The sequence below is a fragment of the Papaver somniferum genome, chromosome 5, assembly GCF_003573695.1.
Source record: "Papaver somniferum cultivar HN1 chromosome 5, ASM357369v1, whole genome shotgun sequence".
Taxonomy (NCBI): Eukaryota; Viridiplantae; Streptophyta; class Magnoliopsida; order Ranunculales; family Papaveraceae; genus Papaver; species Papaver somniferum.
In genome coordinates this window covers 64,406,505-64,478,593 of record NC_039362.1, presented here as the reverse complement: position 1 = coordinate 64,478,593, position 72,089 = coordinate 64,406,505, and the positions used below count along the sequence as shown (strand labels likewise).

The 72,089-nt window shown below is 36.1% G+C and overlaps 3 protein-coding genes and 2 long non-coding RNA genes across 9 annotated transcripts; 3 read left to right on the top strand and 2 right to left on the bottom strand.

The window, feature by feature from the left end:
- Positions 1–19,698: 19,698 nt before the first annotated feature.
- On the bottom strand, positions 19,699–22,956 carry LOC113281740. Of its 2 annotated transcripts, none has more exons than XM_026530561.1 (7): positions 22,598–22,956; positions 21,709–21,820; positions 20,897–21,056; positions 20,652–20,800; positions 20,383–20,534; positions 20,075–20,189; positions 19,699–19,940 (listed from the first exon to the last, which is right to left on the bottom strand). In XM_026530561.1, the coding sequence occupies exons 1-7, from the start codon at positions 22,924–22,926 to the stop codon at positions 19,806–19,808; spliced, it is 1,152 nt and encodes a 383-aa protein (XP_026386346.1). In that variant the 5' UTR covers positions 22,927–22,956; the 3' UTR covers positions 19,699–19,805. The 2 variants fall into 2 exon arrangements, with proteins under 2 accessions (XP_026386346.1, XP_026386347.1); XM_026530562.1 differs by having other exon boundaries at positions 20,897–21,047.
- A 244-nt stretch (positions 22,957–23,200) lies between these two features.
- LOC113277472 (cell division topological specificity factor homolog, chloroplastic-like) lies at positions 23,201–27,713 on the top strand. Of its 2 annotated transcripts, XR_003324949.1 has the most exons (5): positions 23,312–24,149; positions 24,329–25,255; positions 25,356–25,397; positions 26,536–26,693; positions 27,548–27,713. XR_003324949.1 is itself a non-coding variant. In XM_026526560.1 (2 exons), the coding sequence occupies exons 1-2, from the start codon at positions 23,230–23,232 to the stop codon at positions 24,761–24,763; spliced, it is 501 nt and encodes a 166-aa protein (XP_026382345.1). In that variant the 5' UTR covers positions 23,201–23,229; the 3' UTR covers positions 24,764–25,173. The 2 variants fall into 2 exon arrangements, 1 of the variants encoding a protein (XP_026382345.1); XM_026526560.1 differs by lacking the exons at positions 23,312–24,149; positions 25,356–25,397; positions 26,536–26,693; positions 27,548–27,713 and adding an exon at positions 23,201–23,295 and having other exon boundaries at positions 24,329–25,173.
- A 659-nt stretch (positions 27,714–28,372) lies between these two features.
- LOC113281739 lies at positions 28,373–32,456 on the top strand. Of its 3 annotated transcripts, none has more exons than XR_003326340.1 (4): positions 28,373–28,971; positions 30,907–31,133; positions 31,324–31,542; positions 32,153–32,456. It is a non-coding gene; the product is annotated as an uncharacterized LOC113281739 (long non-coding RNA). The 3 variants fall into 3 exon arrangements; XR_003326339.1 differs by having other exon boundaries at positions 31,637–32,446; XR_003326338.1 differs by having other exon boundaries at positions 31,324–32,446.
- Positions 32,457–33,392: 936 nt separating this feature from the next.
- Positions 33,393–35,552, top strand: LOC113281738 (eukaryotic translation initiation factor 5A). Its single transcript, XM_026530559.1, has 4 exons — positions 33,393–33,696; positions 34,526–34,648; positions 34,727–34,858; positions 35,249–35,552. The coding sequence occupies exons 1-4, from the start codon at positions 33,574–33,576 to the stop codon at positions 35,351–35,353; spliced, it is 483 nt and encodes a 160-aa protein (XP_026386344.1). The 5' UTR covers positions 33,393–33,573; the 3' UTR covers positions 35,354–35,552.
- Positions 35,553–48,133: 12,581 nt separating this feature from the next.
- Positions 48,134–50,581, bottom strand: LOC113277471. Its single transcript, XR_003324948.1, has 3 exons — positions 50,389–50,581; positions 49,399–49,615; positions 48,134–48,348 (listed from the first exon to the last, which is right to left on the bottom strand). It is a non-coding gene; the product is annotated as an uncharacterized LOC113277471 (long non-coding RNA).
- Positions 50,582–72,089: the final 21,508 nt, after the last annotated feature.

Genomic DNA, 72,089 nt, shown 5'->3' with positions numbered 1-72,089 from the left:
TGAACTCGTAGAGATTAGAGGGGATGAACCTGACTTAGAAAAATCAATCGCCCACTTTCAGGAATCTGATGACCTAGAAATTAGGGAGATTATGACCAGTCTACCTAGAGACGCCGAAAACTCTAAGTTTGGGGGTGATTATCATTCTCCATGTTCTTTAAATCTTATAAAAATCCCTCACGTGGGACTTGACATCAATTCCTCAACCATATTACAAGACTATCTTCGTACTCGTTTTCCCGAACTTAATAATATTCAACACGAGTCTCAACTGTTAGAAACCCATCCTCTGGTTGATGAGGTTAGCCCAGGCAATAATACCAAGATTGACTTTGTTTTCCCACCAAAAAATTTTCTACCAATTGTGGGAACATATAAATTTCAGATGTGTCAATTATTAAGTTTTGAGACTAAACCTAATTACTTTAGGATATTAGGGTCGACACATCTGTTTAAGGAAGACCACCACTCTCTTTGTGGTCAGCTGTGTAAGTCAAATCTGATTGACTTTAAGGATACCCAGTTATTCAGGTTGTTATTATTTTTAATTGAGTTTTTCCAGACTTTTAAACCTGAACTGTTGGATCTTTGCTATGAGGAAGTGCATCCAATGAAAATATTCTATCAAGATCCTTTCATAGAACCTGAACCTGAACCACAATGGGACATAGGTATCTTAATCAGGAAACTAGATAAGGGTATGCAGTACATGTTCATTTTCTTGGCTTGTTGCAGATTCCTTTTACTTGTGATAGCTCTATTTGGTTTCGATAACCCACAATTATTTCGGCTATTTCTATATGATTCGAGGTGATTAAACCTTTCTTAGTCTGGCTGAAGACTATAAACTTAGCACTTCTTGGGAGGTAACCCAATCTCATGCAACCCGGTAATATCCTTCCTTCACTCTTTTGCTTCAAATAGTAACTGTCTCTCCTTGTTCATGCTTTTAATTTCATCTTTAAAACATTGAGGACAATGTTAATTTTAAGTTTGGGGGTATGGGAGAAACTTTTCAGTTGCAATTAGTAAACTCCAGAGCCTAGAAATTTATGCCTATTAAGGTTTGCACTAACCAATCTAAGTGGATGGGAAAATCTTGGTTATAGGAGTTGAGGAACCAATATGATTAGATGGAAACATCGAAAGAGTCTATTCATAAAAGCACAGAGCTCAGGTGTTAGAAATAACATGATAGTTGCACCATATCTCGTTGAGTCCTTTTCATTTCTGTTTTATTTTTTCATTTTAAACTATGTTTCTCTAAGTGATTAGGTGGGGCACACGATTCAAGTTGTTACCACTGCTAGGGTGAATTAGAGTGACTGAGTTACTAAAAAAAAAAAAAAAGACCGGACCAGTTAGACCAATCATAATAACTATTAACACTTGGATAGCAATATGTGTGTGTTCTCCCTGTTTCCGTCGCCTAAGCAAGCGTGGAATGCAGGACCCGTGGGAACTATCGTGTAATATGCTGACAAGAAGCATGCGCTTGGATCAAAAAGATCTATTCATGCCGTTAAGTTAAAAAAAAATGGTTATTGTTCTGTGTAGTCAACTGCTGGTTCCCTTGTATTTGTCAGTTTGTTGATCTAGATTTAAGTTATCGACCACTGGTTCCCTTGTATATGCTAGTTGTGTTGATATTAGTCAGACCGGTATCGCAGTCCATTAGGATAGGTTCATTCTGGTAGTGGCCTTCAGACAGATATGTGAAACATCGATCATTTGGTTAACATCAACCATCTACATTTTTTTATTTCCATCTCCTTTTTCTATCCATATGATTAGTTTGACTCCGAATATGATGTCCATAGTGCAACTATCTGAGTAGAGCTCTGTCACTTATATGAATTTTAGTATGCTTGAGTGCAAACTCGTGTACAGCAATTGGAATTTCGCATCAGGGTTCTTCCTCCCATAAGCAATAAGTATGCCAACCAATGAGGTTCTTTAGTGCCTTCCAAGGTTCTGCGTAGATAGCTAGGGTCTGGAGTAAAGGTTTTGTGGGTACACCTCTGGTAAACCCTCCGGAGACAACACTCCGCCACTAGGGCCACCTAGGGGTTCAAATGATTTTCCTTTCTAGAATAAATTTGCTCGAGGACTAGCAAATAATAAGTTTAGGGGTATTTGATAGACGCATTTATGTGTCTATTTTATTCTCAATTTTCTGTATTGTTAGACTCGATTAAGTACTTATTGTGTTATTTTGTGTTCTTGTAGGAAATTTTAGAGAAATAAGCCCTTGCGGCGAAATGGGCTCAAAAAGCAGTGTTTTACACCCCGGAGAAATGTATCGTAGGCACCCAGAAATGCACCGGAAGCGTCCAAGAAATGTCCCGGAGGAACCCAGAAAAATTACTATTTCCACCCCAATTGATATTCGCACCCCAGCACTCTGGATAAGGGGCACCTTCTTCAACAATTTGAATTTGTGTTTTTGGCGGGAAATGAAGTTTTCAACTGGCAGAATTTTGATTGTCAAAATGAATGGGTTAGAGTGCGATTCAATCGCTGAAAATTGGCAGAAAGATGTGATTTGGCATAAGGAACAAAGTTTGGGTGGTGGTTTCGATCAAATTTGGATGGAATACGTGTTTTGATTCTCGAGTTCAAAACAGGGCAAGCATGCACTGGAGGATGATAATCACGCGTCATGGAGAGTTATGGACGTGTTCTGATGATGTGGAATGGCTCGAGCATCACTTTGGGTCGTGAATAATCGATTTGGAGCGTGGAGGGAGGAAGTTTACGCAAGAAATTCCAAGTTTGGTAAGAAAATATTCGAAAATATTTTCTTTCACTGCCGAGGATTTGTGGAGTTATGGAGGAGATTCTATGCATGCTTCGGGTTTAAATAGAGTCCTTGGAGGTCAGAGAAAGGTTGTCGAGAGTTTGGGGGATTGAGGAGAACTGAGGAGCAAGAAATCACCATGAACAGCAAGCTTCCTGCTGCCGTTTTATGCTGCTGATGAACACGAAGAACACGAAGAACAGACTCTCAGAAATCGTCGTTCTTCAACAGTGACAACGACAGTGTCTCGTGGGTCGTAGGTGTGGGTCTTAGAACCATAGCGACAACAACAGTTAGATTTTATCGTTTATTCTGGACGCCTTTTGTGCGTCGCAGATTACAGTTTCACACCATTTTCTCTTCTTCTCTTTATTGTAAACACCAATTGAGCTTAATAAAATATTTTGAGAGGTATTTCACCATGATGAGCTAAACCCAACATTGGGACAACGGAGGAGGCGATTTTCGTCATTCTGGTAAATTTAATTTATTCTTTTTATGACTTTTGCATTGATTTAAAATTGAAAAATGATTTTGATTAATTAGTTATCATTTTATTTGATGTGGCATGCTTTCTTAAATGTTTGATGTCCCATGCTTACGATTTATAACTAATATTCTGAGAATCTATATTGACAAAATAAGAGTCCTTACATTTTATGTTTTGAGCGATAATTGTTAAGGATAAATAAAATGTACCATATGCATGAGAATTGGCCAAGTCCTTAGTTCCAGTAACTCTCTACCAATTTGTCAATATTTTTATATATATTTATTTTCTAAAAAAATTATCCTTCACAAGTCCGAGAGTTTGAACCTCATTACTACAACCCCCATTAAATTAATAATCAATAGGTTCGTGGACACACAACTCTCAAGCCTATAAAAGGCAGAATTGTCTATTTTAACCCTCTTTTTATTGACTAAACAGGGAAGTTCTTTCCAAAATAAATTAGATGTCAAAAGAAACGTGAATTCCGGACTAGTTTAAAAAAAAAAGAAAAATATCAAGACAACCATAGAATTTTCTTTTCTTAAAGCCTGAGGTGTGCAAGATTTTGTCTCTTTTTAATCAGGCACATGAGACAAGATGCACTTACCAACACAATTTAAGTTGTGCTGGGAAGAACAATAATTTGTCCATCAAATCCTTTTGATCGGAATTCATAGAACCATGTTTCTCATACTTCTTAGACCATAACTTTATCTCCAATGGTCTTATTTTTTCCTTGGGAACTAACTTCTTTGACGAATATAAAACCTTACATACCTCAGCGGTCTTTTGAGCAAGTTTGAGCTTGTTTGCTAATCGATTTTATCTTCGTTGAAGTTTGTTTACATGCCTCAATTTGTGTTTATACTTGTAACACTTTGATAGTTCATGACCTTTGAGTGAACAATATGAGCACGTCAATCTTTGATATAATTCAGGCATCTGAGATGTGCAAGCTGCTAGACACATAGTGGAACCTCAAATATTACACAAAGAGTTTCCAATAGGAGGGTCAATTTTATCTTCAAGATTGGCTGAGTTTTCTTCTAAAAGAATATCAAGATTGATGTATGTATTTCTACAATTATCAAAATCAATATTTTCACAAAGAAGTGCAATACTTGATTTTTCGTCTTCATTAGAATCATAGTTGTCAGACATTTCATCAAGAGTTGCTGCAAGACCTTTGTTCCGAATGTATTTCTTTCGATTTGGACACTCATTTGCAAAATGACCAAAACCTTATACTTAAAGCACTGAGGCATATCCTCGTCATTAGTTTTATCATTATCCCTATTTTTAGGAGGAACACGATTATGGGGTTTATCTGATGACCTGGATTTATCTCTGGAGAACCGTTTACTTCTCTTCAAAAGAAGATCTCTAAACTGTCTTGTGATCAACGAGACTGACTTGTCAAGATCTTCATCTAATGAATCAGCCTCAGAAAAATCATCTTCAGAGATGCAAACACTTTTAATTTTATCAAGTAATTTAGTGTTCTTTAGTGCTTTAAAAGCAACATCCTTACTAGACTTGGATGTATGCTCATGATCAAAGATCTTTAACTTCCCAACCAGAGTATTTCTGGATAGTGTTGCGAGATTATTTCCTTCAACGATGGCCTGCTTCTTAGAATCGTATCTGGATGGCACTGATCTGAGAATTTTCATCACAATGTCCTTTTCAGGATTAGTCTTACCCAATGCAAAATATGCATTAACAATTTCAGACACTTTTTGATTAAACTCATCAAATGTTTCTTCATCTGCCATACGAAGGTTTTCCCAATCAGAATTTAGGTTTTGAAGCCTAGCTTCTTTCTCACTGGTATTTCCTTCAAATACGGTTTCTAAGATATCTCAGGCTTCTTTAGACTTTGTGCACATAGTCACATGGTGCTGAAAATCTGGGGTAATGGCATGTATGATAGCATTTAAGCCGTCAGAATTCTGCTTCGCAGCAAGGATTTCTTCCAGACTATATCTACCAATATCCTTAGGTATAGATACATCGCCTTCTATATTAACCGGAGGATCATAGCCATTAACAACACGTACCCATGTTTGAAAATCACGAGCTTGAAGAAAAGCACGCATAGCGATTTTCCACCATAAGTAGTTTAAGCCATCCAAGACTGGTGGTACGTTTATGGAGATAGAATTCCTGTCCATAGAGTCAGATCGCTACAAACACAGACTTATAAGGTCTTTAAACATGTTTTCCTGCTCTGATACAAATTGAAAAAGCGGGGGGCACACAACCACACCCAATATTTCGCTTAAAAATTTGTATGCACAAACTCAATCTAATAAAATTATATCAAAGAGCTATATCTCACTTTCTCGATTCAATACTTACTCAAGCAAATAGAAATCTGCGAGTCTAATTGAATACAAGAGAAATCACTTGAACGATAGCAAAGACCAATGTTCAAGGATTAATCAATTTCAATCAAAATCCAAAGGTTGGATTTCCCAATTGATCGATTCAACGCGCAACCTGTGATATTTAAATCATATAACAAAATATAATACAGAAAAGAAATAACAAAGACACCAGAAGTTTTGTTAACGAGGAAACCGCAAATACATAAAAACCCCGGGACCTAGTCCAGATTGAACACACACTGTATTAAGTCGCTACAAACACTAGCCTACTATAAACTAACTTCGGTCTGGACTGTAGTTGAACCCCAATAAATCTCACACCGATCCAAGGTACAATTGAGCTTCATACGTCTCTGATCCTAGCAGGATACTACACACTTGATTCCCTTAGCTGATCTCACCCACAACTAAGAGTTGCTACGACCCAAAGTCGAAGACTTTAATAAACAAATCTGCATCACACAGAAAAGTCTACGATAATAGATAAATCTGTCTCTCACAGAGATACCTACGAGTTTCTTCGTCTTTTGATAAACCAAGGTGAACAGGAACCAATTGATAACCCAGACTTATATCCCCGAAGAATAGCCTAGAATTATCAATCACCTCACAATAATCTTAATCGACTAGCGAAACAAGATATTGTAGAATCACAAACGATGAGACGAAGGTGTTTTTGACTACTTTTCTATCTTGCCTATCGGAGAAATTAATCTCAAGCCAATCTTACGATTGTACTCAAATACGATAGAAACAACAAGATCAGATCACGCAACTACAGAGAAAATAGTTGGGTATGGCTTCACAATCCTAATGAAGTCTTCAAGTCGTTAACCTACATGGTCTCGATAGAAACCTAAGGTTAAAGGAGAATCGACTCTAGCTAGTACAATTATTATCACACATGAGGTGTGGGGATTAGGTTTCCCAGTTGCTAGAGTTCTCCTTTATATAGTCTTTCAAATCAGGGTTTGCAATCAATGTTAGCTTAGTAACAAAGCATTCAATATTCACCGTTAGATGAAAACCTGATTAGATTCAAGCTAATATCTTTTAACAGTTAGATCGAACTTAGCTTGTTACACACAAATGAAATGCACGTTTATTTAGGTTTGTGTAACCTACCCAAACATGTACATTTAGTTGGTTCAACAGTAGTTAACCAAATGGTTATCCATATGAGCACTTTCATATCAACCATATTCATCTTAACCATAACTAGTTCAAATGACTCAAGAAAACTAGTTAGAGAGTTGTTAAATTGCTTTGATCTCATATAATTATATAAGAAGATACAATCGAAGCAAAAACGATTTGATTCACTCGAATCAATTCATGAACTTTATAGCCACGGTTTGCAAGTATGCATTCCTTAGTTTATGTAAGTTTAAGTTCACGAATAATCGTTTTTAGAAACTAACCCACTTAAGTACGCATACTGGTACGTAAACTTAAGTACCCCGAATAAGTTTGTTTTCAGTTCACAAACTCCAGCAGAAATTCACGGGAAGTGGACTTCCGACAGCGCGCGTACTGGTACGCGGACTTCAGTTCCGGTTTTCCTGAGCAGCAAAGTACGCATAATTTGGTTCAAGGAATAAGGACTTACACACGTATGAGTTATCACATAATGTTTATATCATTTCAAGGTTATATTCTAAACTCTCATTTCAATCATTGAAACATTCTTAGAGGACGTTATATAGTTGTTGTTCACAAGCTATTTTTCGTTAAAGCGATTTTAAAGTAATTGAAACTAATATGACTTTCGTCACTAGTAAAGATGAACTTGGATAAAGCGAAAGCTTACCAACACATATTTCTAGAAATAGATAAGCGAGATAAACTCGGCTCAAACTAGCAAATGTGTATAATCATAGTCTATATTGCAATACGACTTTTGTCTCAAGATAGGAGATAGAGTAGATGAACTTTTGAGTAATAGATAAGTTCAAATCTCCACATACCTTTTAGTCGATGAAGTTCCACCAGTTCCTTGAGTAGTTCTTCGTCTTTGTATGATGATCGCCATGGAGTCTAGAGCTCAACTACACTTTATATCCTAGTTCGATACTTAGCTAATAGTAGACTAGTGAAAAAGCGAGGGTACCCAAATATACCTCAAGCTAAAACTTTTCCTACCTATAAGTCCTTTCTCTGAAAGTGATTGTCTATGGACAGAGTCGAGACACTTCGTGTGATCGTATATGGATACGAGATCGAGACAATACAACAACGAAGTATCTTACTTGATAAAAAGATTCGGACTTAACCAAACACAATAAGATTCACTTATCAAGTAAATAGGAATTAACGTTTGTGTAATTTACTTTAATTATAATAAAACAATTATAATGCGGAAATATAAAGTAAATGACACAACAAGATTTTGTTAACGAGGAAACCGCAAATGCAGAAAAACCCCAGGACCTTGTCTAGAATTGAATACTCTCAGGATTAAGCCACTACACAAAATTACACCTAACTTCGTATAGTTGAGGCCAAGAAACTAAACTATAGTTCACTTAGTTCTGTTTGTATTCCCACACCTCCAACTTATAAATAAGTCACGTACTTGGAACAATTCCTTTGGTTCGTATTCCAAACAGTAAAGGAACAAAAAATCTATTTGGTATCAACTCTCTTCAACCAAGTTATATGAGTCGGACAAAGGCTCTTCAATTTATCTTAACATAAACTCCTTCGTCAGGTCCTTAGATCTATCTTATGTTCAATTACCGAAGTAATCATTTAAGATTAAGCCAACAACACTCTTAATCCAAAGAATTGTGTTGATGCCGATCTACTCAATTAATCAATCCAATCTACCACAATGATAAAACCGATTATTAATTGGATCCTATTTTACCGAAACAAGTATTGTGCACACCAAAGATTATAAACCCAAGTCAGATTTTCAATGTCTTCTTTGTCTTCAAATATTCTTAAATCTTCAATAAAAACCTGCACACAATCACTTGAATCTCTTGTGATCAATCACGCACAGAACGGAGTCTGTTAACAATGGATTATCACAAGATCGTCTTTAGAACTAACAACAGTCTAAAGTTCCATGTCGAAACTCTGAACTAGTTTGAGTGAATCTTATATCAGAAGAGAAGATTCTCAAGTATAAAAAAACTAGGCGCAATCAAATTTCAACCACCGTTAGTCAATCAAATCAATGAAAACAAAAGATAAACCGCAATTATCTAGTTTCCCACCAATGGTACACGCTAGAGCTTCTCAATCCCAAAGAAGACTTTAAAATGAGCGGTCGTAAGAGATTTCACATAATTAGGTTACTCTCCTCTCCGAATAGGCGGCCACACCAGTAACAACAACAAAAGAGGAAGTCTGTTATTACGAAGGATTAGTTTGCTAGAAAGGCAAACTTCAAGTATTTATAGACAAGGAAGTTTGGACACCAAGGAATTTCCAAAACCGAAAATATTCTCAAGATATTCATTAAAGAAAAATTTTGGTTTCCATAATTCCTGGAAATGCCTTGTCCAAAAATAATGATCGAAATCTCTCGGAAAATCTAATTAGTAAATGCATATTACTAATTCTTATATTTCCCTACAAAAAGAAATTAATAACCTTAATTAAAATATTCTTAACTTATGTTTCGATCATGGTATTCTCTTCCCTTATCTATTAAGGAATAACTTTGAACAATTAGAAATAAACATTCATAGCACGTGATCAAAGTATGTCGACATCCTTACTTTGTAAGTTCTCTTTCACACTTACAACCTTAAAACCGATTTGCCACACTTCCAAACACATTTAGAATTGGTTCATCTGACTTTCAAGAACTATGCGATTGATCAAACAAACATTCAATCACAATCATGGGTTTAACGGTTCTACCAAAACAAGTTTCGGTTCTACCTTCCATGTAAGTATTGTGCATAGTCACACTAGCTTTCCAAAATTCGGTTGACTAGGTACTAGGATCGGTTCCACACATATATATGGTATCTAACTTATATGTGTTGCACATGTCCATAGGATCGGTTCCACTTTGCCTAAAAACGTGTTGCACATGTCCATAGGATCGGTTCCCCTTTCTGCTATAAACCTTGTTGCACCCCATATAAGGATTGGTTCCCCTTTGTGATGTGTTGCACCTCTTACTAGGATCGTTTCCCCTTTCCCATATTTGGTCAGACATAAAATCACAAACCCAATCATACCATCTCAGGTAATTACTTAAGATCGGTTTCAATAATAAAAGTCATACCAATACATAAGTCATGCCTCTGTGAATAGTTCTACCAAGAACACAAACAAGTTGTGAGCGGTTATACTCAATCACACATATTGGTTGTTCATAAGATATGCAACGAATAACAAAACCAATAACACATGACAATTTCCTTTTCGGTTCACAAACAAGTTTATGAACTTACTTCCTTAGAACACATGTAAAACATTGTTCCCTAGGATAAAATCCTCACCTCATACCCATACATAATCACAATAGCATTCAAATGATTATGGCGATGTTTTATCTACAAAGTTTAATGGTTAAACAATAAACCTCGTATTGTATTCCTTAATACTATGTTTATCTAGAGTTCAAATATGCTTCACAGTTTTGTTTTCAATATGCACGACTTGAAAGATACTTTAGGGAATGAAACAGTTCAAGTCAAATATCACCAACCTCAAGTGAAAGGATGATTGTTGTCGTTGTAGCTCCTTGATTCTTCTCATCTTCATGACTTCGCAATACTTGTAATGTCTCATATCCTAATACTTTCAAGCTAACCTATACGAAGTTTGTTAGAGCATTGCTCGGTCGAACTCGCATGCGTTGCTATCTCAAGCATGTTTGTCAATGTTAGTGATCAAAACTTTAAGTCTTGATTTCTAGCCCATATAGCTAAAGGTTTCGGACTAGGATAGAAAGTGTAGTTGAGCTCAAGAATTCATGGAAATCATCACACAAGACGAAGGACTACTCAAGGAACTGGTGGAACTTCATGGACTATGAAAAAGCGGGGGTACAACAGCCACACCCAATAATTCGATTGGCAATCTATATGGAGAAACTCCAATATACTTTCTATAGAATCAACTAGACAGTCACACTCAAATCTAGAGAAAAGTATATCAAAGAGTTTATATCTCAATCTCTCGATTTGATCTTTACTCAAGCAAATAGAAATCTGCGAGTCTTTATCAAAGAGAGATAACTTGGATGGTACCAAAGACCAATATCCAAGTGTCAATCAATTTAAATCAACAACCAAAAGGTCAGATATTCTAATTGATTAAACAACGCACAACCTGTGATATTTCAATTATATAAACAAATATAATGCGGAATGGAAATAACACAGACCCCAGAATTTTGTTACGAGGAAACCGCAAATGTAGAAAAATCCCGGTACCTAGTCCAAATTGAACACACACTGTATTAAGCCTCTAAAAACACTAGCCTACTCCAAACTAACTTCGGTCTGGACTGTAGTTGAACCCCAATCAATCTCACACTGATCCAAGGTACAATTATGCTCCTACGCCTGTGATCCCAGCAGGATGCTACGTACTTGATTCCCTTAGCTGATCTCACCGAAAACTAAGAGTTTCTACGACCCAAAATCGAAGACTTTAATAAACAAATCTGTGTCATACAGAAAAGTCTATGGTAATAGATAAATTCGTCTCCCACGAATATACGTACGAGTTTTGTTTCGTCTTTTGATAAATCAAGGTGAACAAGAACCAGTCAATAACCCGGACTTATATTCCCGAAGAACATCCTAGTATTATTGATCACCTCACAATAATCTTAATCGACGCAGCGAAAAAAGATATTGCGGAATCACAAACGATGAGACGAAGATATTTGTGACTTCTTTTCTATCTTGCCTATCGGAGATATAAAATCTCGAGCCAATTATTTCAATTATGCTCGTAACGATAGAAAAAACAAGATCAGATCACACAACTACGATAAAAGTAGTATCGGTCTGGCTTCACAATCCCAATGAAGTCTTTAAGTCGTTAACCTGGTTTAGAAGAAGAAACCAAAGGTTAAAGGAGAATCGACTCTATCTTAGCACAACTAGTATCACAAAAAATGTGTGGGGATTAGGTTTCCCAGTTTCTAAAGTTCTCCCTTATACAGTCTTTCAAATCAGGGTTTGAAATCAATGTTAGCTTGGTAACAAAGCATTCAATATTCAGCGTTAGATGAAAACCTGATTAGATTCAAGCTAATATTTCTCAACCGTTGGATCGAAACCTTAGCTTGTTACACAGAAATGAAATGTCCAATTTTGGGTTTATGAACCGTACCCAAACATTAACATTTGTTGGTTCAACAATAGTTAACCAATGGTTAGCCATATGATCACTTTAATATCAACCATATTCTTCTTCACCATAACTAGTTCAAATGACTCAAATGAACTAGTTACAGAGTTGTTCAATTTCAAGGAAATCTTATGTAACTACACAAGACATAATCGAAGCAAAAACGGTTTGATTCACTCGAATCGGTTCATGAACTTTATAACCACGGTTTGCAAAAGCATTCCTTAGTTTATTTAAACATGATTTCAAGAACAACCGGTTTTATATATAACCATTCAAGTTCGCGTACTGGGTTCGCGGACTTAAGCTCATGGAAGGAGTACACAAACTCCATCAGAAATTCTTGGGTTTGAGAACTTCGCCAGTTCGCGGACTTGGCTCACGCCACTTCCATTTCTCTTGATCAACAAAGTTCGCAAACTTTGGTTCAAGGAATAAGGACTTATACATATATGTGTTTCCACAACAATGCTTATATCCTACCAACGATTATGTAATCTAAACTCTCATTTCAATCATTTGAAACATTCTCAGAGAATGTTATATAGCTGTTATTCACAGACCATTTTTCGTCAGACCAATTTCCAAAGTGATTGAAACATTACATGACTTTCGTCACTAAGAAAAGATGAATTTGGCTAAAGCGAAAGCTTACCAACACACATTTCGGGAAATAGATATACGAGATAAACTCGGCTCGAAATAGCAAATGTGTATAATGAAAGTCTATACTAAAACGACTTTTTTCTCAAGAGTATGAGATAGAGTAAATAGACTTTTGAGTGATATATAAGTTCAATTCTCCACATACCTTTTAGTCGATGAAGATCCACCAGTTTCTTGAGTAGTACTTCGTCTTGTATGATGATTGCCATGGAGTCTTGAGCTCAACTACACTTTCTATCCTAGTCCGAGACCTTTAGCTATATAGGCTAGAAATCAAGACTTATAGTTTTGATCACTAACATTGACAAACATGCTTGAGATAGAAACGTATGCGAGTTCGACCGAGCAATGCTCTAACAGACTAAAAGGTATCTGGAGACTTGAACTTATCCGTCACTCAAAAGTCTATTTACTCTATCTCCTATTCTTGAGAAAAAAGTCGTTTTGATATATAGACTTTCATTATACACATTTGCTATTTCGAGCCGATTTTAACTCGCCTATCTATTTCTCGAAATATGTGTTGGTAAGTTTTCGCTTTATCCAAATTCATCTTTACCTAGTGACAAATGTCATGTTATGTTTCAATCACTTTGGAAATTGCTCTGACGAAAAATGGTATGTGAATAACGGCTAAATAACGTCCTCTGAGAATGTTTCAATGATTGAAATGAGAGTTTAGATTACATAACCATGAGTAGGATATAAGCATTGTTGTGGAAACACATATATGTATAAGTCCTTATTCCTTGAACCAAAGTTTGCGAAATTTGTTGATCAAGAGAAACGGAATGTGGCGTGAGCCAAGTCCGCGAACTGGCGGAAGTTCTCGACCCGAGAATTTCTGCTGGAGTTTGTGAACTCCTTCCGTGAGCTTAAGTCCGCGAACCCAGTGCGAGAACTTGAGTAGGTTATATCTAAAATCGGTTGTCCTTGAACTCATGTTTATATAAACTAAGGAATGCTTTAACAAACCGTGGCTATAAAGTTCATGAATCGGTTCGAGTGAATCAAACCATTTTTGCTTCGATTGTGTCTTGTGTAGTTACATAATATCTAAGCAATTGAACAACTCTATAACTAGTTCATTTGAGTCATCTGAACTAGTTATGGTGAAGAAGAATATGGTGGATATGAAAGTGATCATATGGCTAACCATTTGGTTAACTATTGTTGAACCAACAAATGTTAATGTTTGGGAACGGTTACATAAACCCAAAATTGGACATTTCATTTGTGTGTAACAAGCTAAGGTTTCGATCCAACGATTGAGAAATATTAACTTGAATCTAATCAGGTTTTCATCTAATGGCGAATATTGATTGCTTTGTTACAAAGCTAACATTGATTACAGATCCTGATTTGAAAGACTATATAAGGGAGAATTCTAGCAAATGGGAAACCTAATCCCCACACCTTACGTGTGATACTAGTTGCATAGCTAGAGTCGATTCTCCTTTAACCTTTGGTTTCTTCTTCCAAACCAGGTTAACGACTTAAAGACTTCATTGGGATTGTGAAGCCAGACCGATACTACTTTTCTTGTAGTTGTGTGATCTGATCTTGTTGTTTCTATCGTTTTGAGTACAATTGCAATAATTGGCTTGAGATTTATATCTCCGATAGAAAAGATAGAAAAGTAATCACAAACACTTCGTCTCATCGTTTGTGATTCCACAATATCTTTTTTCGCTGTGTCGATTAAGATTATTGTGAGTTGATTGATAATACTAGGCTGTTCTTCGGGAATATAAGTCCGCTTTATCAATTGGTTCCTGTTCACCTTTATTTATTAAAAGACGGAACAAAACTCGTAGGTATATTTATGGGAGATGGATTTATCTATTATCGTAGACTTTTCTGTGTGATACAGATTTGTTTATTAAAGTCTTCGACTTTGGGTCGTAGCAACTCTTAGTTGTCGGTGAGATCAACTAAGGGAATCAAGTACGTAACATCCTGTTGGGATCATAGGCGTAGGAGCATAACTGTACCTTGGATCAGTGTGAGATTGATTGGGGTTCAACTACAGTCCAGACCGAAGTTAGTTTGGAGTAGGCTAGTATCTGTAGCGGCTTAATACAGTGTGTGTTCAATATGGACTAGGTCCCGGGGTTTTTCTGCATTTGCGTTTTCCTCGTTAACAAAATTCTGGTGTCTGTGTTATTTCTTTTCCGCATTATATTTTGTTATATAATTGAAATATCACAGGTTGTGCGTTGTTCAATCAATTAGAATATCCGACCTTTTGGTTGTTGTACCCCCGCTTTTTCAAAGTTGACTCTAGTACATACTCAAGCGACTCTTAATATGAGTTTTGATTCACTAAAATATGACAACCAAACTTGACATACCATCGCTTGGTGGGTTCAACCGAGCCATGCTCTAACAACTAGAAATCAAGACTTATAGTTTGGTCACTAATATTGACAAACATGCTTGAGATAGCAACGCATGCGAGTTCGACCGAGCAGTGCTCTAACAACAACAACTTTTATATTTCAGTGCTAACAAAAAAATGTTGGATAATGTGTTATGCAGTTATTTTATCTAGTGCATGACATATTATACAACTGTTTTTTTGGTTGTTTTTAGTGTTAACAAAAAAATTGTTGTACAACACGTTATGAAGCTATTTTCTCGGATGTATAAAAAGTTACACCTCGATTTTATCGGATGTATAATAGGTTATGCATCGATTTTAACGAATTCTGAAACAGATAATGCATCCATTTTTATAACTGCATAACAGGTTATGCATCCAATTTGGCAACTACACATGCAGTAACATAAAAACCTTAAAAACAAGATATATAAAGTAAAGAAGAAAAAAATGTAAAAAGCTTTTAGCTGCAGCAGGAATAAAATGCCAAATCTGCCTCCCTGCTGAGTTAGAAAGATGATTGAAATGTTAATGAATTTAAGAGCAGGTTTATGATGCCCAATACTAATAACTGACTAACCTGTGTGGCATAAATGTATAAAACAATGGAAGTTCCTTAAATACAAAAAGATCTCCAAACATAAGAGTCGTGGTTAGATTCCCAGGCTGATGGAGCGTTAAAGGTAAGAGGAATATGCAAGAAGTGAAAAACATTATTGATAACACGAGCTTGCGACCTATCTTATCTACAATGGGTGCCGCAAACAGAAGCCTAGGAAACCTTTGAATAAAAATATAAGACCAAACAATCAAAAATTAAGAAAAAGTTCAAATTTTAATGACTATAAAGTATGAGAAACTTTCATTTCATGCTTAAATAAAGTAAAACATAGTAGAACTTATTAAGCATCCAACATTCCAGTCCCAACATTACAAGTAAGTGAACAAAATCACCAATAAAGAGCAAAAAATTACGAGGAAGAGAGAGAGTAACTTAAAGTGATAGTATCTACATCCCATCACATACCTTGAAAGAAGAAACCGGAAGATAGATAATCCCGTCTAAAGTAGAAACAACCACGGTAGAAAATACGCAGCGAAGCTACGGGGGTTGGTTTCTAGTATCAAACACCATGGATGGAAGTTCTCTCTCATTCGTTTGTTTTACACATGCTTTATGTGAAAGTTAAGAAAATTTCTAGATACAAACTATGAAACATATTCGTGAAACATCCATAAAGGTTCTAGCAATTACACATCGCCATATTAATTATTTTTTTTTGTCAACAAATCAATTACATTATGATATAATAATATTTCACGTCTGACAAGGTCTTTACAAAAAAGAAAAAAAGAAAAAAGAAAAAAGAAAAGGAAAATATATTAACAAACATTTCTGACAAGGTCACAGAACAAGACTATGAAGGAAATCTCTAGCTCTGGAAAACAATGGAACATCTGGCATTGCATCGATGAATGATATCAAGATCATATAAACTTGCATTAACTTGCTTGGACTGCTGTTGTATTCTTGCTAATAAAGATTTTTAAGAAATGAATAACACTAGAGAGTATAGTGGATACTATTCTATTTTTACCTTTATTATCTCTTATATAGAATCTGTTTATCACGATCTAACACCATGTCAAACTGATAAATAACTTCTCAAAGTTGAACATCACATCCCCAAGTGTTCTGCGTCAATCAAATCCTAACACCATGTCACAATCTCCAAGTAGTATTAATCTCAGCTCCATAGAAAACTTTTCGCCTTTCATTAACCACTGTAATTGATTACATACTTTTGAGCCGATTGTTTTATCCTCACTGACCAATGTCAACAGAAGTTGAGATGTGGGTTTCACTCTACATTCTAATTGTTGAGCTAAGATGGTATTAATGAAGTTGTGTGTGCTGCCAAGATGGAGACGAACTTTTTCTTGATATAGCTAGGTATCCTAATAGTTTCACCACTAGTATTGCCAGTAAGGGCATGTACTGAAATTCCCATATCTGATTCTACTGGTGAATCTTCAATTTTCTCCTCATCATTGTGTCAAATTACTGGCTCTTCCTCTTCTTCTACTTCTTTAGTTAACAACATAAAGAATTGCTTACACCTATGTATAGGTCTGAATGGGTCATCACAATTGAAAAAAAGCCCCTTATTTCTTCCATCCTGCATTTGTTCATATGATAAATTCTTTATAGGAGGGTAGTTAGGTCTTAGAGTAGTATCTCGTGGTTGAAAATGGGGTTTAGTAAAGGTAGTTTTTGTTGGAACAAGTGAGTTGTTTTTCGAAGATGATGGAAAATGAGTGGTGGTGGGTTGAGGTTTGTAACTAGACTTGTTCTTTCTCTGTTGTCCATCAACAACAACATAGAGTTCTTGCAGCTTGGCCAAGTGGAATGCTTCCAATAGAACGATAGGCTTAAACATTTGAAGAATGTTTTTAATCTATTCTTTCAACCTACTTATCAAACTCAACACAAAATAGCCTTCAGTGAGATGCAGGTCTTTAATAAGCATAATAGCCTTCAAGGCTTCAAACTTCTCAAAATATTCCTTCATCTTAGCAATTTGAATCAACTTATTAAACACTCCCATGTAATTATTATTTGCTAAATCTTCAAAACGAGTACAAATAGCCAAAGATAAATGAGACCAAGATATATATTCTTTACCTGTATGGTAGTCCCAAAACCAAGAGTCTGCTTTACCCTCCAGAGAAAGTGAATATGTATCAACCTTCTCAGACTTTTCATGTACTCTTAATGGAGAAGAGCCTTTCACAAATTTTGATCCAACATCTTGGGTTCTCCCGGTCAAATCTTGGGGGAAATCTAGCTTTGAAGGTCTATGAGTGTCATAGTGAGACTGATTCTTGTAACGAATACTTGACTCTTTATCTTGTGTTTCAGAGAAGCCATGTGCTCCTGACTCTGCATCTTCCTCTTTATGACTGTCCTTGTTCAATAACTGAAGTAACACAGTTTGTATGGTGGAATTCTGCTGAGATAGTTCTTTAATACTGTTCATCAACTCCTTTGTCCTTTTAATAGATGATGTATGCTCTTACGCTTCTCATGAAGCTATCATTGAAAGTGACGACACTTCATCTGCCATCCTGGTAAGCACAAGGCTGCTTAAATAGTTTCCTTACAAAAACCTACCTCGAGATAACATCTCAACTCTCATCCTGACCGTCCACTACTAATAGCTGGGCCGACCGAACGGATGACGCGAAAGGAAGTAGTCCCTTTTATGACCACTTTTTTGTAAATTGTAACCTTACAAAAATATGCAATTTGATAAAAAGATAGGAAATAACTGCTATTAAAAAAAACCAAAAATGCCCAACTCTTTTAGTCCAATTATTATAACTCTTTACGTATCATATTTTTTTAGGGGTATAATTGGCAAGCAAACTAGAATATAACATATCTAAAAATCCTTGCCTTGGAACTTTACAAATTTTATCTCGTCGGAAATATTTAGAGTTCAAATTTAGAGTTTTTACGAAAAATTCGGAGGTGTTTATCCTTTTACGCACAATCATGCAATCCACCACAAAAGATGCATGACACATTATGCAGCCATATTGTGGTTTATGCATCCACTAATTTTCAGGTGCAACTAATAAAACGATGTATATTCCTAAAAATATTATTCCAACAAAAAGAAAGGATGTATAGCGCGTTATGCAATCAGCGACGTTTTGTTTTTCTTCGATCGGCCCTCCCTACCGTGGCAGGGGTGTTCTTGTAATTACTGCTCAAAAATTAATTAAACTAATTAAATAACTATTTAACTGTTAATTATACAGTAACCAACTTATCACTGCTCACATCCAATTTCGAGTTAGGCTTAGTCCTATGGTGTGCTAATCTAGCAGCTAGATTAGCAGTCCACGTCAGATAGGACAACCTCCCAAGTCCTATAACAGTGCTAATCTAGCAGCTAGATTAGCAGTCTCAGCGTTGTTTGGTTCAACGCCACCATCTCAGCCATCAGATCAAAAAATAAATCTAGGAGCGCTGAACCATTCAGCGAAAAGTTGATTTTTGTGGCGCCGAACCATTCAGCGCAACCATCTCACTGTTAGTTCAAGTGCGAGCAACTGTTAGGAGAGAGAACTAGTGTTAACAAATAGACAATACTTTTTTCTAAAAAACTGCAACACTTTTCTGCTAATCTAACAGCTCAATCTAGCCCATAGGACTTAGCCTTACCCCTAAAACAGTTGAGGACCATCACGTGATATGACACAGGCGGAGGCTAAATCCCTTCTTGGATTTGTACTGTGGGCAATAGAGAAAGAAAAAATATTTATTCACATAGAAGGAGATTGTCAGACGCAAACCTTTTAGCAGACAAAATTGCAAAGTTTAAAATTATTTCTTTTGATTATTTGTGTAGTATGCCTGTTTGGATAAATTATCTAATCCAACGGGACAAAAATAATCGAGACTACCGGTTTATTGAGGGAGGATATCAAATCCCATGTAACCTATTAGCAGTGTTGAAAAACAATCCTTTTAATTTATAATAAAGATCGCTTTCCTATTTATTTTTTTAAAAATGAACAAGTAAAACGGATAGAACACAGCAGTAGATAGGGAACAAAGGAATTGCAGGTACAGAAACCAACTCTATTATGTATGCATTATACTTAAAAAAAGTAGAATGATACCATAAAAATTATTTTTTTGCTGCAAAAAATTGGACTACATTTTCACTATGGAGTTGCAGACTCACGAATAAGTTCATATATTGATAATACATTTTCCATGCTTAATAAAAAAATGATGCACCACTCTAGGAGGTCCGATCTTCTGTTTTGTAGAACTTCTTGAAAAAAGTGGATGTTATGCTGCAAAGGAAGAATCCAAGCTAATTAGTTTCCGCCTAAAGCAAATTTTCAAAACTCCAGTTCAGAATACTGAGAGTCTTAAGACGTAAACTTAATAACTTCCTGAACTTCTGAAAACCGAAAAGAATGAGTACCTCGACAAACTTCAATTTGAAATCAAGGTTGCCAAATCGTTGTGTGACTTCATACTCCTCTCGCAAGTATTCCAGTATTTGGGCACACTTCGCATCTCGCCAAGCAATTTCTGATCTGTAACAAGTGTAAACCAGCCATACAGGTTTACAAATTACAACACACAACAACATTTGTAATGTACTTTCTTCACAAACTGATTCTGGTGGATTCAATACTCAACAATGGAAATAGTTAATACATTGATGGGACCCAAAAGCTTTTCCCAAAAGTAAAGATGATATCGCTGGAATTAGGGATGGAAACATACCTATCAAAAAGACCTACTTTCAGAATGACATCCGCAAGATGTGAATTTGCCTTCCCTACAAGCTGAAAAAGCTTCTTCCTTTTCATAGTGAAGGTACCAGTCTTTTCCATACTTCGATTTATATGGGTAAATTGCTCAACTAATCCATCAACCTGCCAGAAAAAGTAATAGCTTACAGACAACAGTTCATTGAAAAATTAACTTCATAAGGTCTCCAGCAGACAAATTAAGTTCAAGAAAGAACTGAGGGACTATCTGGAGATGACTACCTGTGAAACAAAATAATCAAGGGCAATACTTTGACCAAGCACGCTTCCAATAACACGTATGCCATCAGCATCTAAATGTTTAAGAACAATATGGTCAGGACCTCCTTGCATGTCCTCCTCCAGCTCTGGCTTTTCTTTTACAGCATAATCTGATTTAAAAATAAATAAATAAATAAATAAAAATAACAATCAATGGAAACAGTATAAGCCAAACTTTTAGGTGAAGTCCCCAAGAAGAAACTTACCATCCTTTCTCATCTCTCGAAGCAATCCGGAAGCATGTCTTCTAACTATATCAAGATAATTATCAACTTCTTGATCCTCAACGTTAAATAAAACTGCAGATCCATAATGGAAAACAACCATGCAGCTATAGCCGTTTCCACTTTCTTTAATCTGGACGCCCTAAAATAACATTCTTATGTCATCAAAATGGAAAAGAAAAATAGTGGAGCAGAGATTAGCATATTTATAAACTGGAAATAAAAATAATAGACCTCTGAAACCTCAAAATGAAACACTCTACCCTTAAGGCTGCAGGAGTTTACTAGCCAAATAAACTAAATTACCAGTACCCATATGACCCGACGTTATTCTCATCTCATCCAACAACAACAGCAGCAAGAACGATAACCAAGGCCTTTAGTCCCAAACAAGTTGGGGTAGGCTAGAAATGAAACCGATGTAGAAACATAGGAAAAAAGTAATAAAAAATAATAATAGTAATGCTACCGATAATGCTAGTAAATCCAGATACAAACTATACTAATAGATCCTAGGGGCCAAAGTCTTAAGCTCTACATCCTTGATCCAGGGTCACTAGTCTGATGATCTTTAGCCTCTAATAACACCCCTAGACAAATCTTAACCAAACTCCCTTGGTCATAGTTCTGGTACGTGGACCGCTAACTTCCACGCGTTTCTGTCCGAAGCCAGCTCTTTGGACACACTCCATTCCTTTAAGTCTCTTATCTCATACAATAAAGAAACTATTGGGATGCTCAACAGGACAACAAGACATAAAAATATCAACTGGAGAAAGTTCGAACCATCTTACAGTAGTTTCTGAAGGGAAATTGCAATATCTGAGTGTGATAAAATTCGTCGAGCGAGAAGTAGCAGGAAGGACATATCTTGAATTCTCAGCTTGCATGCTTTTCAAATTTATACTACAAAAACCATATTTCAGAGGCTGAGAGAACTATAGAGATAATGACAGACAGTTAGAAAATTAGAGCGAAAAGGTATATCACAAATCAGAAACTACAATGGCATATGATAAATACAAAGAGATTTTCAGAGGCCCAACAATGCTAAACATGAAAGAACAGAAAGACGCTAATCTAAAGAAATGGGTGCATGGACTTGTTTGGACCAATTATTTGTCCCATAAAACTACACATTTAAGGCTTTAAATGTTCACATTACACAGAAAGGAGGTTATCATTTAGCGCCACAGCTCCAACACCGCCTGCCCTATACATTTTAAACAACACCGTCCCAGCTAGAACTTTGCCCAGAACAAATTAGCTCTTTGATTACAACATCAGAACTAGTGGGAGTTTCATTAATCAGAATCAAAACTTTGTTTCAGTTTCTCACACCAAATCCGTATATGTAAGAATCTATGCACATGTTTAAAACTTCAGAACCTCAAACTCAAAGAAACTCAAATAAGGATGAACAAGATCCAAATTTTATTAGTTCTGCATTAACTATTAAGCATTAGTTAGCCTAAACCCTTGCTTCATTCAACCCCAACAATTACGACAGCACCCAAAATCCATGGAAACCCAATCCCCAAACCTAAAACACATTATCATTCTAACAAAATTTCAAATTAAAAGAAACCCAGAGTGTAAAGTACCATTACAGACGAAACCCATATCACAATACTATTAAAAGAAAAATAAAATCAGAAATCTGAGAAACAAAGATACACACACCTGGTAGAAAGAAAATAAGCTTTTACTGGAATTTTTCCTCGTTCTTCCTCGTCATCATTTTCTTTTTCTTGTTGTTCCTTTGATTCCACACCATACCTCGACTTAAAATCAGAATCCCCACTAACAAAATCTTGGTCATATACATCGCTACTTGGACAAGGATTAGCAGATAGAAATCTAAAACTATTGATAAAAAATTGCTTTTTTCCAATTCCTGAAATTAACGGTAGTTGATGAGTTAGTTGATGATTGGAACAGAATGAATTAAAAGGTGAGGTCTTTAAGATTAGGGTTTTAAGGAGATTTGAAGGAACTCCCCATCTCCCCATTCTCAGTTCTTTTCTTTCTTCTTCTGCAGGTTTTAGTAAAGTACCTAAGATTGTGGAGTATCGTCTTACGATACACCTATTATGTAATTTATCATCTCTCATTGAAAATGCACATCTCTAGGCAAATATTTTAATTAGTCAATGATGTTATACTACACGAGTATATTAATACAGTGTACCACATCAGATTAATGATATTTAAAATGCCTAAAATACCCTTTGAAGGGAAAAGGTTATTACCCTAGGAATGAATTTACAACTAGTGACAGATGAATTGGCGTGAGATCAGGAGAAGACAAGAAAATGGCGACTTCAGGAAATTTTAGGGTTCAGTCAAATCCACTACGAAGTTATCGTTCAACTTCTAAGGTTAGTTTGTTTGTTGTTACAGTTAGTCACTTTCAATTTAGGTTTATTCAAAATTCAAGCTTGAAATTTTTATGTTGAAAACAATTTTGGGTGAGATCAACCGAATCTCTTCTTATTTCCAGCAATCTGGGGCTTCATGTGATTAGAATTTTCTGTACATAACTGAACTTGGACTCGGCATTTATACTGGTCGTTTGGGTCTTTCACCATCTTAGACGGCTAATCTTACCAATCCTAGTCTTCATTTCTTAATGTGTTGTTGTGAGAACTTGTTTATAGAAGCTTGGATATTGAAACAGAACACTCCATGAATGTGCTTCTATACGTAATTGGTTTATGTTGAATTAGTCTGTATCCCGCTTCCATACCAACAATATTGTTTCTTCAATGAAAAGCTATAAAATTTTCATGTTCATTTAAATTATGAAGCTTAATTGTTATCCATCTAAAATTTCTGATTGCACTTGTTAATGACATTAAAAGCTCCACTTTTAGACTGCAGAATATAAGGCTCGTGTTGCAAAGAAGTTTCCAATTGCCACTTTTTTCTTCCTTGTGATGCTTTATTCATCTTCCTGTAAGGTCTGGCTGCATATAGGATTAGAGGCAGTATTTTGTATACGTTAAATGTTCACGTTTAACATAGTTCAAGAAAGTATACGTTAGATGTATCAAAGTGTTTCGAACTAATAGGTAGTTGGCCAGCTTTAGGGGTCAGGAAATGCATAATGTTTGTACAGAGACCAGGTGGGCGACTGGAGATTTTTGAATGAAGCCGAAACTCATGGAACTTGTTTCTTTTATAAAATTTGTTCTTAATGGAGAAAGAATGAAATCAACTACCCGACAGAATGGTAGGCTGGTGTTGACAAGTCTTACTTTAGTATATTTTGCTAAAAAATATGTCTGCGTAGTTTCTGTCAAGTAGAGTTTCTTAAAAACTTTTGATTATGAGAAAGCAGGAATGCAGGCTTAGTTATTCAGTAATGGTAATCAACTTTCTCATTTTGTCTTTCATTGTGAAACATTGCAGGTAGGGTTCAATACTTCTCTCACTGGAAAATCAGGCGTACTTAAGATCGTTTCCCGACCGCCACAGTCATTTCGGATCACGGGAGAAAACAAGGTCTCCCCAGAACCCATAGTTCCACAAGCAGAAAATTTGCTTCTCGGAGCGATTAACATGAGCTTCTCAGAGCGTTTAAACTTAGCGTGGAAGGTTTTATTCCCATCGGTTCAACCAGCAAGAAGAAAGAACTCCAACGCATACATTGCCAAGCAGCGTTTGAAAATGGTACTTTTTTCGGATCAATGTGAAGTAAGCGATAAAGCAAAGGAGAAGATCATCAGCAAAATCATCTGTGTATTATCTGATTTTGTGATTATAGATTCACAAGATAAAGTTCAGCTTAGTGTTTCAACAGATCCCGAGCTTGGAACTTTTTACTCGGTTACCGTGCCTGTTTGAAGAGTCAAACCTGAATATCAGTTCAAGGATGAGCATGGATAGGGGTGCACATACCCTACCCATATCCGCCAACCCTACCCTACCCGCCCGTGTTTTAACCGTATCCTATCCTACCCACTATTTGGCGGGTAGGGTAACGGGTAAAGATTTTCTTAACCGCCGTTAGATGGGTAGGGTGACGGATAAAGCTCGAAATTATCCTACCTTACCCGCCTACCCGTCTAATACTGAAAAGACAAAGTAACCCTTGTATTGTTTTCTCCTCCTGCCTATTTTTTTGTTATTTTAAAACATAATAGGGATAAATTACAAAGTAAATGGATTTTCTTCAACAAACAAAATGTCTTACTGCGTTTCTTTTGTGAAATAAACTTTTCGTTATCAAAAAATTTGGTTGCAGTATTCTCCTTCAACCATTTCTCCTCTACCTTACTCGATCTCATGTTCATCTTTCAAGGTCTCGTTTAAAACCCTTTAATCGGTTGGTTCAAGGTAAGATCCAACTTCAAAGTTGATTCTGTTTCATTTTATTTTTTTCCGTTAAATTGATTGAAAAAATATTAGGGTTTTTACTGTTTCATGCATGTGGCAGGATACGACCTCGAGTTGAAGTACAATTCCAAATTCATCAAAGGTTGGTTTCTTTCTGATTCGAAGTTAATTGCGAAGTTATTTGAAGTAATTTCTAGGTTTTTCTAAATTGATTTTGGGATTTACTAAAAGTTGTTTTTAATTTAGTTAGTGATCTTCTAATGTTATCAAAAACGGCTATCACGCCCCAATTATGAGTAAGCTTACGATTCTGGGATTGAGGGGTTACTTTTTAACTAATTAGACTACTACTGATGATATAGGATGTCTACTGATCATATTGTATCTTACTCTTTCTAGTAATTACTTATGGATTCTTTGAAATAGTGGTTGATGAGTAAAACTGTTAAAGGTCATTCATGGTATGATGTGAAGGTAATATGTCATAAGGTTCTTATGATATTAGTTTTCACATGCTGGTTGCTTCGTTTTCTTTTGGAATGTAAATCATCTTTCTTCTTTCTGTTAATAGATTCATTGTATGCTATGATTCAGTAACTAGGATCTTGTAGTGTTCGTTTCTATTCCACATATTATGTCAGTTCGGTGTTGTGTATAAAATGTGGTGATTTCGTCTTTTTTTAGAAGAATAAAACCGTTTCAATTTTCTGTGCTTGTTGTGGCAACTGGTCTAGTAGTACTTGGAGTGGGTTTGTCTTCTTTCACTCAATTGGTGATTCTTATCATACTAGTTTTACCATGGTTAACCTTGTAGAGTTTCTAGGTTATAATGGGACTCACTGTGCTTTCATTGTCTTTTGCTCATTGTACCTTTGGGTTGCAAGAGAATAAGGTCCTGAAACTATTGGGGTTTATTATCCGTCCACTTTTAAGTTGCTGCTATCATTACTACAACTCTTGATTGGATTAGTACACACTGATATTCTCTATTACTACTTTCGTTGATTAGTACAAACCTAGATTTTCTATTTTATATCAGTAACTGATTTTGAGATTTTTATGAAAAACCCTATACTACTGAAATAGAACGTGGGAATTAGGATTTCTCTGTATTCTTTTGCTTGGGTTTGTTTGCTTTGTTATATAAAACCCTGTTTGCTTCATCTATTTGATTATACTTGGTTTTCCATAATGTAAGTGTTTTGAATTAGATTGCTATGTGGCTGCCCTGATTTATTGTGTATTAACTCTTTGCTTCATCTATTTGATTATGCATACAGATATTTCTTAAGAGAAACGATGCTGGTGACCATTTTCCCTCACTTGCAATCTGCTTAGGCTTTGAACTATTAAGTTTTACCATGGTTAAGGACACCGATTGACATGGATCCATCTACATTTGGAGCTGAAGAGAAGGAGGATGACGTCTTAGAATCAGGTATACAACTTTCCTACATTTGGGTTTCCTTACTCTTTTGTTTGCTTTTCTTAATCTGTCTTCACTATGTTTGCGAAACGACTTAGTTGGCATTTTCTTTATCTGTCTGTATCCATTTGTGCTTTTTTGTGGGAAGTACTGGTGGAAGTTTGAATGTTGTTTAGAACTTTCCATTTCTAGTCAAGGAACTTGCATGTTAAACGGAAACACGCTACCGTGCTCAGTTGATAATTTGTCACAACTTTAGTTGCTTACTTTTGTACGTTGAGCCACTCGAGCTGATACTGTTCTTGGCATGTGTTGAAGTCTAATTTTACCAGCTCCAGATTAGTATTGTTACTCACATCTGGCAACCTGATTAGTGATTATATATGTTGAATGAGTACTTAGTTCACTAAGCAAACAAACAAACAAAAATGTTAGTAGTAAATATATTTATATAAAAACCTGTATAGTGTTTTGGCAATCCAGACGTCATTCTCCCCTCCATATTGGTCTATGTAAAATCGAGCTTCAATACAGGGTAAACTAGCCTACCATGGAACCTCTAGGGTGTATCCAACCTAAATTTTAGATTTTATGATATCAGAAATTGTCGAGAGCAGCAATGTGATATTTCACTAAAATTTGGGAAACTTATGCATGTGTATACTTATAAATATCTTTAAAACAACACTTGATATTGTGATATTACTTGATATTGTGACTGAACCAAAAGTCTGAACTTGTTGTGATATTGTATTCCATAGTAGGATGTTGTGATATCTCTTACTTGATGTTGGTATTATGACTGAACTTTGAATCAAATCGTTCACTATTATGACTGAATCTAACAAGAGATAACTTGTATGCAGATTTATTTGGTGATCTTAGTACTTATTCCATCATCGTAGATGATGATTGAAGAAGAAGGTCAATATGAAGAGCTTTTGGTGATGATACTGTTATATGAAGAATACAACTCTTTTCTTGAGAATATTTTTGTTTGTACATTTTTTATGGTTATGCTTTTGTTTCTAAATTCATCGTTGGTCTTCTTTACATGTTTATACTTGTGGTTGAGGTTCTGTTGAGATGGCAGGAGCAGGCTTGAAATTTTGTATTGCAGGTGATATAGACGGTTATACCCGCCACCCTACCCTACTCGACCCGCCAGAGAATGGGTTGGGTAGGATCTTACCCATTTAATGGCGGGTAGGGTGGCGGGTAAAAATTTTCTTATCCGCCAGTAAACGGGTAGGGTGGCGGGTATAGACCATATCCTACCCACCCTACCAGTTGTGCAGCCCTAAGCATGGATCCATAACAAACATCGAGTACAAAGATACTGGTGAAACCACTGGCTCTGTTGATGTCAAGTTCAATTTCTTCGTTCCTGATGAGTGAACACAGTAATTCTCTGCTTCATAACTCATCTCAAATCCGAAGAAAAATATAACCAAGTAAATTTAAAATGTTTAGGTCTGGAACAAGTTGGGAAATTCTCCAGAACATGAAAGTTTGTACGTAAGTTTGTTGCAAGTTTTGCTAATGATAAGAATTTGTGTTGCTTTTTTCAGTTAAAAAAGTACTCAGCTACCCTGGTAATTGCCAACTGAAGCAAGCGATGCACTGTACTTTTTTTTTGTTTTTTGTTCTAATGGAAAGAAATTTTTGGGATCCTATTTTAAATGGAGACACAATCCGCTGACCTCAAAGACGAGAGTGAGGCTCATGGAGACGAGAGTGAGGCTCATGGCCGACTAGGCTGGGCAGCATAGGCTAGTCCCGCTTGGTTATTGTCCACTGAAGCTGCCTCTCGTGGTCGTTCATCACCCCCATCGTGTCATCTAATTTAAAATCTCCCACTCCTCGTTCAATTGGGAAGATTAGGCCATTAGGGAAAACTTTTGAAGATCTAAATTAGCTACAATTTCCAATTTGTTTCAATGAGGGGAAAACTGTTCGCAGTTGGTTTAGATGGAAGGAAAATGTTTAAAGATTGAAATTAGAGATGCAATTTCTAAAGTTTGCTTTGCTTTTAATTCAACAATCTACTTATCTCCTCTTGGGATAGACTGCGAGTAATCTTGGAAACTGGACAGTATCTGGGTTTCAATTTTGTATCCCCAACTGACCTTTTCTGGTAGATTCAATCTTCAGAATCTTCGATCATATGATGTGGAGTGGGTACCTCTAAACTTAGGTCAGAAATGCCATTAGAAGTGGGACTTCTTTGATGCTGTTTCCAGGATAAATCTATTGCGTTCAGCGTTGGTTCTGATTGTTTGCTTGGAGGGTTTGTTGCTTACCTTTTGCCTTGGTTACTTCATTTTTCTTTTTCAGGCTATTATTGGGCAGTGATTTTTCATGCTTTAGGTTCTAGTTTTCTGGTTTTGTATCCCCATAATAGGTTTGATGATTTGAACTTGTGAAGTTTAATGGAACGTTTGGATTTATGAAATCTTCAATATACATGTAGATATAGCAAACTGTGGGTAGCTGATTCATGGTAGAGAATGTGGTTTTCTTGTAACTTGTTTTTTGAGTGAAATATAAATTGTCGTTTGAGCATGGTTGGTGGTGTCATTGTAGGGTTTCTAAAAAGGTAGAAAAGGGTTAATGGAATATTTGTAGGTAAATTTTATGTGAAACTTGTAGATATAGCTCATACGGTGGCAGAGAGTAATATTTGCAGTTTGTATGTATCCTATTTATGTGAAATCTGCAGTTTACTTAAGCTTGGTTTTGTTTTTAGATACCAAACCTGTAACCTATTCTTTTTATGCATTGCATCCCAACCATAACAAGTACAGTTTCAGTCTGCAGACTTAAAACATAGTCATTTGTTGTTTCATTACTTTCTGAACTTCAATCATCAACAGAAATTTCCTTTTACTGAACACATTCGGGAAATCTGATTAAGTTGACTTTGCTAGCTGCATGAACCCTTGTGACATGCAAACCATACTTCTTTTACCTCTTCATCTTGCCCACTTAGAAGTGCGCCGGTCATGAAAATTCTTGTTATGGAGATCTTTTTAGCTTACACAAAGGCAAAATTTTCACTGAAAAGCTAGCTGAAGCACTTCTGAAATAACATGAACCAGGCTAATCAAGCAATAAGTATACGTTACAGCCTTACAGCTTTTTAATTTACCACTCACATGTTATAAGATGATCCCCTGAAAATCTTACACTTACACGTTTTACATCAATAATAGATTAGAAAATGGATATCACAGTATTCTTCTGCTTTTGGAAGAAATCATAGCATCCCTCTTTAATCACAGTATCCACCATATAGTGCAAGGAAGCAAGATCTAGATCTTCTTTTTCTACTTTCATCTTCCCCCTCTCCCACATGGAGAGTTTCAGAAATGCTTGCACTACACAATCACAATTATATTTTCAAAAAAATTGTGCATACACCAACTAAAACCGAGCAAGTCTCAATTAGGTAACTAATTATCGATTCCTCATCGTGCCCAAACAGGTTCGAACAAGCTGAAACTGTACATGAAACAAACTATTGGTCTGATTCCTCACCACATTGTTAGGATTGCAGCTGCAAGCTCTCCTAGCAAAGAAACAAACCTCTGAATAGCTCTCGGGTTCCAATGCTGCTTAAATGGGAAATCATCATTTTGGTTGAATAGTAAATGGTCAAAACAAAATAAAGCTAAGAAACCTAATTTCCATGATCCTGTTTTATACTATTATCATCATCATGTAGATTTCCTGCAAGTTTCAGATTCCACACATCAGTTGCCATATCCTTTTTGGTTCTTATTAAATTGAATGCTTGAGGAAGCACCATTGCCAATGAAACTATTTGAAGATCAAATGATTTAGGTTCGTCTGTGTTATAGACGTATGGGTAAAACTTACATGAACTACACCAAGAAACCACTGTTGAGTATTCACGTTTGTTACTGTTTTTGCTGAACTGGAGACATCTTCAACAACTAGTTCTGCCTTTAACTGCTCTACAACTTAATCATTATGCATTAACAGATTTATTTTTGACACATATCTCCTTAAAGTTTAATGTTTGTGTCAGTAGTTCAGATAACCAAATAAAGTTATTGATTACGATGATATGTGTGTTGAACATTCTGAGGAAATTTGTAAGTTATCTGATCACGATAAAATGTACCTTGCATTCCTTGAAGCTCTGACTGCTTAATGCCCACTTACATAAGGTGTAATGATCTGATTTCTCTCGTTATAGATCAAGCGATTACTGGAGGTTTGAACAAAAGAATAAATCATGGGATATGTGCACGGAAAAATCTATGGTATACTCAGGCCTTGTTGGTGCAGAGGTAGAGTCCATATCTTTATGTGGATATCATTTGGCCGTTGGAATAGGAACATCAAACAATATATGACCACTAGAAATATAATATTCCATGGAGTATCCAGTCAGTTGTGTGGGTTAGTTTCCTAATTCTAAAGGTACCACTCTTATCCTTATTTTATTTTTCAACTACGGGATCTTGTTGTTTTTATATAGGAAGATCTTACAAATGAATGCAACTTGATATGTTTACGACCTCGGGGATGTAATTGTGCTGTCACCATATCAAAATTACATATTGTACTTGAAGAAAGTCTTTGATGTTGGCTCTCTAATTCTTTCATGCAGGATATGCAGTTGGATCAGTGGGTGAACATGTTGCTGTGATGTGTCTTGATTCCAATGCAAATGAAATGAGGTTCATATGTTTGCTCTAGATGTTTATGGACCAACGATACTTTAATTTAATATGAATGCTTATTACAGCTGTATGTTTCAATGTCGACCAAAAACAAGGGATGGGAAACACCATCTTGTTGCTGCGAACGATATCCTGTTTGATCCAAGGTACTTTTTTTTTTAATCTTATTTATATATGGTTTTAGATTGGTGTTGTAGGGTTGACAATCTCTCAATTGATATTTGAATTATGCTGGTTTAGCCATTATGACACCTCTGTCACCGGTGATAATGAGGGGTATGCTATTATTTAGGCGCTCGGAGTAGGAAGAGACTGTTATAGGTAACTAGTGTTCATAGCATTTCCAGGTTTCTAAAATTCTTGTTTCATCTTTCTGGTCATTCAAAAGAAAAGTTCAGTTAGTAATGGACAGATATAAATGAAAGCAAATTTTGTCTCTTATGCCATGTAGTGTTCTAACTTCTAAACCCTAGTTTTCTCGCTAGTTCATAAAGTACCCCCACATTGTGGCATCTTTATCATATAACAATAGCTATGCTATTGTGGCATCTTTATCATATAACAATAACATTGTGGCATCTTTATCATATAACTTCTAAACCCTATTTTTGTTAGCTGTTGCATCAAGCTATGCTCATCAAGAAGCTAACAAGAAGTTGGTTCTTTTCTTGATATTTCCGGGGTTTTATACTTTGTACTCCGGTAATATTATGCTACATTAGTAACTACATGTCTTTCTTTCTTTCCTGTAAATAGAGAAGAGTCTCCACAAACACTTATACATGAAATGAACAAGAAAGTCATGGCCCCATATGGGTTGAATGGCTGGTGGAACTTCAAGGTCGAAGTAAACAACGTGTAGGTGTCACACAAAGCTTACTGCCCAGGTTAATTTCTGCATTTTTATAACTGGGAGTAGTATTTAGTGTCTGATTGCAGATATGATTTCTTTTTTAGGATAATATTGTATCTCAGTAGCTTTTAAGTTTGATAGAACTTGTATATGCCAACATTACATCGCTCCTAATCTGGGCCTGGAAGTAGTGTAATTCAAACCAAATGTGTATAAACTTTTAGTGATTCTTTACTGTGTTTTGTTAGGTGTTAGCTTTATTACCAGTATGCTAACTAGCCTTGTGGTAGATTCGGGTTGAATAGTGAATAGACATACATGGTGAATTTGTTGACTCATCCCCTTTCACAATCGAAGAATTTCGTTATCCAAATAGAACCAACCTGATCCAGAATCATGATGGGTGCATGTATTAACTTCAACCCCTTTTAATAGAAGCCAAAAAGGATAAAATTATTCTTGGTCCAAGGTGCCAAATGAAGCACTACATATCAGAGAACGGATGCCCACTAAACACTGAGTCGGAGTGCAGTAAACTGACTCTTTATCGGACACAGACTCATCTTTATGTGGCTGAACATTTCGGGTAAGTACTACTACTACAAAGTCATGTGCGATGGGGTTTGGGAAAATTAATGCCAACCCTGAATTGAATGGCACTATAGTACTACTACTACAACAACTGCTCTGAAAAGAACAAGAATTTGCTTAAAAGATGATAATCAGAATCATTGCTTGAATTTGTCCATCTAATGGAACAAAACTGTTTCCCATTCCGAAAATCCATTATTCTTTTTTCCTCTTTTATGTAATCAAACATCGACAGTACCGATCCACAATGGTTGACCTAGATATACATCAATCCAACCGTCTATATCTCACCACCTGTTTATAGATTTTAAATGACTAAAATACCCTTATCTATTAAATGACGAAAATACCATTTAAATGATAAAAGGAAAAAAGAGGAAAAAGAAAAGCACACGTGCGGAACATTCATCATAATCTGTAGCGTACTAACAACGCGAGAAATATATAATCCGACGGCTGATTTTACGTGTGGCTTTATGAAACCCTAGGTCATATGGGGAATCTACTTTTGGGCTTCTAGAGAGAGAGAAAAGGATATATACCCCCGAAAGAGGAGAGAGAGAGAAAGATAACCCCTCCTCTCTATTGATTTTCTCTTGGTTCATCTATATAATAAGAATATACAAGAGTCTTTCACAGCCTCTATATTTTGTTCTTCAAGAGTTCTATCTCTGTGCGATTCTTCTTCTCTCCTTAAGAAAAAGCTCTGTGAAACTCATTCATCTTCATCATCATGTCTGACGAAGAGCATCATTTCGAATCAAAAGCCGATTCAGGAGCTTCAAAGACTTACCCTCAACAAGCTGGTACCATCCGTAAGAACGGACATATCGTTATCAAGGGCAGAGCCTGCAAGGTTTGCATCCTTTCTTTTTCGCTTCTGTATTCTCTAGATCTGACGTTTGTTTGTGCTCTTTAGGTTTTTGTTTTGGGATCTATTATGATTTGTTGTTTAGGGTTTTCGTATTGGTTTTATGTGGTTAATGATGTTTGTTTTTATGTTTTCGTATATGATTGTTCTGTATTCGATTTTGAGATTGTTTATGTTTATGTTGATTTCCTGATTTGAGATAGTTTGTTTGGGTTAGGGTTATTGTTGATCTCATAGCTTTGGCTTTTGTTTTGAGCTAGGGTTTTAGTTTCTATTATGAATTGCATGCTGGCTTGAAGATCTATTATGATTCTTTCTGTCGGTTTTTATTAGAACACGTAAAATTATTTTCTGTTTCTATTGAATACATGTTTGCAATTTAGTTGATTTGTTTATTCCATCTTAATGCGTTAATAGGTATATTTTTTGTAGTTTGTTTTATCCTCAAACATTTGTGGGTGTTGGTGATGAATTTCTTTTCTATAGGTGATGGAATTTTAACTTTATCATTAGTTTCATCTTTTATTCCTGATGTCACTGATGCTTTTGAGTATTATTGAGGTTGGAACTAGGGTTTTTTGTTTAAACTTCTGTAGTATGCTGTTGATTTACTGTTGATTGAGATTAGGGTCTCGTTTGTGAATTTCTGCTTGCAGCTGTAATCCTGAAAATTGTTGTATCCATGTTTCAGACTATGAAACAAGGGTTCTGTTTGTCTTCTCACCTTTTGGTTGCTAGATTCTTGTTAGTATTGAGGTTTTGACCTTGGTTTAGTTATTTTGGGTGATAATGTTAGTTTGTGTTTTTTGTACAGGTTGTTGAAGTTTCAACCTCCAAAACTGGCAAGCACGGTCATGCTAAGTGTCACTTTGTCGCAATTGATATTTTCAACGGCAAGAAGCTTGAAGATATTGTGCCATCTTCCCACAATTGTGACGTATGACCTGCATATACACTTTTGTATTCTATGATGTTTGGTTGTATATGTCAACTGAAATATCCACTTGCATTGCAGATTCCACATGTTAACCGTACTGATTACCAGTTGATTGATATCTCTGAGGATGGATTTGTGAGTCTCCTCACTGATAATGGTGGCACCAAGGATGATTTGAAGCTACCCACTGATGATGTCGTTCTCACCCAGGTTTGTTTTTGATTTTTTGGCCAAATTTCATTATTTTTGGTTCATCTGAAAGCTTGTCTTGTCATTGACAAGTACTTCATTTATATTTCATCTATCAACATGGATAGTAGGGTGTAACTCAGTGAAGAATTTGCATTCTCTGAATCTCTGTGCTCCACTGCATGCTTGGTTGTTTATATGATCCATTTTTTTTTACTTCAAGGAACTTTTAGTTAAGCGGCTTCATCTTTGGTTTTCTTATAAATAGTCTTTGCTGCAGTAGAATATTAGATATTAACAGATATGATTGCCCTTCAGATGTGTTTCAGTGCAGTAAATGCATCTGTATGGTTGCTTACTTTTCATTTTTAAATCCTAGTGACTAAATTTTGTTATTCGAAATTGATGCAGATCAAAGAAGGTTTTGCAGAGGGAAAAGACCTTGTGTTGTCTGTTATGTCTGCCATGGGAGAGGAGCAGATCTGTGCTGTCAAGGACATTTCTGGATCCAAATAGAGAAGAACTCTTGGACTTTATTACTGCAGTCTCTGTTTGTTACTTCATATGGAGAGAAGATGTGAGCTTAAGTTAATGAGTGGCTATTATTACTCCTATCTTTCTGTTTTAGGCAGACGATCATATAATTATTAGTTTTTCATGGGATGTTTTCTTTTCTTTATTTTAATTTTGATGGGTTTGGTTTGCTTTAGACACACATTATCACAAGAATACCTTTTCTTGAGAAGGCTGTTTTTAGGCATACCTAAAACTTTCTAGGCATACAACTTTATTTTCCCAACTAGGGTGTGTTTATAAGGGGTGTCTAATGGGTATGCAATGACCTATATACCCTTAAACAATATATATTATTAAATTACCTTTATTCTTAATTTAAAAACCAAAAATCAAAATCAGTTTTAAATTTGAACATCTTCTCTTCTTCTCTACCCGATCCCAACCATCGACAAGAAATTTGATCGGGGAAGTTTAATCGTAAAATTTGATCGTTGATCAAACACAACTACAAAAATAACCGGCACAAGGAAATCGTAAAATTTGATCGTTGACCAAACACAACTACAAAAATTTTATCGTTGATCAAACACAACTACAAAAATAACTGGCACAAGGAAATACAACTACAAAAATAACACGAAGAAATTGAAGGATGATCGTTGATCAAACACAACTACAAAAATAACTGGCACAAGGAAATACAACTACAAAAATAACACGAAGAAATTGAAGGATCAGACGCATAAATTCAACGGAATGAAGAACCAACTCCTAAAATGATGATTAGAATGTATTTTCTATAAACCCTCTCTTATTTTATTGTTTTTTTATTGTTCTTGATTGATGAAATATGATTAATTGAGAAAAAAACTAGAACTTGTTGTGGTTACAGAACGAAGTTCGGCTGATTAGCGAGATGAATTATGAGCCGAACTGTTCACTGTTCTTCGTTCTGAAAGTGCTTATGAACAGTTCGGCTGATAATTCATTTATAAACGATAGCCGAACTTCCCAGGTGGTTAATACAGTGTTAGATTCGGCTAACCCGATAAGATCACTTTCAAGCCGAACATATCTCTGTAAACGCTTCGAAAATATTGATTTATAGGCTTTAGGTTCGGCTGACTCATGTTGATGAGTTATCAGCCGAACTTCCCTCTGTAGCCTCAATTCTTTCGATCTTGTTTTGATCATAACTTCTTCGTCCGATGTCGGAATGACCTCATTCTTTTTGCGTTATCTTCGTATTTTCATTCTCTCGAAGATGAAGATAAAATCTACTTGATTTTAGTGGGTTGAATGTGGAACTTGTTCCGACGTAGCGTTTGTAACAATCGTTGCCTAATATAGTTGACTTCATTTTCATGGGGCATCGGTACAAGTACGACAAACGTGATCTACAAAGAATATCACAAGGTTCAATACAAAGAAGGAAAAACTAATAGTTAGATTCGGCTTATGCGATAATCATATAATGTGCCGAATCCTGTACATACAGAGGTTTCGGCTTATACGATATTCTAAATATGTGCCGAACAATCAACAAATTTTGTACCAAACGATTTTTAATGTTATGTTCGACTCATACGATTTTCATTACATAAGCCGAACCATTAACATTTTTTATTCCAGAACTCTCGGGAATAGGTTCGGCTTGCTAGGAAAATTTTATACAAGCCGAACTAGTGTCTAGCAAATGGGTTCGAAGTGGAAAATATATGTTCGGCGCATACCTAAACAGTTTCAGCTAGCCGAACTGTTCATCAAGGGATTGGTTCGGCTCACAGATGTAAGCCGAACCTCTTCCTGATCAATTTCGAGCTATAAAAGTGAGATTAAGCATAATATAGAAGTGTACCTGTGTACTAGAAGCATTGGGTTCCTCATCAATGTTTCATCATATGGATTTGACTCATAAAACGCATCATATTGAGTTCGTGTTTGAGTTTGAGCTTGAGCTTGAGTTTGTGTAAAATCATTTTCATAATCTAAGAAATTAGCCATTTGGGAATCATTGTTGTAGTTGATATGTATTTTCCTAGGTTTTTTGTATGAAGAATGACCCTTCTCATCCTCTGTTGAATCAAGAATTTTTTTTTCTCACTTTCTCCTTCTCCTTCTCAATAAAAAAATTTCCCCCCCAAAATTTATCATCTACACAAACAAACCTTATAATTCTGAAAATTATCTTAATCACTAAAAAAAATATTTAATCACTAATCCAGATTATTAACACTAATACATAAAGGGCAGATTTATCATTATAAAAAGATTTGGTTAAGGGGCTCTCTGATTTTGTTATTTGACATCCCTTTTTGTCTTTACTTTGTATGCCTAAAAAGTTTTAGGTATGCCTAAAAACAGCCTTCTTTTTTGATAGGGATGGAAGAAGAAACAATGTATTTCACTGCTCTTCTTGTTGATCATGATGTTGGATATTATTCTTGTGGGCTTTCCAACCCATCTGTTATTTAATACTTACGGTGTTTCTTCTTTCTTAGGGAAGGTTCCACTTTATGCCTCGTCTTGTATTCTTGAACCCATCTTTGCTACGTACTCTCGTGGTTGCCAAATGAAACAGACCATTGAGTAACTCGCAAGGCACAGTACCAGTTGATTTTCACTTGGCCAATTTCAGTACCAGTCACACTTGGACAATTTTAGTACCAGTCAATTCACGCTTAGGCAATTCGCTTCTTGACTTTTCTTCCCTGATTTCGCTTCTTAACTATAAACAGAACTTCGGTTTAATCTTGGCGGAAGCCTTATTGTTACTGCACACTTCGGTTTAATCTTGGCCTAAGCCTTATACTGCACATTTTGGTTTAATCTTGGCCGAAGCCTTATTATTATTATTACTGCACACTTGGAACCTTATTATTATTATTACTGCACACTTGGAATTACGCAAATTCTTAGATCAAACTTTTATAGTCTTACAAAAGCTATAGACAAATAACTAACTAGCAATTATGGATTTGCTTTACAAGGCAGTTGGCCAACCGTGCCAACTTGCCTAACTTCCTTCCTACGGTCATAGAGGTGGTTTTTAGTCTTTTAGAAAGCATAAAGCAAACACCAAATCGTGTAACCAACTTGTAACAGTCAAGGCCATGTGCCTGACACATGTCATCCAGCTTTGCTGCGCCATGATAGCTTAAACCAGCCAAAGTACGACCATAATAGTTGTACATCAATCTCCGAATAATGCAAGTGTGTTAATGCAAGTCTTGTTTGCAGCTCTGCATGCCTCATGCACAAGGCTATGTGCCAAACTCTTTTAGCACCTCTTGATGCTAAACTCGCATCTTTGGCTATGTCCAAACCCTATTTGGTCCATGCGTTGGCCTATCTTGCAACCCCTGATGCACCATGCATCTTTGGCCTATGCCATGTTGTAAGTATTGCGCCAGCTTGGCGCTTTATTACTAGGCCGCTTGATCGAACAGTCATAGACCTCCCCCACCAACTGAACTCGACGCCCTCGTCGATTCTTTTTGCTGTAGGTAAGTCAAAATTTGTTCTTCAAATTCCCACAATCTAGTATCCTTCTCCCAAAAAGCTTCGGAGTTTGGTAAACCATGCCACTTTACCAAATAATAAGTTCTCACATTCTTCTTGCTTTTCCCCTCAACTCGATCATCAATCTACTTGCTTGTCAAAATGCGATATGATTACTGGTGGTGCACGCTTCGCTTGTTGTCTCGAAGTGTCCAGCAAATCGAGATGATACTTTTTCAAGAAGCCGACATGAAGAGTGAGATGCACTTTCAATTGTTCCGGCAAAACGAGTCTGTAAGCCACCTTACCAATTCTTTTCATCACTTCAAAAGGACCATCTTACCTTGGAATTAGGCTTTTATGCACTGTCTTGCTAGAAATCTTCTTCAAAATTCGGGGTGTTAGCTTCAACAATACCATATCTCCCACCTCAAATTCCACATCTCTACGACGTAAATCAACATACTTCTTCATCCTTCTCACTTCCTTGAATAAACTGTTGGGCGCTTGCTTAGTCATCTCCGTTTTTGACCTTGAATAGCAATATGCTACTGGACAGGAACCTTGATTCTTAGCCTTTGGTACTTCATGAGGGGTTAATGGTTGTTGTCATGTTGCTAACTCGGACTCAACTCCATTGATGAACTCTTGTGAAAATTGTAACAAAATTGGGTCATATCCATCACGACACCCAATTTCCCTGGCTTGCAGTCGCATAATGACGTAAATAATCTTCTAACAATGCATTTATCCTCTCTGTCTGACCATCGGTTTGGGGATGATTGCTAGTATAAAACTTTAGTTCAGACCCAAGCAATCCGAACAAGGCAGTCCAAAACCTGCATGTAAACCGTGAGTCTCTATCACTCATAATATCTTGAGGAAGTCCCCAATACTTCACTACATTCTTGGAGAACAGATCCGCTGCAAAGTATGCATTACAAGAATGGGTATAGGGAATGAATGTAGCATACTTCGAAAAGAGATCAACGATGACCATTATCGAGCTAAAGTCTTGCACCTCCGGAATCCCATTGATAAAGTCCATCGACAAGCATTTTCATTGCTTTTCTGGAATCAACAAAGACTGTAAAAACCCTGATACATTTCTCCTTTCCGTATTATCCAATTGATACACTAAAAAAGTCCTCATATACAACTCAACATCTTCTTCCATCTTTGGCCAGTAATAGGAACGAGCTACCAAAGTATGCATCTGTTCCATGCCTGGATGACCAGCCCAAATGGAATCATGCGTCTCTCGCAAGAGTTCCCTTCTCAATCCACCTGAATTGGATACATAAATCTTCCCTCCTTTGGCATAGATGACTCCATCATCTATCCAATATCGACGAACGATCTCATCACATATCTGTTTAGTAAGGCCCACACATGCCTGATCATTCTCCATCTTTGATTTGAGGCAACAACTCGGCCTCAATCGTGGTCAATGCCGCAACATATTCTTCTATCAACTTTCTGCTCAACGCATATGGCACAAAATTAAGCCTTCCTAGATTATGTTCGAACTTGTAATCGAACTCGCTCAAAAATTCCTGGCACCTTGCTTTTTTCAGGGAAAGTTTCTTCTTGATGGTAAAGAACGTCATGGCCATATTGTTTGTCCTTATGATGAAATAAGTTCCCAACATATAATGACGCCATGTTCTTAGGAAATGTATCACTGCCAACATCCATTTCTCATGCACTGTTTATCTCCCTTAAGCATCATTAAGCTTACGACTCTCATAAGCTACCAGATGGCTATCTTGCACCAAGACTTCCCCTAGAACCTGTCTGAAGCATCAATGCAAAGTTATGCAAGCGGAGAACCAGTTCTGTCGAGACTGCTTCTTTTAATGCATCGAACGATAACCGACATTTGTCAGTCCATGCTCAAGATTTGTCCTTCCTCAACAAATTTGTCAAAGCGGTTACTTTCTTTGAATAACCAACTATGAAACGCCGGTACTAGTTAGATAAACCAAAGAAAGAACGAAGTTCTCCTAATTTATTTGGCTCGGGCCAATCCATAATGGCTTGTACCTTTTTTTTGGTCCATATGCACGCACCCATGCGATATCACTGGCTAGGGAAAGTTATCGTAGTCAGGGAAAACTCACACTTTTCCTTCTTCACATACATACTCACTTCCTTAAGATTTGAAAACACTTAAGGAAGATGCATCGCATGCTCTTAAAAAGTCTCAATGTAAATAATTATGTCGTCCAAGTATACTACTACAAAGCGGTCAATATATTCAGGAAATACGTCATTCATCAAGTTGCAAAATGTTGCAGGACCATTTGTCAAGCCGGATGGATTTACACGGTACTGAGACGAGCTATACTTGGTTACCATTGTAGTCTTTGGTTCATCTCCTTCTGCTATGCACACTTGGTAACAACTTGAGCGCAAATCCAACTTGGTGAAGAACTTAGCCTTGTATAATCTGTCAAACAATTCGTCTACTAGAGGAATTGGGTACTTGTTTTTCACAGTTATCTTATTCAAATCTCTATAGTCTACGCACATATGGAGCGAGCCATCTTGCTTCTTTTGGAACAGAACCGGAGCACTAAATAGAGCTTTAGATGGTTGTATATAACCTGCCTCCGGCAATTCAGAAATCTGCTTGCACATTTCCTCAACTTCTAACGATGACATACGATATGGTGCTTGTGCAGGCGGCATTTCCCCTGACACCAACTCAATTATATGATTGATCTTATGCCATGGCGGTAGCGACTTAGGTAGTTCTGCAGGCATCGTGTATGTAAACTCTTCTAAGACCTCAACTATCCCATCTTCAACTTCTACTACCTTTCCTGGTTTGATCTCAACCAACACGCCTAGGAAAGTGTCTTGTCTGGTTCATCGCTTTGTCTCACCCTTGGGACAAATCATGGGCATTGAGGATGCTTAATTAATATCCAATCTCTATGAGGTAATGGCGACGCCTTCGCCGCGCAAAATAAATCCATGCCCAATATAAATTCATAATCATCCATGACCAAAACCAAAACCAAAGTTCTTTTCCAGTAGCAAGTACCAGGTCGAGCAGAGATAAACAGCGTAACGATCTTATCTCCAAAGATGCGAATTTTTTTTACACTGGCCGTCAGCCTATCGAGACGCAACCCACATGCTGGTAGGAGTAATCATCCATGACCATCACTAGAAAATATATTTTTCCTTTCCATTTTGCAACTTGAACATCCGCACTGCGAACTTTCCCTCGATTGGTTTGTGTTCCTGAGTTAACAGCCTTGATGGTGCTAGCCGCGCTAGTGACTGTTAAGTTCAATACTAATCCAATGTCTGGACGAATAAAGGACTTAGTAGCACTGGTATCAGCCATCGCCAATACCGGCTCTCCGTTGATCTACACATCAATCTACATCAATCTAGAAGATATCTTCTTCTTGGTGTGTGCCTTACTTCACAATAAGTGATTGATGTTTCATTGTTGGACCATACCAACATCATGTTGAGCCTTCCCAGCATCGTGCAATATCTCATTAGCACTTGTAGCGTGTCTGGTACCCTTAGTGTAGTTCTGATATGTAGAACAACTCGTTTCACCCTTACCAAGTTGTTCCGAGGACATCCTTCGTGTCTGATCATCGCTTGATGATTTATGGATATAAGGTTCATATACCTTTAATGCTAACCTTTGGCATGATCTTCGTCCCATCCTTTCTAGGTATTGTACTCTTAGTTGGGATCCTTCATTTCAAATACAATTCACAACCAACTTCAAGAACAACAACAAACTCGACCAGCCTTCTTATAACACCCCATTTTGAATTCTAGGTCGGCCCCCTAAAATCCAAAATGCGTCTTACTCATGTACCATTTTACACACTCAAACTGTCAAGCCAACAAATGGAAATCAGGTTATTGTATGGAGCATAATCACATTAATCCAAAAATAATTTAATATTATTTAATGAAGTTGATAAAGAATTTCTAATTTTAAAAGAAATCTTTAAAAAATGGAAAATCCATCGATGCGCAGGCCGGTCCCGAGAATAAATACAAAGAATTTGTGAAAGAAAAATTAAAGATAATAGATAAAGGAAATAAGGAACGCGCGATTGTGGGATACTAAAACTAATTGGGGGATAGAGGAAAATGACAAAAACTGGATTTAAATATCAAATCAGGATCACCCCTTATTTAAATATTTTATAAAATTCATAATCCACCCTCATTAATCAGGTTTAATGTTTAATTTTAATTAGGAGAAATCTTAAGTATTTGTTACATGATTAGTGTGTATTTTTATTTGTATTTGGATGAGTGAGGTGAGAGTAGAAGGAGGGAAAAAGTATTTGAGAGGGAATTTTTTTTGGTGAAAATGGAGGATGATTGTGAAGAGAGAATTGCTGCTACGAGGTTGAAAATTTGATTTTTTTCTTTGAATCCACCATTTTTACAGCTGAAAAAGCTCGGTGCCGGCATGGACGTGGTATGAATACAATGCCGGAAGCATCCATACCGGCATGGTATTCATACCACGTCCATGCTGGCACCGAGCTTATCCTCCATTTTGAAATTCAAGTCGGCATAGTATTCAACCAAAAAACTATGCCGGTACAAAAGTTGTTTTTTACCTACCGCTATCCAGGGGGTCCGAGGGAGCGTAGCCCCTCCCGGATGTGTTCGACCTATTCCATTTTGATTTTTTTCCTGGTTTTAATCAGTCCACTGCCGACACAGTTAGTTAATTCTCGAGCATGCCGATACTACTAACGGCATAGTATGTTGCTTAAATTTCTTTGCTGGCACATGATGTAAAGTATTCAAAAAATTGATTTTTTTTCCACTTGACTTCGGGCATTGATATATTTCTACCGAGCATGTCGTCATTTAGTTACGGTATTGAATGTTAGTTACCAAGCATGCCGACACCATTTTCCGGTATGGTCTTCATCATTTTCGACGATGTAAAAAATAATAATTTCCGACATGGTCTTCACTACCGGCATGGTCTTCATCACTTCCGGCATGGTCTTCATCACTACCCGCATGGTCTTCATCACTACCGACATGTTTTCATCACTTCCGGCATGGTCTTCATCACTATCGGCATGGTCTTCATCACTTCCCGCATGGTCTTCATCACTACCGGCATGATCTTCATCACTTCCGAATATAAAAAGAAAAAAATGTTTTCAAAGTGAGGAGCCGGCAGAGAAGGAGAAGAGAATCTGAAAGGGTGGAAAAAATTTAGAATTTGAAAGGAAATGGGAGATATGATTTTTTTTTTTGATTTTAAGTTTTTTGATTTTTAGTTTGAGGGAAGGGTATTTTAGTATTTTGCCCCCATAAAACACCCTTTAGCAAACACTGTTGGTTGGGGAAAGTAATTTATATATCCCAATTAGTTTAAGTATCCCCCAATCGCGCGTTCGAAATAAGTGCATACTTCAGCGGTCCATCTAAAAAAAATATATTTTTCGATCGAAAATGCGATTTGTATGCTAAAGTGCTCCACTGTCACGGTTTCCTGAACTAATAGTAGTTTTTTGCACGCTTATAACCTTGGTAAAATAATCCAATGGAATTCAAATAACATCGCCAAACAAATATTTAAGCTAAACAAAGCATTTAATAAAATTACTAGTTAAAAAAATATATAGATGGTTGACAAAATATTTAACACTTCCAACTGGTAAAAAGAAAACGGACCCTTAATGGCAAAATAATATGAGTAGCCAGAATTACCACGAGACTACTTTAGTATTAGCGAACCTCTAACCAGCTTAAACATGCACCTTTAACTTCACACAAAAACGACCCCCATTTTGACTTACCTATAGCTAACCCTGCATTAGCATACACTAAAAGCAACACCTATTTATTGCACTTTTTAGTCCTCCAAGCATTACATATTTGACACTTCAGTCACCGGTGAAATAGCAAATAATAATAATTACTCTCATAACATTACTGTATGTGTCGTACCAGTTATGCCACATCGTAAAGAATTAGTGTGAGACTCGCAACTTATTTATGCAGCTTAAATCGTAGCTCGATCTAAAGTGGAGTCACACCCACATGCTATCTACATCAAATAACCCAACCATCAACATTAACAGAGCAATCCGTTGCCCACAATTTATATGAAACACCGGTAATCTACAAAGTTTTCACATATTTAGGGAACCATTGTTTACCCCTAAGCTTTTCATGGGTACAATACCTCCCTATAACACCCACATTTCCCACTATCAAACTGATTTTTGGCATCGTTATAGTTTGGTATACGAGTCATTGAAACCTTAACAGACAACCACTTATTAGGAACATAAAGTGTTACTTTGAGAGAACCAGAACATAAACTCTAAAACACATGAGAGTACCAGAACATAAAAAAGTGTTACTTTGGTTAATTAATTAGGAACTCATTTTTCTCGCACAATCATCTGTGAGGTCAGAACCTTATTTTAGGTGCGATTGAGGTTAGCCCATGGAAATGAGTCCAAAGGGAACAAAGGATATAACTCTCTGAAATCCCGTTCTCACAAGGAAATTTTCTTGTTTGGTCCTAGGTCCAAATAGTTATTTATTCCTGGGTCCAACCGAAAATTAATATTATTCTTAGGTCCATACGATGGAAAAGACCTGGCTGCCCCTCCATGATACGTGTGAACGTCTTCTCTCTATTCGAAGTTCGAACCCACTGGTTAGCAAAAGCACCTTCTATCTTCGTCTCTCTTCGTTTTTCCTTTCCCTTCTCTATTCTAAGAGAATTCTTGTGATTCAATCAAGGAATCACAAACCAAAAACCTAGATTCCGATCTTTGAGAAACCAAAACTCTAAACTCTAAACTTAGATTTCGATTTTCCATATTGAATCAAGATTTTTTTTCTAAATCTACGAAGATAGTACTGCTCCTATATAAGAAGAAGATGATTATGAAGAATCACCAACACAAAAAACCAAATAAGCGAGCAAAAAACAAACAAACAAAAAAAGAGTATCGAAATCAGTAGCAGAAAAAGGTATGAATCAGAAGTATATATATGATGTACGGGAAAAACCTAATTTATTTTAACCAATATGATACATCACTGCGTATAAGATGTTTTTTTTTGGATTTTGACTGTTTAATCAGAGGTACATAACTCAAAATCTGATGAAAATCATCATAAGTGATATGCGTTTAGTGTTTGTGTTTGTAGTTTGTGTTTTCTGACATATAGATTTGTGGGTACATAACTCAAAAACTGATTGAATAACAATCAAAGTGACACGCGGTGTGTTTTTATTGTTTTCTGACACATAGATCCACCAGTACATATATACAATACCGAGGTAAAAAATCACTATATTGTTTATATACTCAAAAAAATCAATATGTTGTTTATTATTTTTGGTTGATGAGATAATGATCCACCATTACATATCTCTAGTACTTAAGAGATAAGTCTTTTATGCTTTCATTGGATTTAAGCCCTATGAACATCAAGTACATAACTCACATACTGAATAGTAACCATTATTATGCTTTCACATGTGATTTTGGGTGTTTTAGGCATATGAGTATGCAGTACATAAGGCCAGTACTGATTATGTAACATTGATTATGCTTCTATATAAGATTGTTTGTGTTTCTTGCATGTAGGTTTTTCAGTACACATAACTCAAAAACTGTTGAATAACCATATATGATTGTGTTTAAGTAACATTGTTTATGCTTCCATATATGATTGTGTTTCAGACATGATGATTGTGCAGTGCATAAATGCTATACTGAAATAAAATTAACTAAATTTTTGTAGGGAAGGTTGTGCCAAAACCTGGTACGAAGTTGTATAGATCTGGACTCAAAGACTTACATATTTTAGTAGCCAACATTAGATTGAGTGGATATACTTTGAGTGATGCGCAATTACAAAAGATAGACGAAGCATCGTCATTCGCGGACCTCCCTTCAAGCATTGGACACTTATGGAAGTAAAGCCACATTCTTATGGAAGTAAAGGTGCTCAATACTAGCAGTGTATATTAGTTGTACTATGAAAAAAATACTACAATGTATATTGGTTATAAAAAACACAGTTAAAACTCAAATAAATTTACATCTGAGCATTAATTTATGGTGATCACTCAATGTATGTGTGTGATAAATTTCAGTGTATATCTGCTGCACTGCTTTAATTAGTTCAAGTCTATAATTACATGTACTGGTTTAAATTCAGTTAGTATTTGTTCTACTCAAAAATAATAGAGTATATATTGATTGTACTACAAAAAGTTTAAATTCAGTATATATTGGTTGTACTGCAAAAAAAAAATGTATATTGGTTGTACTACAAAAAAAAAGTGTACAATGGAAACTTCAAAATTAGCAATAGATGCAATGAAAAGAAATAAATAAAAAATTACATAAGCTTGAGCAAAAACCAAGGCGTGTTGGTTTATTACATACTAATTTCAAGTACTTCACATACAACCAAAAAATCAGTACATCTGATACATACTGAGAAAGTGAGTGCATAATGGATGCACTAAAAGAAAAATAATGACTGAAAACACTTTCATTCACTTTTAACTCCAGGTATGCAAGGCTTTCCTCCATAATTTCACAAGTTACCCTTCTATAGTTCCCAGAACAATGAAATTGCTCTTCCCAAATCCCGGTTTAACTTGTTTAGCACCATCGATTGCCTTTCATGGACAACAACCAACACCAGAGCATTATTTCATGTAAAATTCAGCTACTAAAGAAAATATAACAGTGCATATATGATATACCCTCAGAAACTAAAAATCTACACTAACTGAAACCGGAAAAAAAAACTCAGAATGTTCAGTACATAACTTACATACTGATTAAAAAACCATGCTTATACTTACATATATGAGTCTATGTGCGTTAAACTCTTGAACCTGTAAATGTGAATTTGCAGAACATAAATGGTATATTCAAAAAGTTCCTAGTGTTTAGATTAGAACTAGACATCTTAAACCTGTAAATGTGACCAAAACCTAACAATATTGACACAACCATGATGAACAGCAGATAAAAATGAGTATCAATATGCAGACATGGAGACCAATGAGACATACTTTGGTGGTATTAGAGACCACTACATGTCAGATGCAACTTGGGTTTCTCTATCTCAGCAAGTCATGCTGCAACCAAGATAAAGCCTACAATAGTAGTCAATCAACTTTATACTCTCTAACCCGCACATATAAGAACTAAACCACTTATCATTGGTTCAAATAATCAAGCTAAAAAGATGAAATTATATGCATGCATTAATAAGACTTGTAGTATGCAGATCCTCATGAGCTTTAGTTTTACCATGCACATGTATAAACATGTATTCATCCAAACAAAAAATGTGTTATCATAAGAAATCAAACATCATGAGATTATCCTTATTTGAAGAGGACCAAGAAGCAACATCTTCTTCAGGAACTAGTGTAACGTCTTCTCCAGAAACTAAGCATATGCTAGAGGATAATAAACCTGCAAAATATAACGGTACATATATGATATACTCTCAGAAACTAAAAAGCAACACTAATAGAAACCGGAAAAAGACTCAGAATTTTCGGTACATAACTTCCATACTGATTAAAAACCCATGTTTATGCTTACATATATGAGTCTACGTATGTTAGACACTATGAATTTGCAGTACATAAATGTTATACTAAAAACAAAACTAGTTAATCTGCAGAACATAGATGGTATACTTAAAAATTTCCTAGTGTTTGGATTAGAACTAAATATCTTGAACCTGTAAATGTGACCAAAACATAACAATATTAACACGACCATGATGAACAACAGATATAAATGAGTATTAGTTCATTCCATCATCATAATACATAAAAAAAATGAAAATACAGTGCACTGATTACGCACTCCATCAAACACACTATAAATGCATGAGAATGCAGTAAAAAATGAGAAATACAATACATATTTCAGTACTTCGCTTATGTATCGTAATCATGTATCAAAATAGCAGTGGTCCTTGCTAGTGGAAAACCCATCCACAACCTAACCATTCTTCTCCTGCTCCATAATTGGTTCTTTGTCAAATAAGAACTGCCCTTTAGATAAGAAAATCTATATGTTTCTACGTGAAAATTGAGTTTTCAGTAGAGAATAGATGATATGTTCCGTCTAAATTTGGTTTAGCAAAAACATAGGTACTGTCCATTTGAAAAAATGGTAACAACAAATATGCTCAACAATTCGGTGGAAGGGCATTTAAAATTAATTTCCAATCCCCAACATTTCTAAAGTTTCAATATCAATAGTGGTTTTATTATTTAAGAACCAATGACATTGCTAGTTTCTTATCACTAGAAAACTATATCAACTAACAAAGTTTAACGTATACAATCTTTCATAATCATGCTCAATACATCAAATATGCACTCAATTTATATGGTGACCACTTGCTCAATAAACTTAAACTGTAATGAATAATTGTATAAAATTTAAGGATTCTTTGTTCAGAGAGATTCTCAATAAACTTAAGCAAGTCACAAGAGAAATTCTCACCTCTTCAGAGATTATTTTGGACTTCAAGCTTGCCTTTCCTCTGGAGTGATGCTTTTATGTACTGCTTTTATGCACTTTCCTTCACCCACTTGTCAATACATAGTTTATGCACTGCGATTTTATATGGAGTGCTGCTTTTAAGTTATGATTGTTCAGCAGTGCAGCGTATATATACTGTGATTTTTCTGCAGTGCATCGTATATACAATATGATTTATCTGCAATAAAACATAGGACCTGCCGGAACATTAGCTGATTTTGATTCCAGGACAAAATCGCTTAAAAACCACATTTCAGTGATTCTATATCAACTATATAATACGCTTACCCACTGCATAAGCTGATCAAAGAAATTATAGACATCATTTACAAAAAAAAACGAACAAACAAATAATAATCGAGAGAGTATTATTTCAGTAACGCATATATGTACCTATGGATCAAACAACAAGTGGTAAAACTAAGAAATAAAACAGTATCAAAAGCAGTTTGTATCAGTATGACACATATGTACTGCTAATTCATGAACTAAAAAACAACCATATGTAATGAATATATCAAAAAAACGGAATCGAGAGAGTCTTATTTCAGTATCGAAGATATGTACTTATGGATCGAACAATAACAAGTGATAAGATAAAACTAAAAATAAAACAGAATCAAAAGCAATTTGTATCAGTATGCAACATATGTACTGCTGGATAATACCCCTGAAATAACAAACAAGCACGAATTTGATAAAATAAAGAAGCGAAAACAACAAGATAATCAAAGCGATAGTTCAAATATGTTAAAAACACCATAATCTAACCAAAAAATTGAGTAATTACGATCAAGATTCATAAAAAACAAACCAAAACAAAAATAAACCTAAAACTAAGATTTATGTGTACTACCATCAATAAATAAAAACTAAGATCTATAATGATCTCCAACAACAGATTGAGATGAGTTGAATAATCAACCTAAGAATAAAATATACACCACATACCTTGACTGATTCTTTGTTGATCATCTTGATCTGTAGGTAGCAACAACTTCATGTACGTATCTCAATTGAATTTCTCCATTACAGTGAAAATCAAGATCTAAATAGCTTAAAATAAAATAAAACAACATTAAAACTAACTAAATCTCGGTTAATCAAACAAAATCGAAATAATTCTCGGATTCGGCGATGAAAACCTAAAAAAAAAATTCTCTTCTAGCAGCTCTCCCGGTTTGGATATGAGAAATTAAAATGAAAACAAAAAAGTGAAATGAAATTTAGTTACCCTGCTTTTATATACATAAGGGTGTTTTGGGAATTTTAAAAATGCGCGTAGTATATCCCACACGTGTGCAGGATCTGGGCTTAAAAAATTTGGTCCGTTTTCATGTTTTCTTTTAATTATGCACCTCTGATTAGTGGGCTTTAGTGGGTGGACCTGCCACTAACTAAGAACACTATAATGGTACCTATTGGTAATTCCTAGTTCTCACAAAACTGAAATCTTAGGTTGAGGATATAAGCACAAAATCAATACATGGACGGAAGAAAAGCGGGATAAGGAAGCTGGCACTAGTAGGTTCTACAAAACTTCTAAACAAAAGAAATATATTCCTGCCTAGGTAGTTCAACAATAAATTGATCTAATCTAAGTAATTCGATCAGGGTAAAGACTCTTTATCTCCAACTAAAGTACGAACTACGAGGTGCTAGGAAACAGATCAAGGCAAAGATTTGTCAAAACTAAAGCACTTATCGAACTGATATACCTTAAAAGTTCCATGTATATAGATATACTATCAGAAAAAATTGAAAACATAAGAAACGAAATTTGCATTATAGGGTATGCAGCCAGAGATGCCAGTACTCCAGTAAACGGATGCCCAGTACCGACATGAAAACATAACAAGTAACCGGTGCACAATAACAACATTAGAATACACATAATCATTGATGGCTGAAACTGTAGCATCCGTTGATATATATATTATATAATCTATATAGATCAAACTAAAAGATCATAAGGGGTAGAAAACCTACTCGATAACGGCACAAGATGGTGCTTTTCCTTTCCTACCGATAACAAGAACACAATACCAAAAACATTGTTGTACTACCTGAAAAAGCGGGGGTCTAACAACCTCACCCAATATTTAGCTTAGCAATCTGTATGGACTAACTCCAATATACTTTCGAGAGAATCAACTAGACAGTCAGACTCAATCTATAAAAAAGTATATCAAAGAGTTATATCTCAATTTCTCAATTCAATCTGCAATCAGCAAATAAGAATTTGTGAGCCCGTTTGAATAAGAGAAATAACTTGGACGGTATCACAAACCAATATCCAAGTGTCAATCAATTTAATCAACAACCCAAAGGTCGGATTCAAGAACTGATTGAATATAACGCACAATCTGTGATATTTCTATTATATAACAAAATATAATGCGGAAAAGAAATAACACAGACACCAGAAATATTGTTAACGAGGAAACCACAAATGCAGAAAAACCTCCGGACCTAGTCCAGCTTTGAACACCATGCTGTATTAAGCCTCTACATACACTAGCCTACTACCAAGCTAACTTCAGTATGGACTGTAGTTGAACCCCAATCAATCTCACACTGATTCAAGGTAGAGTTGCGTTCCTTACGTCTCTGATCCCAGCAGGATACTACGCACTTGATTCCAAACCGCGGGGGTCTAACAACCACACCCAATATTTCTTTTAGGCAATTTTCATGGACAAACTCCAATATAATTCCAGGAGAATCAACTAGACAGTCAGACTCTGAAAAAGTGGGGGTACAACAACCTCACCCAATAATTCGCTTAGCAATCTGTATGAACTAACTCCATTATACTTTTAAGAGAATCAACTAGACAGTCAGATTCAATCTTAAGAAAAAATATATCATAGAGTTGTATCTCAATTTCTCAATTCAATCCGCAATCAAACAAATAGGAATTTGCGAGCCTGATTGAATATAATAGAAATAACTTGAACGGTACCAAAGACCAATGTTCAAGGATCAATCAATTTCAATCAACAACCGAAGGTTGGATTTATCAATTGATCGATTCAACGCACAACCTGTGATATTTTAATTATATAACAAAATATAATGCGGAATAGAAATAACACAGACACCAGAATTTTGTTAACGAGGAAACCGCAAATGCAAAAAATCCCCGGGACCTAGTCCAAATTGAACACCACACTGTATTAAGCCGCTACAGACACTAGCCTACTACAAACTAACTTCGGTCTGGACTGTAGTTGAGACCCAATCAATCTCACACAGATTCAAGGTACAATTTCGCTCCTTACGTCTCTGATCCCAGCAGGATACTACGCACTTGATTCCCTTAGCTGATCTCACCCACAACTAAGAGTTGCTACGACCCAAAGTCGAAGACTTTAATAAAGAAATCTGTATCACATAGAAAAGTCTACAGGAATAGATAAATCTGTCTCCCACAGAAATACCTACAAGTTTTGTTCCGTCTTTTGATAAATAAAGGTTGTTAGAGCACTACTCGGTCAAACTCACATGCGTTTCTATTTCAAGCATGTTTGTCAATGTTAGTGACCAAAACTATAAGTCTTGATTTCTAGTCTCTTATAGCTAAGTCTCGGACTAGGATAGTAAGTGTAGTTGAGCTCAAGGACTCCATGACGATTCATCATACAAGTAGAAGATCTACTCAAGGAACCGGTGGGACTTCTCGAAAAAAAGGTATGTGGAGACTTGAACTTATCTTTCACTCAAAAGTCTATATATTCTATCTCCTACTCTTTGAGAAAAAAGTCGTATGCTATATATATATATACTAGATTATACACATTTGGTATTTCGAGCCGAGTATACCTCGCCTATATATATCTCGAAATATGTGTCGGTAAGCTTTTTGCTTCGACCAAGTTTATCTTTACCTAGTGACGAAAGTCATGAAATGTTTCAATCACTTTGAAAATTTCTTTGACGAGAAATAGTGTAACAACTATATAACGTCCTCTAAGAATGTTTCAATGATTGAAATGAGAGTTTAGATTACATAACCAATGGATTCCTTGAACCGAAGTTTTTGAACTTTGTTGATCAAGAGAACCGGAAGTATGACAAGTGCCAAGTCCGCGAACTGCCGAAGTTTTCAAACCAGAGAATTTCTGTCGGAGTTGACAAACTACTTGCGTGAGCCAAATCCGCGAACCAAGTCCGCGAACAGGCGAAGTCTCAAACCCGAGAATTTCTGCTCGAGTTTGTAAACTCTATACGGTGTCTTAAGTCCGCGAAACTAGTCTGCGAACTTGAGAAGGTTATATATCTAAAGATGATTTCTGAACTTAATCTTAAAATACTAAGGAATGCATTTGCAAACCATGACTATTAAAGTTCATGAACCGATTCAAGTGAATCAAATCATCTTTGCTTCAATTATGTCTTGTGTAGTTACATAAGATTTTCTTGCAATTGAACAACTCTCTTAACTAGTTCATTTGAGTCATTTGAACTAGTTATGGTGAAGAAGAACATGGTTGGTATGAAACACTCATATGGTTAACCTCTTAGGGTATACTATTGTTGAACCAACAATGTACGCGTTTGGGTGCGGTTAACAAACCTAGAAGCGTGCAGTTCATTTGTGTATAACAAGCTAAGTTTTCGATCTAACGGTTGAGAAATATTAGCTTGAATCTAAATCAGGTTTTCATCTAACGGTGAATATTGATTGCTTTGTAACTAAGGTAAAACCCTGATTTAAAAGGCTATATAAATGAGACATCTAGTATTGTGCAAAAATAATCCCCACACCTTACGTGTGATACTAGTTTGCGTGCTAGAGTCGATTCTCCTTTAACCTTTGGTTTTCTTCTACTAAAACTAGGTTAACGACTTAAAGACTTCATTGGGATTGTGAAGCCAGACCGATACTACTTTTATCGTAGTTGTATGATATGATCTTGCATCTTCTATCGTAATAGTACAATCATATTGATTGGCTTGAGATTGTTTTATTTCTCCGACAGGCAAGATATAAAAAGTAATCACAAACATCTTCGTCTCATTGTTTGTGATCCCGCAACATCTTGTTTCGCTACCATACAATTAAGATTGTTGTGAGGTGATTGATTAATCTAGGCTGTTCTTCGGGAATATAAGACCGGATTATCAGTTGGTTCCTGTTCACCTCGATTATTATCAAAATACGGAACAAAAACTTTAGGGTTTTTCTGTGGGAGACAGATTGATCCTTTGATAGACTTGTCTGTGTGAGACATATTTGTTTATTGTTAAAGCCTGCGATTTTGGGTCGTAACAACTCTTAGTTGTGGGTGAGATCAGCTAAGGGAATCAAGTGCACAGTATCCTGCTGGGATCAGAGGCCTAGGGAGTACAACTGTACCTTGGATCAGTGGGAGACTGATTGGGGTTCAACTATAGTCCAGTCCGAAGTTAGCTTGGAGTAGGCTAGTGTCTGTAGCGGCTTAATACAGTGTGTATTCAATCTGGACTAGGTCCCGAGGTTTTTCTGCATTTGCGGTTTCCTCGTTAACAAAATTTCTGGTGTCTGTGTTATTTCAGTTTCCGCATTATATTGTTTATCTTTATAATTGAAATAATACAGGTTGTGCGTTTATATCATCAATTAGATTAATCCAACCTTTGGTTGTTGATTATCATTGATTGATCCTTGGACATTGGTCTTTGGTACCGTCCAAGTTATTTCTTGTATTTGATTAGAACTCGCAGGATCTGCTTGAGTAAATCAAATCAAGAGAGAGATATAAACTCGTTGATATACTTTTAATTGATTGATTCTCGTTGATTCTCTTGAAAGTATATTTGAGTTTGTCCATACAGATTGCTAATCGAAATATGGGGTGGTGGTGTTAGACCCCCACTTTTTCAATTGGTATCAGAGCAGGAAAACACGTTCAAGACCTTATAAGTCCGTGTTTGTAGCGATCTGACTCTATGGACAGCTGTGTTATCTCAGTTAACGTACCACCAGTCTTCGATGACTCAAACTACCTATGGTGGAAAATTGCTATGCGTACTTTTCTTCAATCGCGTGATTTCCAGTCATGGGTTTATGTTGTCAATGACTATGAGGTTCCTGTCGTTATAGTTTAAGATGCTATCATGCCTAAAAACATTGGTACATATACTGCTGCTGAGTCTCTTGCTGCAAAGCAAAACTCCGACGGTTTGAATGCCATCATGCATACCATTACCCCAGATCTTCGACACCATGTGGCTTCTTGCTTCACGTCTAAAGATGCTTGGGATACTTTAGAAACTGTATTTGAAGGTAACACAAGCGAAAAGGAAGTTAGGCTTCAAAACCTTAATTCTAAATGTGAGAACCTTCATATGGCACAAGAAGATTCATTTGATGAATTTTATCACAAAATATCTAAAATTGTTAATGCATCATGTGCATTGGGTAGGACTATTCCTGAAAGGGAAATTGTGATGAAGATTCTCAGATCGCTTCCATTTAAATAGGAATCTAAAAAACATGCCACCGTTGAGGGAAATAACCTTAATACTCTTTCGCGAAATACGCTTGTTGAGAAGCTTAAAATTTTCGATCGCGAACTTAAAGATAAACATCAAGTGTCTAGTAATCATTTTACTACTACTGATGGAAAATATCACCGCCCTCATCTGATTAATAAAAAAAATGAGAATTGCTTTATTTCTACGTTGTCTCTGCTTATACAATAGCTTAAGAAAATTCTTAGACAAAGTAAAAGAAAGTTTAAAAAAAAAGGCTCAATTAATCAAAAAGAGGGATAAGAGAGTTCAGAAAAACTGTACTAGCGAAACTAGTCTCTTGTGCTTTAAAAGTATTCATACTCTCAATGATCCAGATTTTAAGGAGAATAAGATAAATAAAGCATGGATGAATACTCTTGATTGTGATCCTGAGGATAAAAACCATGCATGTTCTTTTAATATCTTTGCTGAAAATCACAACCGTAATCCTTATACGACATGCCGAATTATTCCGTCCATGTCTCATAAGTTGTGTCAGCAAATGTCACCTGACCTTGTATCACTCCCTAGTCATGTTGACAACAATATTGATACAGAAAGACACAAGATGCAACCAAATTTTTCGGGTTCCTTGTGTAAAAATCAGGATCATCTTAGCACAAATAGTCAAATGCAGTCCTTCTCTGCTAAACGTTGTGTGCAAAAAGGGATGAAGAAACCTTCTATGAAATCCTTTTTCTCTCAAAAATTGATTTCTAGAACAGTGGAAGACTTGCGCAATTCAACATTCAAGTTCCTCAAAACTGTGATTAAAAGGGAAAAGAATGATGTGCATAACTCTTGTTTAAAGAGTAAGCATAAACTTGATTTAACAAACAATTCCCCTCTTCATGAGAAATATCCCAGTCCTATTGGATTGGAATGATCTGTAATCTTGTTTCTCATGATTCTCTCGTCTGTGCCTCTTAAGCAAGAATCATGATTTTCAAGAGGGTTGTAATGGAATGTGTTTGTTATTCTCTAGTTTATTCTTCCTTAGTACCGTTGATTGTTCATGTACGGTTTCTGACTCTTTAAAAGACTTTTTCTGAAGATAACCGAATTCTGTTAGGGTTTGGTTAAAGGTCATTTTTGGAATTTTCCAATCTTCATTCCTTTAAAATGAAGTTTCTCCTTTTTTCTGAAGAATCATTTCATTTATCTTCTCTATCATGTCCTCCTATAGCCTTTCTAGCAAAGCAAGTGATGTATGGATTGTTATATTTCCTCCAAAGAAGATTCGGTTTGATTCTATGATAACGAAATGTGTTATGACAAAAGTATCTCATCCTATGATGAAATTCCTTCTGTCTCACAATTTTATAAGCTCTCTTTAACCATGAATCTTGTTTTGGAGCAAGTACGTGGCCTGAAAAGCGAACTCGAAGCTTCCTCCAAAAGACTTGAAACAAAGATGGATAATCTTGAATCTAGGATTGGTCTAATCGAAGATGAACTTGACGAATATAGGGAATACGAGAAAAACCTCCAAAGTAAGTGAAATGTATCATAGGAGTTTATCATTGTTGCCTAGTATGTCTTCTTTTTGAATTAGTAGGATGAATAACTAGTGCTTTGAATAGCGATGATTGTGACTGCACATAGCTATTATTTTCATCTTCTTGTTTTTAGATTTTTGGTTTAAAATTCTAAAACTATTTGGAGGATAATGTTTTGCAGTATTTAATCTTTATGATTTGTTATATTGCAATTTGTTATGGGATATTGGTGTTTACGTCCGTGAACTATGTTGTCCCATATTTTTGTCAAAAGTAAAGTCTTTCATAAATCGATATGATCATGTTGATTAAAGAATGAATGGACTTTTGACATATACAAAAGTTAAGCCTATATTGTCAATCTTTGATGAAAGATAGGTTAAAATCTTTTGTATCCAAGGATTATTGCTATTGCATATGCTTGTGCAAAAGAATGAATCCTTGTGTATTCCACGATATTAATCTTCATTGATCTATCTTTTTGTATTTCCGTGAGGCTCCGTGATGTTATGTTGAGCACGATACAACCAAGTTGATTATTTTTGATTAACTTTGTTGGTTGTTCCGTGAGGTACATTATGTTGAGCATTTAGAACTAATTTAGTCATCTTCTTGATTATTTAGTTATTACTCCACAAGTTCTCTTGTGTTGAGTATATGAAAAATTAAGCCAATCACTCTCTTGTATGGTTATCTTAGTCGTTGCTCCGTAAGTTTACTTAAGTTGAGCACAATGAATTAAATTGATCACTTTTGTGTTTAATTTGATTATGTATTCCGATTAAATTATTCATGGGTTTACTTTTGAATAATTTGATTGAGTTTTGGATATAAAAATCATTCTCATGGTTTTGGTGTCCAATAAAAATCCTTCGTTTCTCTTGAAATCAAGGTCGCTCGTTGTTGTTCTTTCGGGAATGACATCAAATGGGGGAGAGTTCTTTTGAACTTGTGTTTAATGGTCATATCTTGAGGGGTGTGCGGTTGTGGAATTTTAGAGGGGTTATCTTGTATCTTTAAACTCCTTGATGAATGATGTTAGCTTCGGCTATATGATTGCATCTAAATAAGATGATGTGTGTTTATTTCTCTCAGTCATGATATATCTCTTATGGAAATTTTATTATGATCCCGTTCTTGTACCTATGCCAATTTTATTCACAAAAAGGGGGAGAATTAATATGTAGTTCACACTACAAATACATATGGTTTTCGGATCATTGTGTAAGGGGGAGTGGTTTTCATGTGAGATGGAGTATTGACTAAGGGGGAGCGATACATATCACCATAGTATTATTGTTGAATTTGTGACACAATTGGACTTTGACACTGTGTACTAATACTATGACATTGTATAACAATGATCGAGGCCGATGCTTTCTCATTGTTATAACTACGGATATTCAACAACGATGGTGCTAAACTTACAAACTTTCGGATCATTGGAGTACTTGGAAATGACGAAGATTTCGAGGAATGTTGAAGATTAGACATGTGGAATAGGAGCTACTAAAGTTTCATTATCTTTTTTGTATTCCATATGTATTAATAGTTTCGTCACTAAAATTGACAAAGGGGGAGATTGTTAGAGCACTGCTCGGTCAAAATCGCATGCGTTGCTATCTCAAGCATGTTTGTCAATGTTAGTGATCAAAACTATAAGCGTTGAATTCTAATCTCTTATAGCTAAGTCTCGGACTAGGATAGTAAGTGTAGTTGAGCTCAAGGACTTCATGGAGATTCATCATACAAGTAGAATATCTACTCAAGGAACTGGTGGAACTTCTCGACAAAAAGGTATGTGGAGACTTGAACTTATCTATCACTCAAAAGTCTATATATTCTATCTCCTACTCTTTGAGACAAAAGTCGTATGTTATATATATAGACTAGATTATACACATTTGGTATTTCGAGCCGAGTATACCTCACCTATCTATATCTCGAAATATGTGTTGGTAAGCTTTTCGCTTCGACCAAGTTTATCTTTACCTAGTGACGGAAGTCATGATATGTTTCAATCACTTTGAAAATTACTTTGACGAGAAATAGTGTAACAACTATATAACGTCCTCTAAGAATGTTCCAATGATTGGAATGAGAGTTTAGATTACATAACCAATGGATTCCTTGAACCAAGTTTTAGAACTTTGTTGATCAAGAGAACCGGAAGTATGGCAAATGCCAAGTTCGCGAACTGCCGAAGTTCTCAAACCAAAGAATTTCTGCTGGAGTTGACAAACTACTTGCGTGAGCCAAGTCCGCGAACCCAGTCCGCGAACCGGCGAAGTTCTCAAACCCGAGAATTTCTGCTGGAGTTTGTAAACTCTATCGGGTTTCTTAAGTCCGCGAACCTAGTCTGCGAACTTGAGAAGGTTATATATCTAAAGATGATTTATGAACTTAATCTTAAAAGACTAAGGAATGCATTTGTAAAGCGTGGCTATTAAAGTTCATGAACCGATTCAAGTGAATCAAATCATATTTGCTTCAATTGTGTCCTGTGTAGTTACATAATATTTCCTTGCAATTGAACAACTCTCTTAACTAGTTCATTTGAGTCATTTGAACTAGTTATGGTGAAGAAGAACATGGTTGGTATGAAACACTGGTTAACCTCTTTGGGTAGACTATTGTTGAACCAACAATGTACACGTTTGGGTGCGGTTAACAAACCTAGAAGCGTGCAGTTCATTTGTGTATAACAAGCTAAGTTTTCGATCTAACGGTTGAGAAATATTAGCTTGAATCTAAATCAGGTTTTCATCTAACAGTGAATATTGATTGCTTTGTAACTAAGTCAAAACCCTGATTTGAAAGTCTATATAAAGGAGACATCTAGTATTGTGCAAAACTAATCCCCACACCTTACTTGTGATACTAGTTTGCGTGCTAGAGTCGATTCTCCTTTAACCTTTGGTTTTCTTCTTCTAAAACCAGGTTAACGACTTAAAGACTTCATTGGGAATGTGAAGCCAGACCGATACTACTTTTATCGTAGTTGTGTGATCTGATCTTGCATCTTTTATCGTAACAGTGCAATCATATTGATTGGCTTGAGATTGTTTGATTTCTCCGATAGGCAAGATATAAAAAGTAATCACAAACATCTTCGTCTCATTGTTTGTGATTCCGCAACATCTTGTTCGCTACCATACGATTAAGATTGTTGTGAGGTGATTGATTAATCTACGTTGTTTTTCGGGAATATAAGACCAGATTATCAATTGGTTCCTGTTCACCTTGATTATTATCAAAAGACGGAACAAAAACTTTATGGTTTTTCTGTGGGAGACAGATTGATCCTTTTATAGACTTGTCTGTGTGAGACGTATTTGTTTATTTTTAAAGCCTGCGATTTTGGGTCGCATCAACTCTTAGTTGTGGGTGAGATCAGCTAAGGGAATCAAGTGCGTAGTATCCTACTGGGATCAGAGGCGTAGGGAGTACAACTGTATCTTGGATCAGTGGGAGACTGATTGGGGTTCAACTATAATCAAGTCCGAAGTTAGCTTGGAGTAGGCTAGTGTCTGTAACGGCTTTATACAATGTGTATTCAATCTGGACTAGGTCCCGGGGTTTTTCTGCATTTGCGGTTTCCTCGTTAACAAAATTTCTGGTGTCTGTGTTATTTCAGTTTTCGCGTTATATTGTTTATCTTTATAATTGAAATTATACAGGTTGTGCGTTTAGATCATCAATTCGATTAATCCAAACTTTGGTTATTGATTATCATTGGTTGATCCTTGGATATTGGTCTTTGGTACCGTCCAAGTTATTCCTTGTATTTGATTACAGCTCACAGGATATTCTTGAGTAAATCAAATCAAGATAGAGATATAAGCTCGTTGACATAATTTTAATTGATTAAGTCTTTTTGATTATCTTGAAAGTATATTCGAGTTAGTCCATACAGATTGCTAAGCGAAATATTGGGTGGTGTTGTTAGACCCCCGCTTTTTCAAAGGTGAACAAGAACCAATTGATAAACCAAACTTATATTCCCGAAGAACGGCCTAGTATTATCAATCACCTCACAATAATCTTAATCGATTAACGAAACAAGATATTGTGGAATCATAAACGATGAGACAAAGGTGTTTCTGACTACTTTTAAATCTTGCCTATCGGAGATAAAATCTCGAGCAAATCTTAAACAAGATAGTACTCAATCACGATAGAAAACAGCAAGATCAGAACATGCAACTACAAATAAAATAGTTGGGTCTGGCTTCACAATCCCAATGAAGTCTTCAGGGCATTAACCTACAGGGTTTCGTGAAAAACCTAAGGTTAAAGGAGAATCGACTCTAGCTTATGCAACTAGTATCGCACATGAGGTATGTGGATTAGGTTTCCCAGTTGCTAGAGTTCTCCTTTATATAGATTTCAAATCAGGGTTTGCAATCTAAGTTACCTTGGTAACAAATCATTCAATATTCACCGTTAGATGAAAACCTGATTAGATTCAAGTTAATATCTTTCAACCGTTAGATCGAACTTAGCTTGTTACACACAAATGAAATGTATCTTCATTTAGGTTTGAGTAACCATACCTAAACGTGTAAACTTAGTCGGTTCAACAACAGTTAACCAATGGTTAGACATATGAGCACTTTCATATCAACCTTATTCATCTTTCCCATAACTAATTCAAATGACTCAAATGAAACTAGTTAGAGAGTCGTTCAATTGCTTAGATCTCATAGAAGTATACAAGACACAATTGAAGCAAAATCGATTTTGATTCACTCGTATCAATTCATGAACATCATAGCCACGGTTTGCAAAATATTGCATTCCTTATTATATAAATGTTTTAGTTCATGAACAAAGCGATTTTAGAAAGTAACCTACTTAAGTATGAAAACTGGTACACATACCTAAGTAACCAGACCGAGTTTGGTTACGCTAGTACACGTACGGGTACGCATACCAGTTCACACTTCCACTCCATCAGAAATTCACGGAACCTAAACTTCGGCCAGTACGCGTACGGGTACGCATACCTTAGTTTCGGACTTCCAACAACCAACCAGTACGCGTACGGGTACGCATACTTAGGTTCCCGGTTTTGGATTTTACACAAATGTGAATACACAATATGTTTATATCCAAACATGGTTACTTTTTCTAAACTCTCATTTCAATCATTGAAACTTTCTTAGAGGATGACAATAGTTGTTATCCAAAAACTATTAGCATCAAAGTGATTTTCAAGTTATTGAAATAATCAATATGACTTTCGTCAAGAGTAAAGATAAACTTAGTTAAAGCGAAATCTTACCAACACATATTTCGAGAAATAGATAAGTGAGTTAAACTCAGCTCGAAATACCAAATGTGTATAATTGAATTCTATATAGCAATACGACTTTTGTCTCAAATAGGAGATAAAATAGATAGAATTTTGAGTGATAGATAAGTTCAAGTCTACACATAGCTTTTGTTGATGAAGTTCCACAAGTTCCCTTGAGTAGTTCTTCGTCTGCATTCGAGGAACGTCGTGGAGTCTAAAGCTCAACTACACTTACTATCCTAATCGGAGACATAAGTATAAGTTGACTAAAAATCAAGACTTATAGTTTTGACAACTAAAATTGACAAACAAGCTTGAGAGCAACACTTGAGAGCAACGCTTGCGAGTTCGACCGAGCAGTGCTCTAACACTTCCTTCTCCAAACTCTACATCTAAGATCCGCAACAACTCTTCTTTTTCTAGTAATTGACTTCTTTTAGACCTGATAAAAATAAAACGTAACCCTATTTTCATGTGGAGAAGAATTATAGAATTTAAGATTTCATATTTAACAATAAATCCACAATAAATGGTGATTTTATTTGAAATTCGCAATAAATGGTGGTTCTTTTTGACTAATAGGAAGACTAGATATCCATAATAAGCCAAAAGGGCCGCTAATGAATAATTTACATTTTTTTTTTCATGGATTGTTATAATCTCCTCCCCCCCCCAACCCCAAAATAAAAACGATTTCGTCATCAGAATCAGTCTACGTTTACCAATATAAGATTCACATGGTGCCTCGTTGTGGTCCAAATGATTAGCTAACAGTGTGTTAGCATATCAAATATTCGCATCGACATGTTGAAAGTTTTCGACCATCTAAGAAACACAAATGCGACCTCTCGGTCATCGCAAGTACCCATGCATAACAACATATATGCGACCCATTGGTCATCGCATAAATAACTTATGAAATTCGAGCCAACCACATAAAAACACCAACAAAAAATAACATTATTTGCTCTCGCATGCTATTATTGCATTAATCTTCAAGTAATCTACTTAATCCTCCTACCGTGAGATGGAGAACTAAGTGTTTTTGATCTCAGTCAAATATAATAGAGTCATATCTTCTAGGCGAGCCTTCAACCATCCCAAAATAACTTATGGGAGTCGAGCCAACTACAAGAAAGCACAGAACAATCAAGCACCCGAATGATACTATTCACTCTCATATAGAAGTACTGTATCATCCCTTGTGTAGTCCACATAACTATCATACCGCAGAGAGCTAAGTGTCGTCGATCCCATTCCAAGATAATAGATTCATATCTTTTAGGCGAACGTTGATATATATGGGTATCGAGCCACTTGCGGGCAACGGTTAACAAGTATCCAAACGATTAATTCTAGTCTAGCACTAATATGTTTACAACATCAAAGAATGACAGACTCTGAAAAGAATGAACACTACAATGCGTTCGCATCACTTTTTTCTTTTCTTTTACAACTGATATACACACTACATTACAGATAGCCTAACACTAAATTCATCAAGCAAAACAATCAATATGCTTCTAAAAATGTGCCTACGTAATAAAACAAGGCCCTGTTGAAAAAGCATGGGTACAACAACCTCACCCAATATTTCGATTAGCAATCTGTATGGACAAACTCCAATATACTTTCAAGAGAATCAACTAGACTCAATCTTAACAAAGTATATCAAAGAGTTATATCTCTCTTTCTTGATTCAATTCTTACTCAAGCAAATAGTAATCTGCGAGTCAAATTGAATACAAGAAAAATCACTTGAACGGTACCAAATACTAATGTTCAAGTATCAATCAATTGCAGTCAATAACCAAAGGTCGGATTTCCAATTGATTGATTCTAACACACAACCTGTGATATTTCAATTATATAACAAAATATAATGCGGAATAGAAATAATACAGACACCAGGATTTTGTTAACGAGGAAATCGCAAATGCAGAAAAACCCCGGGACCTAGTCCAGATTGAACACCACACTGTATTAATCCGCTATAGACACTAGCCTACTACAAACTAACTTCGGTCTGGACTGTAGTTGAACCCCGATCAATGTCACAATGATTCAAGGTACAGTTGCGCTCCTTACGTCTCTGATCCCAGCAGGATACTACGCACTTGATTTCCTTAGCTGATCTCACCCACGAAAGAAAATATTGTGGAATCACAAACGATGAGACGAAGATGTTTGTGACTACTTTTCTATCTTTCCTATCGGAGATATAAATCTCAAGACAATCGTTACGATTGTACTCAAAACGATAGAATCAGCAAGATCAGATCACACAACTACGAGAAAGTAGTATCGGTCTGACTTCACAATCCCAATGAAGTCTTTAAGTCGTTAACCTGGTTTTTAAGAAGAAACCTAAGGTTAAAGGAGAAGCGACTCTAGCTAATACAACTAGTATCACACAAGAGGTGTGGGGATTAGGTTCCCCAGTTTCTAGAGTTCTCCCTTATATAGTCTTTCAAATCAGGGTTTGCAATCAATGTTAGCTTGGTAACAAAGCATTCAATATTCACCGTTAGATGAAAACCTGATTAGATTCAAGCTAATATCTTTCAACCGTTCGATCGAAAACTTAACTTGTTACACACAAATGAAATGTACGATTTTAGGTTTGTGTAACCGTACCCAAATATGTACATTTGTTGGTTCAACAAAAGTTAACCAAATGGTTAGCCAAATGAGCACTTTCATATCAACCATATTCTTCTTCACCATAACTAGTTCAAATGACTCAATTGAACTAGTTAGAGAGTTTTTCAATTCCAATCGAAGCAAAAACGATTTGATTCACTCGAATCGGTTCATGAACTTTATAGCCACGGTTTGCATTTTGCATTCCTTAGTTAACATAAATAAGTTCACAAACATTCGTCTTTAGATATAACTAGCTTAAGTTCGCAGAATTAGTTCGCGGACTTAAGTTCCCGGAAGGAGTTCTCAAACTCCATCAGATTTTCTCGGGTCGAGAAAATCCGCCAGTTCGCGGACTGAGTTCACTGCTCGTGTTCCGGTTCTCTTGATCAACAAAGTTTACAAACTTCGGTTCAAGGAAAAAGGACTTATACATATATGTGTTTCCACACAATGCTTATATCCATCATTGGTTATATAATCTAAACTCTCATTTCAATCATTGAAACATTCTTAGAGGACGTTACTATATAGTTGTTATTCACAAACTATTTTTCGTCAAAGTAAGCAATTTTCAAAGTGATTGAAACGTATCATGACTTTCGTCACTAGGTAAAGATGAACTTGTACAAAGCAAAAGCTTACCAAAAAATATTTCGAGAAATAGATAGGCGAGATAAACTCGGCTCGAAATAACAAATGTGTATAATCAAAGTCTATGTAGCAAAACGACTTTTGTCTCAAAATAGGAGATATAATAGATATACTTTTGAGTGATAGATAAGTTCAAGTCTCCACATACCTTTAGTCGATGAAGTTCCACCAGTTCCTTGAGTAGTCCTTCGTCTTGTATGATGATTGCCACGGAGTTCTTGAGCTCAACTACACTTTCTATCCTAGTCCGAGACTTAGCTATAGTAGACTAGAAATCAAGACTTATAGTTTTGATCACTAACATTGACAAACATGCTTCAGATAGCAACGCATGCAATTTCGACCGAGCAATGCTCTAACAATCTCCCTCTTTGTCAATTTTAGTGACAAAACTATCAATACATATGGAATACAAAAAATAAATGAATTAAATTTTGTATCTCCTATTCCACATGCCTAATCTTCAACATTACTCGAAATCTTCGTCACTTCCAAGTACTCCAATGATCCCAAAGGTTGTAAGTTCAGCATCATCGTTGTTGAAAATCCGTAGCTATAACAATGAGAAAACAAGAATTCTTAATCATTGTTATACAGGGTCATAGTACCAAAGTTCAATTGTATCACAACTTCGACAACAATACTATGGTGATATGTATCACTCCCCCTTAACCAATACTCCATCTCACATGGAAACCACTCCCCCTTACATAATGATCCGAAAACCATATGTATTTGTAGTGTGACTACATATTAATTCTCCCCCTTTTATGACCAAAAGAAAGCACAATGAAATTTCCCCGAAAACGGGATCCTAATGAAATTTCCGAAAGAGACATTTTATGACCAAAAGAAAGCACATATCATCTTATTTAGATGCAATCATAAAGCCGAAGCCAAATGCATTCATCAAGGAGTTTATAAAGATACAAGATAACGCCTATAATATTCCACAGCCGCACTCCCCACAAAGATTTGGCAATTAAGCACAAGTTCAATTAAGAACTCTCCCCCATAATATGTCATTCCCTAAGGAACAACAAGAGCGACCGTAATTTCAAAAAGAAAATAAGGATTTCCTTGGACATAACAAATCACATACAAGTATGAATTTGAATCCAAAATACTCAATTAAATTAACCATAAGAGAACCCATGATTAATTTAATCAGAAATGCTCAACATAAGTGAACTTATGGAGACTCAAAAATACTCAATTAGATTAACCACAAGAGAACCCATAATTAATCTAATTGGAATACACAACCAAATTAACCACATGAAGTAATCAATTTAATTGGTCATGCTCGACATAAGAGAACTTACGGAGAAACAACTAAATAACCAAACAGGAATGATTAATTTAGTTGATCATGCTCGACACAAAGTACCTCACGGAGCAACAACTAAGCTAATCATAAGCGAATAAATAACTCAGTCGATTGTGCTCAAAATAAGACACCTTATGGAACAACACGGTATATGCACAAAAATTGTAGACCGGAGATCGACCAAATACTGTGGAATAATCAAGGATTCATTTTATTTTCCATCACCATGCACAATGACATACAACAGACATAATCCTTGTAAACAAAAGATTTTAACCTATCTTCCATCAATAATTGACATAATATGCTTAACTTTTGTATTGTCAAAATTTCATTCCTTCTTTTATCAACACATGCATATTGACATATAAAGGACTTAACTTTTGACAAAGTATGGGACAATCACAGTTCATGGACGCAAACATAAATATCCCATAATAAATTGCAATATATAAAACCATAAAGATTAATACTGCAAAAATCATCTTCCAAACAAATTTAGAATTTAAACCAATAAATCTAAAACCATGAAGATGAAAACGTTGGACGTAGCTATGTGTAATCACAATAATGGCTATTCCAAACTCTAGTTATTCTTCTTAAACAAAATAAGAAATAGAAGATTTACTAGACAATAAACTCCTATAAAGCATTTCACTTACTTTGAATACCCTTCTCATATTCTCTGTATTCATCAAGCTCATCTTCAATCAGATCAATTCTAGACTCCAGATGATCCATCTTTTCTTCAAGTTTCTTGGAAGAGGTTTCAAGTTTACTTTTTAGGGAACGAAATTGTTCCAAAACGAGATTCATGGTTAAAAAGATCTTATCAAAATAAGATACAGAGATGTTCCCGTCCAGAGAAGAGCCTTGAATGTCAGGGCTCATCACATTATCTGAAGAAACAAACCATATCTTCTTAGATGGAAAGAGAACAGTCCAAACATCACTTTGTTTGCTTGAAAAACTTGAAGAGGACATTGTTAGAGCATAGCTCGGTCGACCTCGCAGGCATTGCTATATCAAGCATGTTTGTCAATGTTAGTGATCAAAACTATGAGTCTTGATTTCTAGTCTACATAGCTAAGTCTCGGACTAGGATAGAAAAGTGTAGTTGAGCTCAAGGAATTCATGGTGATTCATCATACAACGACGAAGATCTACTCAAGGAACCGTGGAACTTCATTAACAAAAAGGTATGTGGAGACTTGAACTTATCTATCACTCAAAAGTTTATCTCTTCTATCTCCTACTTCTTATGAGACAAAATTCGTATGCTATATAGACTGGATCATACACATGTGATATTTCGAGCCGAGTATATCTCGCCTATCTATATCTCGAAATCATGTGTTGGTAAAGCGTTTCGCTTTGATCGGGTTTATCTTCACCTAATGAAGAAAGTCATAATGTTTTAATCACTTTGAAAAGAGCTTTGACGAGAAATAGTGTAACAACTATATAACGTCCTCTAAGAATGTTTCAATGGTTGGAATGAGAGTTTAGGTCAATATAACCAATCATGGATATAAGCATTGTGTGGTAACAAATATGTGCATAAGTCATATTCCTTAATCCGAAGTTTGCGAACTTTGTTGATTGAGAGAAACCGGAGGAATTGGCTTTGCCAAGTCCGCGAACTCAGTCCGAGAACTGTCGGAAGTTCTTTGCCGAGAATTTCTGTTGGGATTCCAAATTCGTTCGTCAAGTTCAAGTCCACGAACTGGCAGAAGTCTCCTTGCCGAGATTTTCTGCTGAGTTTGGAAAACTCTGCCGGTTGCCTTAAGTCCGCGAACTTGTTTGCGATCTTGAGTGGGTTATGATCTAAAGATGTGCTCTGAACATGAAACTTAAATTACTAAGGAATGCAGTATGCAAACCGTGGCTATAAAGTTCATGAGCCGATTCAATCGAACTGAATCATCTTTGTTTCAATTGTGTCTTGTGTAGTTACATAAGATCTCATAGCAATATGAACAACTCTCTAACTAGTTCATTTGAGTCAATTGAACTAGTTATGGTGAAGAATAACAAGGTTAATATGAAATGCTCATATGGTTAACCTTTTGGGTTACTATGTTGAACCAACATACACGTACACGTTTGGGCACGGTTTTCACAAACCCAGTAAACGTATATCTCAAGTGTATGTGACAAGCTAAGTTTTCTATCTAACGGTTAAGAAATATTAGCTTGAATCTAAATCAGGTTTTCATCTAACGGTGAATATTGATTGTTTTGTACCTAAGGAAAAACCATGATTTGAAGACTATATATAGGAGACACCTAGCATTGGGCAAAACTAATCCCCACACGTCTGCGTGCTACTAGTGCGCTCGCGAGAGTCGATTCTCCTCTAACCTTTGGTTTTCTTCTCTAAAACCAGGTTAACGACTTAAAGACTTCATTGGGATTGTGAAGCCAGACCGATACTACTTTTATCGTAGTTGTGTGATCTGATCTTGCATCTTCTATCGTACGAGTACAATCTTATTGATTGGCTTGAGATCGTGAGAGTTCTCCGATAGGCAAGATAAAGAAGTCACAAACATATTCTTCTCACTGTTTGTGATTCCTCGACGTCCTCTTATTTATACAAGTAAGACTGTTGTGAGGTGATTGATTAATCTAGGTTGTTCTTTGGGAATATAAGACCGAATTATCAATTGGTTCCTGTTCACCTTGATTTAATATCATAAGACGGAACAAAAACCTAGGGTTCTTTTGTGGGAGACAGATTTATCCTTTGATAGACTTTTCTGTGTGAGACAGATTTGTTTATTATCAAGTCTGCGATTTTGGGTTTGTAGATGGTGGATTTTCGGCAAAGGCTAAAATCGTAAACCCATAATTATACGAACTCCTGATCCAGCAATCAGATGTGAGTATTGAGACACGGGTCTCTCATTGAATCCTATGACTGAGAATACTTTCTCCCAGAGTACATGCATATATGTAGTCTCTCGGCTGGACAATGGCATATCTCATGAATACTGTACACTTCAGTAATTATTTCTATATAGAATCACGAAATTGACGGCTCATAGACAGCTTGCTCTGCTAGTATAGAGCGATAACTTCTTCAGGATACAAACAACGAGTTTCCCTGACTATATAAAGGATATGAAGCTCCAACAAGCTCATGTCAGAATAATTAATGCTCCTAGACAGCTTGCTCTGCTAGTATAGAGCCATCAGTTAATTATTCCTAAATTCTTGGATTCATCCACTGAATTTGAGAAAAAATTCAAATATTTTCGCAGTATTTCGTTACTTCAATCTATGGTTCTTCGCAGCAGAATTCCATGGGTTAGTAATAAATATTCAACGCACGGGCATCTGAGCTACCTCTGAGTAAGCCCCGGCTCAAAAGGTGCAAGTGTACTCAACGATGATACACTAACAATCACTGCACGAACGAGTGTTTCAAAATACGACAAAACGATGAACCTATGCAAAATAGGAAAGAAAATAATAAATAATTAAAATATTGACCAAGGCGCCAGGGGATTGGGCTCATCGACCGGCCGGCCCTGCCGTGGTCAATCCCACGCCAGTTTTATATTTTATCATATTTTTTGTTAGTTTCCTTGATCTTATGAAAATCCTTTCATTTGAACAAATATCCTTCGTTTTGAGGAAACTCCTCAGTTTCATGGTGCTTCCTTCGCACGAAGAAAATAATATAAAATTGGGAAAAACATTGTGGGGCCGTGATTATTGGCCAATCGGCCATGCCTTGATCCCGACCGGCCCCATACCTCATGGTTCCTCATTATTTTATTATTATTTCCCTAATCTCATGAAAACTCCTTCATCTCATGGTATTTTCACAAATCCATGAAAAATAATATAAAATTAGGGAAACTCGTGGGACCGGGCCCCAGTCGGCCGTCCATGCCCTAACCGGTCCCACACGCCCCTTTATTTTATTATTATTATTTTAAAGTTTCCTTCATCCCATGAAACTCCTTGATTTCATGGTATTTCTCTCAAATTAGGAAAATTCCTTCAAATCATGGAAAAATACACGGAAAATACATAAAAATTAGGGAAACTCGTGGGACCGGGCCCAAGCCGGCCGACCATGCCCTAACCGGCCCCACACACCCTTATTTTTATTATTTTAATATTATTTGCTTCCTTGATCCCATGGAAACTCCTTCACTCCAAGGAAACTCCTTAATTTCAACAAATTCCTTTATTTAATGATATTTTCATAAATTCATGAAAAATAATATAAAATTAGGAAAAGCACCATGGGACCGTGGTCACTGGCCGGCCGGCCATTCCTTGGCCTCAGTGGTCCCACGCTTCATCATTCCTTCATTTTATATTTATTTTCCTTCATCTAATGAAGTTTCCTCAGTTTCAGCAAAACCCTGATTTTGTCATATCTTCTCAAATGGTTGCTCAAACGCACGCCAGAAAATATCAAAATTCTCAGGACTGAGACACGGACGTGTTGACAACACGAGCATGTTACCTTGACCGACCAAGGTTGTCTCTTTGGCTCGCAATGAGCCAGTCCCGCATATTTTCATGATTTGACCTAATTTGCGCAATTGCACATATTAGGTCCAAAACTCTTCCAAAAAATTTTGGAATTTCATGGAGTGATCGTCATTCGATCCCATGACCATCCAGGGATGGTTTCATGACCCCTTGGTCGGTCTCTCACCTCTCCATAATTAATTAGGTTTTATCACCTAAGGCTCGGACG

What these genes read in the sequence shown, in the direction of transcription:
- LOC113281738 (XM_026530559.1), top strand. Translation starts at nt 33,574, where the DNA reads ATGTCTGACGAAGAGCATCATTTCGAATCAAAAGCCGATTCAGGAGCT. An exon ending in TCAAGGGCAGAGCCTGCAAG is followed by an intron (nt 33,697 to 34,525) that starts GTTTGCATCCTT and finishes TTTTTTGTACAG; the next exon opens with GTTGTTGAAGTTTCAACCTC. An exon ending in ATGATGTCGTTCTCACCCAG is followed by an intron (nt 34,859 to 35,248) that starts GTTTGTTTTTGA and finishes AAATTGATGCAG; the next exon opens with ATCAAAGAAGGTTTTGCAGA.
- LOC113277472 (XM_026526560.1), top strand. Translation starts at nt 23,230, where the DNA reads ATGGCGACTTCAGGAAATTTTAGGGTTCAGTCAAATCCACTACGAAGT. An exon ending in GTTATCGTTCAACTTCTAAG is followed by an intron (nt 23,296 to 24,328) that starts GTTAGTTTGTTT and finishes GAAACATTGCAG; the next exon opens with GTAGGGTTCAATACTTCTCT.
- LOC113281740 (XM_026530561.1), bottom strand. Translation starts at nt 22,926, where the DNA reads ATGGGGAGATGGGGAGTTCCTTCAAATCTCCTTAAAACCCTAATCTTA. An exon ending in TTGATTATTTTGTTTCACAG is followed by an intron (nt 20,535 to 20,651) that starts GTAGTCATCTCC and finishes TTTTTCTGGCAG; the next exon opens with GTTGATGGATTAGTTGAGCA. An exon ending in AAAGTAGGTCTTTTTGATAG is followed by an intron (nt 20,190 to 20,382) that starts GTATGTTTCCAT and finishes CACTTGTTACAG; the next exon opens with ATCAGAAATTGCTTGGCGAG.